The sequence below is a fragment of the Gadus chalcogrammus genome, chromosome 7 (genome assembly GCF_026213295.1).
Source record: "Gadus chalcogrammus isolate NIFS_2021 chromosome 7, NIFS_Gcha_1.0, whole genome shotgun sequence".
Classification (NCBI taxonomy): Eukaryota; Metazoa; Chordata; class Actinopteri; order Gadiformes; family Gadidae; genus Gadus; species Gadus chalcogrammus.
Genome location: NC_079418.1, coordinates 3,371,264 through 3,442,317, shown reverse-complemented (window position 1 = coordinate 3,442,317; position 71,054 = coordinate 3,371,264). Strand labels below are relative to the sequence as shown.

Below are 71,054 nucleotides of genomic sequence, written 5' to 3'. Positions count from 1 at the left end.
AAACCTGCTCTCCGATAGAATCCAGCTGTTGTCTCTCTCCTCGGTTCAAAACGTATATACTGACCCTTCAATCTGGCAATTGCCTTCGACACTCTTCTGACAATCCTGCAGACTGTGGATTTATGAACTCCAAAAAGATCCCCGTCAACCAACTGAAAACAGCCGGTAGCGTAAAATCGCAATGCTATTAAAAGCAGTTGAAGTGGTGGCACAGCAAAGTTCCTCTCACTTTGATGCTTGATAGCTGGTCCAACCTTCCCATTGAGGCATATGACAGATTCTTTGGTGAATCTATATCGCTGTGAAAACTCGCTATTTTCATAAAATTCCATTGGGTTTAATCTATCTCTAATTTTCCTGCGAGGAACTCTTTCCTCTAACGACATCCAGCGAAGATATGTTCTCAAGAAAACAGCGATAAACCTAACATAAACCTCCTCCAGAGGTGCAGTGGCGGCGCCAGGGGGGGGCTAGGGGGTGCTCTAGCACCCCCTAGATTGGCCATAGCACCCCCATAGCACCCCCAAGAAAATAATGGTTTATTTATTATTGTTATTTAATTTCATTCTGAGTTCTTAATAAAATGTATTGTGTGATAATAATATTTTAATCATACAAGAAAATAACAGATTGAAATAAACAGATTGTGTCTGTGTCGTAGCACGACACAGACACGTTGCGTGCGTGAACGTGATTGTTCAATGAGTAGTAGGCTAGTAACAGTAATCCTGGCGATCGGTCAATTTTAAGTCAAGCGTTCACAAAATCGCCTAAAACCTAAAATAATATACTCTTTTTGAAAGCATTTCTGACTTTTTCCCTTTTTAAGTTAATTCTATCTGACATTCTAATCTGCCGTCTTTAGTGTATTGAACTTGGTATGTTTAGTTTAATTTGTCGCTCATGGTAGTGGTGATCTGGTAGTCATCTGGCGCAAACTTTAATCCACACACTGAAGTAAGTGAAGTATTTGGGATTACGTTATCTATAACATGCTGAATCCATTTTGACCGTCGGAGATGAACGCGGCTTTGTGCGCGTCCGTCAGAAGTAGCCTAATGGCAATAATAATACGATCGATTTGAATGGCGCTTTTTATGTACCCCAAAGACCCGTTAGAGAGCAAACGTGTAAACATATGTGACGATATGGTGGGGAGGTGTTGTAGTAGAGAAAAATGAGACTCATATGCTACCACCCTAATTTCATAGCACCCTCAGTAAAACGCCGAGCACCCCCATAGCACCACCAGAAAAAAATCTCTGGCGCCACCACTGCAGAGGTGGTTTAAATATAACTGTTAAACCAGGATTAAACTAGGTTTGAAATTGCTGGTGCAACGGATTTAAATTTAATCTCAGTTTAAATTGAGTTTAAACTGAGATTACCAAAGGGTTAAATATAACCAGGATTAATATTAAACTATGTTTAAACCAGGTTAGAGTTTGGTGCAACACGGTTAACAGTTAAACCTTGAATTAATCCAGTTTAAGAGTTAATCCATGTTGGTGCAACCCAGCCTAAGACTTGATGCACCTTAATATGGAGATATATTGCTTTTATTATTTTTATTATTATTTTATGTATGATATTTATGAATCTATTTATTAATTGTTATTTATTATTATTTAGCTGTGTAAGTCTGGTTTGCCTCTACTGTCTCGTTGTCTTTATGGCAATGACAAATAAAGTACTTTGAACTTTGAACTATGTAATACACTATTAAAATGCTTTATTAAAGTATACTTAAATTTCCCTTTATTAGTAGTGTATTTAAGTATACTTCCTTACAGTTCACTTTAATGCAAGTTAATTTTAAGCTGTATTTCAGTGTACTTAGAAAAAGTATACTAAATTGCAAAAACTTATAGTTGTCATTCAGTGTGCTTCTGAAAAGCACACTTAGTAATACACTATTTAAATGCTTTATTTTTAGTATACTTTAATTTCACTTCATTAGAAGTTTATTTAAGTATATTTCCATAAATTCCACTTGTAAGTTGATGGAATGGGTCATTTCATACATCACAACCAAAGTGTTGAATTAATCAAAAAATTACAGATAAATAAAACTGAAATGGCTACTTTTTGATTGAACACATAAGAACTAAATATTTATGTTCCCCCAATAGCCTCGTTTACATGGACACTTCTGATACGATTAGAAGTGGAAGAACAGCTCAATCTGAATAAAAAATTATAATATAGGCCTATACGCCTCAATCGGAATACAATTCTCTGATCGGAATAGAATTCCATGCGGAATAGAAGAGGTGGTGTAGTCCGCTATAATCGACATGTATACACTTATTCCGATTGGTTTGGGGTGGGTGCAGAGGAGGGGGTAGATATAAAGACAGGACGCGAAACTGACGTCACTGTGATATACTAGACATACTCCAGTATACTCCAAGTGTAAATAGTATGCTAAAATGGCACAACTTTTGACACCAGTGAAAAGTATGATTTCTAACATTTGAAACACACTTGCAGTACAATTGCATTATATCAGCAGTGTGTTTGAAATATACTTAAAAGTTAAATTGATAGTAGTATAGTATAGTATATATATGTTTATTTTGAACACACTATTAAAATACTTTTTTAAAGTGTACTTTAGTTTCACTTCGTTAGAAGTGTATTTAAGCATACTTAGATAAAGTTCACTTTATTGTAAGTGTGTTGTAAATTCTACGTAAGTGTACTTAGAAAAAGTATAGTAATTTGCAAATACTTATAATGGTCATTTAGCGTACTTATAAAAAGTACACTTATTTTAAAGTTATTTTGAAATACACTATTAAAATGCTTTATTAAAGTGTACTTCAATGTCACTTCATTCGAAGTGTATTTAAGTATACCGACATAAAGTTCACTTTAATGTAAGTTCATTTTAAGCTGTATTTCAGTGAAAAAATATTCTAAATTGAAAATACTTATAGTGGTACGTTAGTGTACCTATACAATTAATTTAGCTGAAAGTGTATTGAAGTAAACTTACATGAAAGGTACTCTACTTCAGTTTTTAGTTGTACTTTAGTTCACTTCAAATACATGTACTTAATCTTAATTACTTAGTAGTAGTGTCTTAGTATACGTATAATAAGTGTACTTTATTTACCCCACTGGGAAGTATATAGACTGTTACCATCATGCATTAATGCACAAAGACTTGCTTGACAGAAGGATATCACTTTATGTACAGTATGTCAGGTTCAGAACAGTTTCTAAAACAAGTTTGTACATCCCATTCTTTAATAACAGGTACTGTGTACTTTACACGTCAATCAAATCTCTATTTTACAATACAAGTATTATCTCGTACCACATTTTTATCACAGCCAATCTTCAACCCTTTTAATAACAAATCAAAGTTTTCTGGAAAGTTTGAGACCTTCCTTGATGCCCAGTCAAATCAGTCTCATTCAATGTTGTTTGGAAGAGGAATAACACATACCTTCTCCCTTGACTTAATCATGACACATTTGCCTGTCAATGACTCTGGATGAATGGCATACATGTTGTTGGACTTAGACACTTCAAAAATAAAGCTTGATGCAATATTAAGTGTTGTGTCTCTGCACAGCTTCCTTCCGGACTTCAGAAGCTCCTTGACCAAAACACAGTGTATTGCACCAGAAACTACCAAGCTCAGAATTCTGACAAGTGACCCATTCTGCAACTCTACAACTGAGTTGTTTCTTTTCTGTAGGCGGTTGTTGGTGTCAGAGTGATACAGTATTCCATTCACAATGAAACGGTGTTAGTAGCAAGCTTGTCTTACCCTGACACCAAGTAGTTCATCTATTGCAAGCATGTGTAACACCGAAACACCCGTCTGTACTGATTTTCCAAAAACTCTGACATTGGCACTGATTTGAACTGATTTCTCAGTTGAACACTTGCTGCCCTGTAGTTCAAAGAAAATAAATGTTACATTATCATCAGCATTTTTCATTACCCTAACTCCTTTTTGTGCGAGACTCCTCCCCCTAAAGTACCTTTTCATTATTTGAACAGGGACATGAGTGGTTCCATTGAAATACTTCAACCTCGACCTCCACTCAGAAGCCTTCCAGAACTTCCTTTCTTTGATGGATCGTGGTACTCTTGTTATCTCGGTCGGTGGCAAGATTGCCTTAAGTTCTTTGTCGATCAACTCAGTTTTGGTGCCTATGTACCACACATTTGCATGGTTAGTAGAATCCAGCCACAGAGTAGCCAGCTGTCTAGTTACCCTGAGACATACACTGTGCTGGTATTCAGGAACAAAGCCTTGGATCATTTGAAATTTGTCCAATTTGTCCAAAGTAAGGAGAGTCTGGATGTTGGAATATATTTTACACTTCGAGCTTTTAAATACAGGGATCCCATCACAGTTCCAGAGGAGACTGACCTAACCCAATTTCACCACTGTCTTTGAGCTTCCTATACTCAACTCCACACTGTATATCACAGATAAAACCTGGAGTTGATGTATGTCGTGAGATATGGATGTTCGGATTTTCTAGAATCTCTTTTATCTGCGAGGATAAAATGACAACCAGAAAATATGAACCCGTTTTTAGGTTAATGTTTCCATCAAATGCTGATTGACACAGAGGACAGTGCCAAACCACATTCCTTTGTTTCAATGTAGTTAGAACAGTGATGGCAGTAAAAATGGGGCTCATACTCTCCATATTGACCATATGATTTATGGAAGATACGAGGTTGCTGGCATCTGTCCTGGAAAATGTTCATTGAATATCTGCAGAAGATGGTCTAAAGCAGGGGTTTTCAAAGTGTGAGAGAGTGAGCCCCCCTTCAGAGAAAAAAATTCAGCTGAGCCCCCCCCCCCCAATTTCTTTTTCTAAATACCTGTGTTTTGAAAGATATTTTAATTATTTTACACATTTCAAACATCTCCGATCATAATTTTAAAACATTTGGAACATATTTTTGAAACATTTGAAACAATTTTTTAAACATATTTCTGAAACATTACAACATATTTTTGCGTTTTTAAACAACACAATTTAACAACTTTATCTAAGCATGTTTTAGCTTAACCTTTTTTATATACATTTGAACATCTTAATCTGTGTAAACTGCCAGTTTACAGATTCATTCAGGGTCCCCGACTCTCAATTTTCTGAGTCGAATCAGATCTGCCTTTTCAGTCCAGAGATTCGACTATTCGGCGGGGTTTGTTTACCGGCGTTGCTATGGTGACCTAAATTATTATAAGCAACTGAAAACGACGCCGGTTTGAAACTAAAACTGTGATTCTGAAAAAAGTATAAATGATATCAAAATTCAGTTTAGATAGGATTGAAGTTACAAGTGTGTAGATTTGTTTAATGGTTTGAACGATGGTAAACGGTTGAAAAAGGAATGAGTTACGATGTCTAGAAGTAGGTGTATCAGAATGGGCTGACGTCTTCAATGAAAACAGCTGAAAACGAAGCGGTATGAAACTAAAACTGATTCTGAAGACATTTTAAATGATATCGAAATTCTGTTTAGATATTATTGAAGATACAAGTGTGTAGATTTGTTAAATGGTTTGCACGAAGATAAACGGTTGAAAATTTATTTAGTTATGTTACTTCTACAGTTGAAGTACGACTGATGATTTGAATCATCGTCTTTCAGGGTTTTTTTCGGGTTTATTTTTTTCTCACGTTGCGCCCCCCCTGAAGAACTCTGGCGCCCCCCAGGGGGGGCGCGCCCCACAGTTTGAAAACCACTGGTCTAAAGCAATCCCGGTCAGGTTATGCCTCAGGACATACGACATCAGCAGGACTAGACTTTGACCTTTGGTGATAGGTGCTCCAGGGTACAAAAGGCAATCTCCATAATCTTCCTCCTAAAAAGAATGGGAGATCTAGATTAAGATTCATATAGTGTACAAAACATTCTCAATAGTGCATATTCAAGTTGGTGATACATAAGATTTATTTATTGTCATTGTTTTATGTAAAAACATCCTACATCAACCACACTAACAGTAATGATGCTCCTAGCTGGACTAAATTTAATGAAAGGAAATTACAAATAGTTAGAATATTGTTGGATATTTACTAAATACAATGATTAAAAAAGAAATTGAAAAATCCTTGTGTTCATTAATGTGTGCCCTTTGGTGCCCCATAGGTGCCGTCTGCTGGCACCTAAGACTTAAACTAAACCTTTTCCAGACTTTTCCTAGAGTTGAGTATTAAGTCTCTCACATGTGGTTTAGGTTAGTTTATCATTCAACTCCCTCAATTTACTGATATGTTAGGTTTTTAGATTGCTTTATTTTAGATGACTTGTGTGAATAGTTCACTTTGGGTCCTCCCAAACAGTTGTTTAGGTCCTAACATCAGACCATTTAAAATCGTACATGTCTTTTCATTTTGCCACTAGTCATTGCTTTACGTTACGGAGGCAGGTCCTTTAATATCTCCATAGAATTTTGAAGTAAATCCTAGAATTCATTGATTTTTCTTCATAATGGCAAGGTCACCAGTACCAGGCAATAAAGCAGCTCCCAAAAGTAACACTCACATCACCATGCATAATGATAGTGATGGTGTTATAATAGTGGATGACAATGCCATGCCAATGTGAATCAGTCACATAGTTATGGTCCAAACTATCAAGTTTGAATTGGTGGGATTGGCTAGTAGTCCAATATGTTCTCGACCAAACTGTATTTTTTGGCCAAAACAAAAAAATTTAAGGCGTCATATTCACATCGATTAAAAGAGAAAAGAGAACAAAAGTGTTGCAAATTTCATTAGCTAGATTCTTATTAATGAGAACTTGAGACTGTAAATATACAGCTTCCTGTTTTGAAAAACAATTGTATCCGTTATTTGCCCGTTGATTCTTTTTGTAGCCTAGTAAGAGAAGCACACACCCCTCTGACAGAAAAAAATTAAACAGTCAGTGAAAAAGTGGTCTTTACAATGTAGAGATTTTAAGACAATGCGTGCATCAAGCCAAGGGTTATTAGCAAACCTTTAAGAGAAGGCTTCTGGTAATCTCAAAAATCGTAACTGTTATTGTAATCTCACCTGTGATGGATTTGGGCTTGGTCTCTCTGCCCCCTGTCCCTGCGTGGTTTGGTGTCCTCCTATACCCACGGCAGCATCTCCAGCAGCTGACACATTCTGAAGTTGGTATAAAGTGTGTAGCAAGTTAGCCACTGAACATAAAACCTGTACTATGAATGGAATTGTTCCATGTAATCAGGTAGGGTACCCAGGGTGATGGATTTGGGCTTGGTCTCTCTGCCCCCTGTCCCAGCCCGGCCTGGTGTCCTCCTACAGCTTCACCACTTGCTCCAGCTGTCCCATCCTGAAATTTGTACAATGTGTGTTGCCAGTTAGTTACCAACATAGAACGCCAGTCATTATCGAGAAAATAAGCCCTGACAGGGCGAACAGGACACAGACGCGCAGCGGAGGCATCTTGCTTCGCCATGAAGGGGCTTATTTTTCGATAATGACTGGCGAAGTTCTATACATTATCCCGCTTATTACACGGCTACTTCCCAAAACAAAACAATTTATTTACAATGTATTTGTTACCAGCATTCATAGTGTTGATCAGCAGAGAAATAGTCCGCCCAAGACGTTGACGTTGTCGCTTAGCAACCGACGACGCTTGGGTTGATACATATCCCGCTTATTACATTGACAAGTTACCGGACTACGTGTGGAGTGATACCAAAGGCAAAAAGTCATTTTGTTTACCTTGACAGCGGTCATTATTCGTTGGCTACGGTCCGTTATCCAAAAATAATTGACCGCCGGAAGTTGTGAAGTGCCCATGCAAGTGTACGGAACGTTGAAAAGACCCGTGTAATAACAAGAAACTAACAACTGTGTGACCTGACCTGTTTTTTTTTTAATTCTGCCCACTCTCACCATTATAGGCTACTACTACTAGATACAACTTTGTTCTACTATACTGTAACAGACTGTTTACCATACTGTTTAGCAATGTGAAAAAGTGTCCCATTGCTCCATTAAGAGGACTGACTGTTCTGTCACAAATGAATGTGTTAATGCTGGACTGCTGTGTATACTACTTCCACATACTGGACACCCACAAAGAAGAATTGGGTGACTACTTTGGGTAGTTTGCTGCTTTAACTCATATAGACTAGCCCAGACTACTGCCGCCTACAGGAAACCACCCAAATGTAGATGGTCACTCAGTCAGTCTGTTAGGGTAGTCAGTCAATTAGCTACTTCAACTATTCCAGACAGAACGCTCTCTGGAACTCTAAAGCTGCGTTCACACCAAAAGATGCATTTGCTGCCCGAACGCGTTGTCGCCGAAGTTTTGCGGCGCAGCAAATCAAGTTTTGCTGCGCAGCAAATCAAGTTTTGCTGCGCAGCAAAAGTATTGCGGCGCAGCAAAGGTTTTGACACGCAGCAAAAGTTTTGCTGCGCCGCAGTTTTGCAGCGCGGGAAGTTTCGCGGCACGGCAAGTTTTGCCCGCGGTGCTTCTGAATTCATTCACAACCATGGCCGACATTACGAGCATTGCATGTCTTTACCTGTTGTGGAAGAGGGAGAGACGTCGGAATGCCCGTCGTTTATGGGTTCATGAGACCATTCGGAGCCTGGAAGGCTGGTGCTGCCTGGCACCCAACTGGGTTTTGTTTGGGGTTGTTATTCTAGCCCTTTAGCATACTCATAGTTTAGTTTAACTGTAAACACAACTACACTACAAAATGCTGATTTGTGGGTTTTTTCGAGTTACTAAATAAACGGTAGTGAACTCTAGGTCACTCCAAGGGAGTAACACTGATTGGCTGTTACGGCATGTCACTCAGTGGCAACGCCTCAGTGGCAACGCTGTTGAACGCTGATTGGCTGTCATCACGCGTTTGCTGCCGAAAAGTTGAATTATTTCAACTCGAGCAGCATTTGACGCGCCGCAAAATACGTGAACGCGCCTGCCGTGCTGCGCTGCAAATCAGATTTTGCCGCACCGCAAATCGCGGCCGGTTTTCTCGGCAGCAAGTGCTGCGGAAGCAAAGTAGCAACGCGTCTCTACATTCACTTTGAATGGGATCGTGCTGCGCGGCAACTTTTTGCATCTTTTGGTGTGAACGCAGGGTAATGCTTCCAGACAGAAAACAAGCAATAAGGCTGCTGAATGATTTATGCATTATCAGTGTTCTGACCTGACTGTCAGCTCTCTTTCGTTTTCCTGCTGGTGGTTGCAATGGAGTATCATTATGGTGAACTGGAGGCTGTAGGCAAAGTTTTTATCACCAACGAAGTCCAAAAGCAGGCTAGTTTATTTGGATAATATTACTTTTTTCTAGGCTGAAATGTATTTACTTAGCAAACATAATCACCACACCTTATGATCTAACAAATCAATCTAGCTAATGTCATGCCAATACAAAAAAGTAACATAATTAGCATAATCGATAGAACTTACTACTCTTTGGTTTTGTACTGATATTCTGTTAGGGACTCCAACATCACTGCTGTAAATGTACTGCTTGTACGGTTTACGTCCTCTTCCCTTTGTCTGAAACAAGACAATTTCAAGACAGTTTCAAAGATGGTGAAGCTTTACTAAGTTAAAATAAATTTTAAAAAAAATAATACCTCATAGTTATTATTACCTGTATGTGTCTGTATTCTGTTGATCTTGGTTTTTTGGGGTTATTGATGTCCAATAAGTAGGACTTGTGTTTTATTTTCTTTACTGGTGGCATATTTTAATAATTATTGTTGTTGACTAGCTCCAACGACTAACTATTAAAGAAGATCCAAGGCTAGAACCAAAATTTGAAAATAGCAAATTTATAACGGCCATCCAATCAGTGTGCGGCTGCAAATCGACGTCCAATGAGAATGTAGTATTTAGGGCGCCAATTGGTGGTGTAGTCAAATACACTTGGCGCGGACGGTTAGTGTTCTATTTGAAATTGAGCAGTGAGCACCGAATGTCTCCGGGTCTAACAATGACAATGTTTGGTTTGTTTTATTTCCAAGACGGCTCCGTTAGAGCAGAAATACATCCGTCATACGTGATGCATACAGAAATAAAAAAATAACGGTTAACTGCAGGGAAGACCTTGAGTCGGAGCAGGGCTGGATGGAGGTAATTTGGCCTACAGAACGGCGACAACAAGAGGCGAAGCCTATTGCAACCAAATTGCTTTTCGTTGGAGCTAAGTCAGTTCCAAAACGGTAGTGAAATGATTCCGAAATAATCTTTGTAACGTCAGCTAACTTTGGCTATAGTCTGTTGGAATGTTACGGTAATGATGATAGCCTAATAGAAAGAGTTGCTTTTATCAAAGTATAATGATTGAATTAAGTAATCGAAGTAAAGTTACTGGATCAACTGGCGTAGTGGGGGCCTGTGGCGTAGCGGGGGCTACGTTTGCACCTGAGAACGTCTTTATATCGTATTTGTATTGTAAAATGTAGGAATGTTACGGTAATGATGATAGCCTAATAGACGTAACACTTTAGTTTGATAGTCCACTGTTGACACTCAACAAGCCATCAGTAGATATGCAGTTGCATGTCAACAGTTTATTGAGTTGACATTCAACAAAACTATCTCAACTGATAAGCAACATGTATTCAACTAACTGTAAGTTAACTATAAGTTGCACTATTAGTAGATGGTTAGTTGATATTTGACAGAGCTTGTTCAACAGATAAGAAACATGGATTCAACTAACTGTCTGTTAACTATAAGTTGCGCTATTAGTAGATGTTGTTTTGTACACGTAGCATGCATTCAACTAACTGTCAGTTAACTATTAGTTGCATTATTAGTAGATGGTTAGTTGATAATCAACAAAGCTTTCAACAGATAAGAAACAAGCATTCAACTAACTAAGTTAACTACACGTTGCACTATTAGCTGGTGTTTAGTTGATATTCAACAGTGAGTTAGTTGATACTCTACAGAGCTTGTCAACAAATATGTAACATGCATTCAACTAAGTGTTAGTTAACTATAGGATATTTTTATTTTGTTCATTTATTTTTACAAAAACAGTCTGCAACAGACATTGTGCTTTTTACTACATGTTCTTTACAAATATTCAACTATAATGAGTGTCAACTTCTAGTAAGTTGACTATCAACTGCTGTTATTAACCAATTCTCAACTTACGTTTCATATGGATCAACTTTCCTCCACTCACAAGGAACACATCTAATGAATGAACATTCAACCCTCTGTTGATCATATATGTTCATTGTAAAATAAAGATGAGAATATTTTATCAATCAATAGGCACCCTGTGTAGGTGACGACCTGTTCATTGTCATATGTCGACAAACTATCAGTCAATATTCAACTAAGCATTAGTAGAGAGGTCTTAGGACTGTCAAATTAAAGTGAAAACAGGTTAGTGTCTACACACTATTAACAGAGCAAAACAGAGAAAATAGTTGACTATCAGTTGATTCTCAACAAACTATCAGTCGATATTCAATTAAGCATTAGTAGACAGGTCTTAGGACTGTCAAATTAAAGTGAAAACAGTTTAGTGTGTGCAAACTATTAACAGAGCAAAACAGAGAAAATTGTTGATTCTCAACAAACTATCAGTCGATATTCAACCAAGTATTAGTAGAGAGGTCTTAGGACTGTCAAATTAAAGTGAAAACAATTGAGAACAGTAGACAAACTACAAACTAGTAACTGTACAAAATAGAGACAAGTTTTGCTCAACTGATCAGTAACACTGGATGACCGCAAAGTGAAATAAACAACTTTATTATTAAAAAAAAAAAAACTTTAACAGGGAAGGAAGAGTTTGAAGAGTCAAAAGAACCAAGAATACTATAAACCGTTTGAACATATACAACAAAAACTTTTCTTTTAAAAATAAATTAAAACACTCCCCTTTCTCCTCTGCCATTTCTGCCTATTTTGATCAATGCCATGCTCTGCTTCCTATGTCTGATAGGAGCGCCTTATGTCCTTGACAAGCCTGCCAAGGACACCTTCTGAATTTTTCCTCGCTAACCAGTAGGTCCACTCAATAAAGCAGAGCTGCTCTTTCAAGGCCTTCTCCGACCGATTCCCCCGCATTCTCCAAATGTCCTTTTTATAGGTCTGCCACGCTCTCTCGAGGTTCTGAGTATGGAGTCCTGTCTGAGGGTCAACATAATGTTGGCTGTGGTTCACCCTGACATGCCTGTAGCCCTCTGTGGCGAGACCGGCATACTCTCTCCACTCATCACTTACGACGAGACTGTGACGCTTCACATGCTTTTTGATGATAGGAACAAGGGTCTCCTTATTTCGTCTCTGCACGAGGCGAAGAATAGGACGCCTGTCAGACTGTTTGATTTGGAGCATTCCAAAGACCCATGTCCTTTTTCTCCTCCAGCTGTTCCCGAAGCGCCCTCTTCCGTACTGCCAAAACACAATATTAATGTTATAAAATAAATAATACCCTACAATAAATAATACCCTTCAAATATATACATAATCAATGTTATATTACAGCCAGTGAGAAGTAGGATGATTATGCTAATTTCCAAATGATATAAATAATGGAGTAATATAAAAACTTTTGTTTTTTTAAGTTTGGAATGCATATTATTATTAGTATGTGTTGTTGCATGTCAACAGTGAATGAGTTGATAACTCTTTCATGCATTGAACTACCTGACAGTTACCTAGAAGTTGCATTATTACCTTGATATGATATAGCATACGGTCTAATTTTATTTCTTATTTCAACTTGCTCTACCTGAAAAAACTATAATGTAGCCCATGTTTTCTTAAGTTATAGATTGGTTATAGCAAATAGTATCAAAACACTCCGAGGCGTCTTCCATACTTCTTGAAAGATGCATACAGCACACAAGTCATGACCTTGCAACTTTTCATCGGCCCCTCCAATATGCCGATTTGCATGTGAATACAGTACATAGTGCTATTTATTTGATTGATTTCAAGTGTGGTTAAAACCATTCCAGGGAAAATAATTTTTGAATGGTGAGGCTTTAAATACAAATTACGAAAATTCAGAAATTATGTTCATAGAGCCAAACTTCCACAATAATTAATCTAAAAGTAAAGCTTAAAGATTTCTCTTGAAGACAATTGATATATCAACATTAAGTTTATAATAAAATCCAAAACAAGAACTGAGGAAAGATCAGGTTTTTGATGAGTTGAAATTGAATGACCCCATATTTAGTGAATTATATTACAAATATACCTTGCGCTTATGGCAGAACTTGCTCTCGTCAATGTGGATGATAGCGTTGACTCCGTTTTTTAGACATCATTGAGAATGTAGCAGTGCTTTTAGTGATGCCATCCTGAAGCATGTCTACCTGTCGTAGCTGCAAACCCTGTGCAAATCTACAAAGAAAACAAAGATTTAATCAGAACTGTTTACATAAACAAAGAAAATATGTGCTTGTTTGATCAATCCGTAAGTCTACTTTTGTCACAAAGCTTTTTCTACTGAAAAACTACTGTTGCAACTTGCAACTATAGTTTCAGCTTAAATTGTACAAACATTTCACACTCTGAACCTAGAGCTGTAATCTGTGAAATACTGGAGTTGGAGAAAACCTAAAATGATTACCTGTGAATGTACTTCATCCATGTGAAGAGACTACAGTGTGAGTTTGAGAAAAGAGACTTGGTCCTTACACTTCTCCTCAAACGTCCACATCTTTTACGACGGCACTCCCTGAAAATTGCAAACAAATTGGAAATTTAAATGATGTCTATAAGTTTGACATATACATACATACATTGTCTACAAACTGCTCAGCCTAAAACATTGTGGCAATGTAAATAACCCTTATTGATGATCATGGCATAAATTATAACTTGATCAAATAGATATCTTAAAACTTAAACTAGCTTGATACTACATATCAAGCTACATGCTTCCGGCTATTCGCTGTGTACAAGCTTATTCATCATTTAAATCATGCATTACAAAGGGGTAGGATTAAGTGTATAGTTCTTCCTACTTGTTTCAGGCATATCAATTAAATATATCTAATTTTTTTTTTTTTTGTGAATTGATTTGAACATCATTTTTGTCTATTGTATTTTCATGCTTTTCATTTTGTTTTGTTTTTTTGATATGTCTGAAATAATAACATTGAATCAATCAAACCATTCATTAGCATTTGATTCATTAGTTACATATATTACATTCAAATGGGAATTGTTAATAAGGGCTACCATACAAATATTTCAATATTAGCATTTGTTTTTTTGGGGCAGTGTCACGTTAAAATTGTACCGGGGGCGAAAATTGTACCGGCCTACGTCCTCACAACAGATTACGTAAGGGGTTGTCCGTTGCCAGGCAGGTTTCAATTGCGCTCATGTTGCCGAAGACGAAATAATATAATACAGATAACGGATCGCGCTAGATAACACTTGTTTTTACTTTATATTTGTATTGCATTTAATTGTTTAATCGAATTTAGCTAGTAAACTGAGTGTTTAATGTGTTCATAGTCTAGCTAGCTTGTGTTAATTACATTTCCTTAATTAAATTTAGAGAATAGATTATAGGTAATAGATAGATAGATAATAGATAGATAGATAGATAGATAGATAGGTAGATAGGTGAGCAGGCATTTACTAACTGTTTTTTATTGTTATTATTCACGTTATCCCCATAACATTGAGCTATTACTGTGTAGGGAAATAGATAAATACAATGCAAATATAAAGTTAGGAACGCTAATAAATGTAATTTGTAAAATAAGTGTTATCTGTCTTGTCGTGCTCAATGAACGAGTTCGCGAATGTTCAAGAACCTTCCACGTCATTCGACGCGATCCCCCGTTGCGATCGTCTGTTGCCAGGCAGGTTTGGAATGGATTACTATGGATGACGTAGGCCGGTACAATTTTTAACGTGACAGCACCAAATCCTATGGCCCCAAAATCCGTGTATCTTCCGTTCAATCCATATCCGTTTGGAAATCAAAACACGAAAAACGAAAAGTGAATTTTTAAAAAAAAATCATCCTCGTTGGGATAGCTTGACCAGAAATTCATCACATGTATTTCTCTTTTAAAACATGTATACCGGTGTAATAGTCTCTGTATGAGCTTTTACCAATAATAAAGTCGAGAGAACAGTTTGGGAAAGCTGAGCGGTAGGGCAACCGCCTCCCCTCTGCCGCGTTCCCTCTTAGAAATGAAGGGAGGCGACGAGCTGCTGCGCGGTGGAGGCGCGGAAACTCGCAATAATATCATATTCCAACCTAAATGGTAAAATGTGCCGATTGCCAAACAACTGATGGGCCCATGAGTTAACAATAATTAATAACATTAGCACACTTACCAGATGTGGAGGTCTGTGGACTGTGTATAGTAGACCATCTTCATTTTGTGTCTGCAGTTTTTGCATTTCACTTTTCTTTGCAGCAACCTTTTCTTTTGCAACCATGTTATCAACTTGAATGATGTTTTTTTTGTCTCCTTGACATTCACTTTTCTCAAAAGTGTTCCCACAAGCGAAGCCATAGCACCGGTGGGCAGAGGAAATAACTGATGTTACTGGCCCAGGCCCTGATTTGAAAATCTGGCGCACTTTTCTGTTATTGGTTCAATATGTGGAGGTACGCTTGATTTATACATCTAAACACCTCCATCCGCAAAGGTTGGGCTGATTCCCTGGTTGATGCCTGACTCAATCATAATAATCAAGCGCTTCTACCGTCCGATTGGCTAAGCCGCACCGCCAACTCGGTGCCGTTGAAAGAAGCTATTAGTCCGTGCAAAATAAATTGGATCTTGTCGCTATGGTAAGTATCAACCCTCTCTCAACAGTTATTGTTTTATTTCGAAAGCAGGCGCCATTACTTGTATGTGTGAACCACTTATGTTAGGCCTATCTCTTGTTTCAGTACCAGCATATGATTTTTCATCAGTTAAGTTCGGCCTCGCCTGGAAATATGATGGAAAGGCCTGAGCGCACTACCCGGGCAAAAGGACAGCGGGGGAATGAAGGAGAAAGCTCCGATATGCCCTACTGCTGGTAAGTTGGGTTGACACATTTGTAAAGTTATTGTGATACTCAAACTGTTTCTGGCCGGGCTCGGCAAGAGCTATTACCGTTAGCTTTGCTTAGCTGGGGGTTGACGACGTTAATACCCATAGATAGATATAGAACTAGATGTCTCGTCCGCGCTGCTGGCCAATGGAGTTGAACGTCACCACTGGCGGCCATCTTACCACAATAAGCTGCTCACCCGTAACATTGTGTTGGTAGTGGTACATGTACTTTTTAAATAACCATAACTTGCTAAATTTTCAACAGATTTTCAAACGGTTTGGTTTATTATAAATGTCAGAGATGTAGGTATGACAGTACATACTTACGAATAATTTATAGGTTCTAAGAAAAATAGAATAATGTTCTAAAATAGGTACAAGATTTCCCTTTACAAATATACATCAAGAAAGGCTGCATGTTGAAATCCCCACCCTGTACAGAGATTTATTTATGCAATTATACCCATGTGTTTTCATATGAAATTAACATTAAACAGAACAGATAGGTGCAATAAATATACACATGCACAAGGTATTCATGTTATCTATGTTAAATCAATATATGGGTTACTAAAACTCAGCAATCTATTGTGTTGGTAACTTCACTCAAATCTATCTACAGTCTAGTATGCGTTTAGACAAATACGATAAAATATGAATATAATATGTGCAACCTTTGTGGTTGTTCAAGACACACTGAAGGCATGATGCCGACATAGGTTTGCAGAGAAATGTATACAATATGCACACTGAAGGCCGTTGAAACCCCAGTGTCCATCCTCACGGGAAGGTGTGTGTGTGTGTGTGTGTGTGAGCCTGAATGAATTTTTAGGTTCTCCAACAGAAAACACAACAGCATACTTTTCAGAAATTGTACAGGCTTCTCCACTTATAATAGGGGTGTGAATCTTTGGCTTCAGACGATTCGATTTGATTAACGATTCAGTAGGCGATTCGATTCAAGGACAATTATTATTTTTTGGAACGATTCGATTCGATTCTGTAAACCACGATTCGATTCAGTAACTTTAACGAAAATTCTATATCTGTGAAATAAACATGCAATAATGTGACACCCCTTGTCAATTTTACCACTATTCTTTGCGAAGCCAAAAGGCTTCCACACTTTGGATTTCAAGTTTGCTGGTGCATTAACAATCTCGCTGCCGCTCTCTGCCATGTTTGAAATGCACCATTAGAGGGTGAGGGAGAAAAAAAACTTGTGGGACTTCCTTGCAAGCTGACTAGCTGATGACAGAGTTACGGATTACAGAGCTGCACTTCACAAAATAAACGTGTAAACTAAGTCTTAACATTAATCATAATCGATTCATACGTTTTAAAGCATTTATATCGATTATTGGTGAAGCCAAAGTGATTCATTCTATTTATTTATTTTAGCAGATCGATTTAGTTGAATCGGTAGGACTGACAATCGTTACACCCCTAACTTATAAGGCGTTTTGTGGCTCTGGACAAAAATATAAAGGTTGCCTACCCCTGGGTGTAGTTTCAATGTTCACAAATGTTTATTCATTCAAGTGTATGAGTGACAGAGAAAGTGAGGTAGCCAGTGGTTTTCAAACTTTTTAACAATGAGTACCCCCTCAGAAAATATTTGGCTCTTCAAGTACTGTACCACCATTGTGACTAACATTGACCCACAGTCACATGGCTTGTGAAGGGCAAAGTGTTGTAGCCTTACTGTTACTGTGGGGAAAAACGATCTGTCTAGTTACTGGACCAGATGAAATGAGACGGAGAGGTAATAAAGTCTGTCGGCACGAGGACCTTGGATTTATTAAGTAAAGTGGCAACGGTTATACAGAGTCATAAAGCGTGAGAAATCGAATATGTCTAAGTCCCTAATCAGCGCTGATGGTTCGTCCGGAGCTTCGCCTCCGTGGAAGGTCTGCTTCAGAAGAAGAGGGTGCAGAGTCCCTGTGTGGTACAGTTTTTATGCTGTATCCTCCTCTCGATGAGGTGTGTGCGTTTGAGGTGTGTGTGGTTCTGTGTGTTTTGCTTAGTCTTCGCTCCCAGGCCCTGAGAGAGCTTCGTAACGGGGGAGAGTTCCTCGTGTCTCCGGTGTGATAAATTAAAACGGGGAGTGCCCCCCTGAAATGTCTCGTGTGTGATAATTGAATGTGGCTCTCAGGCCCCTGGTGTGGGCAGAGGTATCTCTTGGTTCCTCCTAACGGGGAAGAGCTCTCAAAATGTCTCCTGTGTGATAAATTAATGTGGCTCTCCCGTTCTGGAGATGATACTGGTGCATTGTCTGAGTGTCCACCATCTGCCTGCCTGGGAGATGGGGCCTTCAGCTCCGGCCTTGACCTGACTATATATTATCATGTTTGTGTTCGTTGGGTTAGAGCAAGAGTTGACTATATTGTAATGTGTCCATGTGATGTGCTCATCAGGCTAGGGTAGGAGTTAGCTATATTTATAATGTACATGTGATGTACTCAGCAGGTTATTTTTCCCAACATTACTGTTCGTCACTTTACTTCACACTGCTACAGTTGCAGCTTGAAGTCGTGCTGGTATTAAAAAATATTGTGAAGGTATTAAAAAAGGTAGTAAATTCAACTCAAGAATCTTTGTATAAACCCTCCCAATGACACTGATCTAATACCACTAATATGTAACGTAACGTCTGACTGGTAAGAGTCGTCCCTCCAGAGGTGCCTGTTGCGCCAGCGGTGCACCCAATTAGTGTGGCGAAGATTTAGAGAATTTGTGCGATGTGATTATGGTGACCAATATTGCGATTTACGATGCTATATATAAAAAGGAATTATGATTGTACTGGCTTGGTTTTCAAGGAAAATGTGAGAATTTATAGTTTTAAAACCTGTATAATTCAATTTAAAACATACACATATAAATAATCAAAATATGAATGTATAAAAGCTTGTACTATAGGCTAATGCCTTTAATGTGTGAAAGCCTTTAAAAATGTGTGAAAAGTGATTCCACAGTGATAATGCCCTTTTGTCCTGTCTCTAAATTTCTTTATTTATAACATGCACTTCATTTGCTGTTTAACAATGCTAAATGTATTGTTTATAACCAACAATTTCTTGTGTGATTTTGGACACCAATAACATTAATATAGCCCTCTGGTGCATTCATTTTGATGCATCAACTTCTGTCAGTAACCATCATTTTCCGTTGTGTGTCCTGATAATTCACCTATGACAAAGGATAGTAGTATGCCAAAACTGGGTAATAGATGTATAGTTCATACCATTGTACAAAAGTTAACATGTTAAATTTTCCTACAAGGTTTGACTTGTATATTTAAGCAATAGATCACACCAGGCTGTGGTATGTGCTCATTATACCACTGTTAAGGGGCGTTGTCCGGCCCCGACGCGCAGCGGAGGGCCGGCGACCCCCTTCACAGTGGTATAATGAGCACATGCCACTGACTGAAGTGATCTATTGCTTTTATACAACGGTTACTGTTATGGCGAAACGAAAGTCATAGACACACTACATTTAAAAAGAAACCAAGAAAGTCAAAGTAGCCGTTTTCTTAAAGAATACAAAAAAGTAGTCCCTCCTGGCTGCCGCAATGCATCGACGGTCGCTATGCAACACACTTTAGCGTCCCTCCGAGAGAAGGCTCCGATAGAGCGGTTCGCCGGCAATTTATCCTATGGAGCAGTTCACTCGCCGTGTGCCAAAGCTTTCGTTAGTCTCTCCATCGCCTTGCTCACTCCCGGAGTAACAACATTTACACCCACTCCATCATCCAACATATGTTTTACTTTGTAACTGTTTCTACTTCCAGGCGCGGAGTGATATGCAAACTTTCACAAAATGATCGGGCGTCATAGCAGTTATGTATACGCTCATTATACAACAGTTGGGAACCAATCAGATCGCTGGATTTAGGTCCCCCGTTGTATAATCTATTTTTTATCCTATTTTGCAGTTAGTAATATCGAAAATATTCAACCACATAAAGTGCAATGGAAGAAAAGGTCGGAAGAGCTGCAGTCCCGAATCAATGAGCTGGAGGAGGAGAATGCTTTGCTCAAGCAGCAGCTTGAGCAAAGGCCTTCAGCAAATCAAGGTTAGTAAAGCTGGAGTAAGGTTTTACTTAAGGACTTTCAAGAATGTACGTGGCTTCACTAGAATTTTACAACAATATACCACAACAATATTGGGGTTCACCCATCGTATGAGGGTCACTCTATGTCACAACGTCTGATAGACATATGAGCATATGAGCTCACATCGTGTAGCGACAGTACCTTTAGACTTTGTCTCACTCCGTTTTTCAAGGAAATCATGTCATTCAGATCTTCCTGAGTGGAAGCTAGCTTAACCCCACCTCCTTTACAGCCACCCCCTTCCCGACTATCAGCCGTCAGAACCTTGGTCAGAACGTATTTTTCGAAATTGTGCAGTGGGAGAAGTTATGCTGAGACAGGGGGTAAAGTTGTACTTTAAGGTTGTTTTAAGTTTTATTTTTCTGCTTTTTGTAATTTCTCAGGTGCGAAAATGGACAACACTGCCACCGACCCAGAGTCAGACACTGACTGGAGTTCCAACTCCAGCACTGACTCCACCGATTCCAGGAGCAGTGATACAAGCTCTTCCTCCTCTGATGGCCGCAAGAAAAAGAGGAAGCACAAAAAGAAAAACAAAAAGAAGAGCAAAAAGGCTTCAAAGAACAAAGGACTTCGAGGTAAAGTAAACTATAGAGTTATGCTGTATTTCTTTAGGTTTGGACATTACATATAGTGTATACAGCTTAGGGCAGAATTATTAGCACCCCTATGAAAATTTAATTTTTCTAAAAGTACTTACTAACCCTTACCCTGCAACTAAGACAAACCACAACAATCTTTGGGGAGAAGTAAACTGTATTTATATTAGTGTTTTATTGTTGTTAATTTATTTTCCATTTTCAGTGACAACAATATCGGATGTTGTTAAAAGGTACCACCGGGTCCTTAAACTAATTCAAAAAGGACGCAAGATGTCGAGGGCATTCCTGAAGGCACGCGTTTCTAGAAACGCAGTTAAAGACACCGCAGCAATAGCGGAGCTCTACATTGCAGAGAGGAGTGTCCTGGATGGAATCAAAGGCGAACAGAGGCTCCTTCATTTAGCAAAGCTCTGCCAGTCCAAAATTGTTGGAGAACTTGCACTTAAAATTGAAGACCTGAAGAGGAAAAAAAAACTCATACCATTCTCCAAAAAGGGTTAAAGGGACAGGGGTGAAAGGAGAGAGTTTTTTTAATTAAAGGATAAATCCTGTGTAAAATGGATCTGGGATATGTTTAATATGATAATGAGATGGGATGTTCGTTTGGGAGCAAAAAAGCACATGCAGACGCATTCTTAAGTTGGCTGTTTTTAGCCGATTCTACCAAAACGCTATAAGCTTGGAACGATGTCTCATGGTAAAAACAAAATCGCTATTTTAAACCACTTAAAAGGCTAGAAGTCCGACACTTCTTTGGTAGTATAGTAAGGGTCTTAAAATATAAAACGAGGCATTGATAACTTTGTAAGTGTACAGATTGTTTATTCATGGCTGCCGCGGGTTTTTAAAAGGTAGTAAAAGGTAGTAAATTAAATTAGGCCAAATTAAAGCCAGTAAAAAGTAGTAAAAAGTAGTAAACGTCATCTGACGAGGTAGTACATTTTCGAACCCTAATCCAACTGGACCAATGCCTTTTTCAATTAATGTTACTAACGTGAAGGCCTAGCTTCTTCAATAAACTTGCGTGAATATATTTTTATGTTGCGAGTAGGACCTGTGACCTAGGATTCACGTGTACCCCGCGCGCGCGTTAAAGTCAGTTTGGGTACCCGGCTGGCTTGCTACCAAACCTCTCCGTGAGTTCACATCAAAATGGGTAAATGTAAATTTTCAGACCTCTGGCTGGAGGAATCAGCCTTTAAAGACTGTCTTAGGCCAGTAGCTGGCAACAGCCGAGAGGCGTATTGCAGTGTCTGCAAAAAGACCATTAATATTACCTGGATGGGGGTGAAGGCGGTCAAATCGCATATGGAGTCTGCCAGTCACCGAGCCAGGACGCGGGGACGTAGCGCGCAGCTACCGCTGTCGCTGTTTTGCGCTAGCACGACTGCTAGCTCTACGCCCTCAACCTCCACTGCTCCCTCAACTTCGTCTGCTCCCGCCCCGCAATCCACCGCCAGTATTCCTACGACCAGCACACAGATGCTCTGCGCTGCCACCTCTACACTGCAGGCCGAGGTACTGTGGTGTTTAGATTTAGCAGTAAAACACCACTCGTTCAAGTCAAACGATAACATAGGAGAGCTGTTCCGCATGATGTTCCCGGACTCCCAAATCGCAAAATCGTTCGCGTTGGCCAAGGACAAGACCGGCTACATCATCAAATTTGGCATTGCCCCCTATTTTAAGAAGCAACTGGTTGAGGCCATCAATCATGCTGGACCGTACGTCCTGATGTTTGATGAGAGCCTCAACCAGTCGTCAAAGAAAAAACAAATGGATATACACATTCGTTTTTTGGAAGATGGTTGTGTACAGTCCAGATATTTTGGCTCACAGTTCCTGGGACATGGAAGAGCTGACGATCTGTTGCGCCACATCAAAGTAAGTTTATTTTCTTTTACTTACACTTATTGGTTACATAGGGGACATTGTTTGCATTTTAACATTTTCATGGATATTTGATAATTGTATTTATTTATTATTATTATTAAATTATTATTATTATTATTTAGCCTATCGTTGAATTTCTGTAACACAATATTGGAAAAGTGTCTAATTAAAAAGTGTTATAGCCAAACTGTTATGCTTAATCTGAAGGTTGAGCATGGCTCAGATAAAGTCAGATCTACATTATTGGGATTTTGTTTACAGTGAGCCACATTTGGAGAACCAATGATCTAACTTTGGCAAAACAGTCCTTGATATAGGCCTAATATCTATCACTGTCAAATGTATTCCAACACCTGACTTGTGTTTTACTTTAGGATAGTAAAGCTAAATGTTTGATTTGAAGCATATACAGTATTACTGTCTGTATATTGAATGTGGTTTCAATGTTATTTAATCAAACTTTCTTCTGTGTGATAATTCACAGGAATGTGTTGCACAACTCAACATGAGGGAGCTTCTCTCAGTTGGAATGGATGGCCCTAATGTGAACTTCAAAGTCCTGGATCTCCTTCAAAAGGAGCATGCTGAGCTGTACGGAGGTGCTCAAGTCCTGATGGTTGGGAGCTGTGGACTGCACACCCTCCACAATGCCATGAAGGCAGGCTTCACAGCCTGGCAAATTGACAAACTCCTGCGCGCGCTCCATTTTCTCTTCCACAACGTTCCTGCCCGAAGAGAGGACTACACCAACATAACCGGATCATCCTGCTTTCCCCTCTCTTTCTGCGGCCACAGATGGGTCGAAAATGTGCCGGTTGCAGAGAGATTCCTGGAAGTTTGGCCCATGATTCAGAAGTATGTTGATGCTGCTGAGGAGAAGAAGGTCCAAAAACCGAACACGGCCTCTTATGACGTCATCCTGGCAGCACTAGGAGATGCACTCTTAATGGCAAAGCTTCAATTCTTCCTCGCCATTGCGAGAAGTTTTAACCCATTTCTTGTTAAATACCAAACAGATGAGCCAGTGTTGCCTTTTTTGGCAAAAGATTTAACTGAGCTTCTGTTGGTAAGTAAGATTTTGATTAATTATTTTAAAAGTAAACCTGTATTAATTGATTGAATGGCTGGGTAACTATCTGCTTGTTATCATCATCAGAGTTTACTGAGGCGGTTCATTAAAAGGGAGCTCCTAAAGGACCAAAGCCCCCTGCAGCTCATTAATTTGGACATCTCTGAGGAGAAGAACTGGGTCTCCCTCAAAAGGGTAGACATAGGCTTGGGGGCTGAATCTGCCATCAAGGTATTTTCAGTGTTTATTTGTTTTGTGAGTTGAATTTGTGAATTATGATGCTGCACAAATCAACTAGCAATTACAGTTTGTTCAGTATTAATATTATCATTAGTATTATGTAAACATTTCCTTTCAAAGAAAGCATCGACTATATGTTTCTTAATGTTTCTTGATAGGCACTCCTGGGCAAACCAGGAACCAAGATAGGGGAACTATCTGTACTCAGCCTGAGAAAAGAGTGTTTGCAGTGTCTGATTAGCATCGTGAAGAAACTGCAGGAAAAGTCCCCGTTGAAATTCCCCATTGTTAGGCAGATTTCCTGCCTGGATCCCACAAAGATGGTCAAAGATCCAGAGTGGTGCATTGTACAGATGAAGGCATTAGTACATACTTTCATCCAGGGACAGCAGCCACCTGTCAGCAGCTGACAGGTGGCATTGCAGCTGGTAAGAAAATATTGTATAGGGACAGTAGAAGTGGATAGGTTATTCAAATTGAGAACCAATGCTTTAGATACTGTTGTGTATCTATGATGTACTGTATGTACTTTTGTTGAATGGATGATGAAGCAGTTGACTGGAATGTTATAAATGTAATGAATATATCTTAATTTGTACCTGTCAATGTTGCAGGTGATGTCATCATTCAACAATTCACATCCTTTCTCTCTGTCGTGGGCAGAGAAGATGAGTTTGTTTCCTTCCAACCCCTGAGGCAGCGTCTCGATGTCTTTCTCCACTCTAAACTCTGTATGTCCCACCCTGACCTGCTAAAGTTCTGCCAAAGTGCTCTCCTCCTTTCCCATGGACAGGCCACAGTAGAGAGAGGCTTCTCGGTGAATAAAGAGGTAGAAACGTGTAACCTCCGTGATGAATCTCTCGAAGCCCTCAGGTTAATCTGTGATAAGGTAACTGTTTGTGGTGGCGTTCTTAAAGTTCCTCTGACCAAGGAGCTCCTGGCCTCTGCTGCTTCAGCGAGGTCACAATACAGGCTATACCTTGAGAGTGAGCGGAAAAAAAAGGAGAGCGCCACACAAGGGCTTAAGAGGAAAGCAGCAGAGAAGGAGCTTGAGGACCTCCGGAACCAGCGGCAGGTACTCAATAGCGTGTGCCATTCACTTGAAAATGATGCCGACAAGTATGCAGAGATGGCTGAGGGAAAGGCAGGAACAAAGATGGCTGAGCTCATCACAAAATCCAACTCTCTTCGGAGAAGACACAGGGACAAAAAAGCAGACCTTGAAAAATGATAAAAGAAAAAGCCACACAGCTGAGGCACTTGTGACTGCAATTTTAATTAGCAACTCGTATGTTTGCCTGTTGTTAATATCATTGGTTATGTTCTCGCTCTCTTCGTCATTTTTTGTGTCCAGTGTTGAAGTTATTAAGTTATTAAGTTGTTTGTTAAAAATACTATTACAGTGTAAAGTTGCACTTTATTGCCATTTTTTTTAGGCCCTAATTTAACCATTTTGTTTCAGATTCCAATTCACAGTGTAGCTGTTCATCCTAAAGGTCCAGTCTGTCTTCTAATTGTCATGGAATTGTTACTTTTTGACATTAAGTAAAAACCTATGGACCAAGGCCGGTGGGGACATCTTGATTAATCCAACTCCTATGTTAGAGTTCCCTCTTACTTCAATGTTGCTCTCTCGCTGGCCCTAACACAAACACTCACATACACCGTGTGTGTGTGTGTGTGTGTGTGTGTGTGTGTGTGTGTGTATATGTATATATACTTTAAGCTGCTACAGTTGAAGCTTGAAGTCGTGCTGGTAGTAAAAAAAATTGTGACGGTAGTAAAAACGGTAGTAAATTCAACTTAAGAATCTCTGTATAAACCCTGTTATTACAAATTACATTTTATACACACAATGCCATCAGTTGTTCACCCGTCGACGCCATCTTGTATTTAAGACTCGATATAAGTACATTGACAAACACAGAGATTGTGACATCCGTGAACAACACGCAAGCTAAGCTCTGTGTTCGCCATTCTACTTATCAAGTCTTAAATACAAGATGGTGTCGATGGGTGAACTTCTGATGGTATTGTGTGCATAAAATATCATTTTTAATAAACAATCTGTACACTTACAAAGTTATCAATGCCTCGTTTTATATTTTAAGACCCTTATTATACTACCAAAGAAGTGTCGGGCTACTTCTATCCTTTTAAGTGGTTTAAAATAGCAATTTCGTTTTTACGAGACTTGCCCCCATCGTTCCAAGTTTATAGCGTTTTGGTAGAATCGGCTAAAAACAGCCAACTTAAGAATGCGTCTACATTCACTTTTTTGCTCCCAAATGAACATCCCATTTCGTTATCATGTTAAACATATCCCAGATCCATTTTACACCGGATTTATCCTTTAATTTTTTTTCTTGTTTTAAAAAGTTCAAAGTAAGCCTGGTTGAAGTTCTTTGACTTACTATACATGTACATTGCCCTTTGAACTCTTCGCCTTTGTACCACAATTGCTGATTACGTTTAGTAATTTATTTTCAAATAATAAAGTTTTTTTTCCGTCTCTGATATCCTGCTTATGTTTTGTTTATTTCACTTTGTGGTCATCCAGTGTTACTGATTAGTTTTGCAAAACTTTTTTTCTATTTTGTACTGTTACTAGTCTGTAGACTACTGTTCTCAACTGTTTTCACTTTAATTTGACAGTCCGAAGACCTGTCTACTAATGCTTAGTTGAATATCGGCTGATAGTTTGTTGATCATCAACAGATAGTCAACTATTTTCTCTGTTTTGCTCTGTTAATAGTTAGTAGACACTAAACTGTTTTCACTTTAATTTGATAGTCCGAAGACCTGTCTACTAATGCTTAGTTGAATATCGGCTGATAGTTTGTTGATCATCAACAGATAGTCAACTATTTTCTCTGTTTTGCTCTGTTAATAGTTAGTAGACACTAAACTGTTTTCACTTTAATTTGATAGTCCGAAGACCTGTCTACTAATGCTTAGTTGAATATTGACTGATAGTTTGTCGACATATGACAATGAACAGGTTGTCACCTACACAGGGTGCCTATTGATTGATAAAATATTCTCATCTTTATTTTACAATGAACATATATGATCAACAGAGGGTTGAATGTTCATTCATTAGATGTGTTCCTTGTGAGTGGAGGAAAGTTGATCCATATAAAACGTAGGTTGAGAATTGGTTAATAACAGCAGTTGATAGTCAACTTACTAAAAGTTGACACTCAACTGATAGTTGAATAACTGTAAAGAACATGTAGTAAAAAGCACAATGTCTTTTGCAGACTGTTTTTGTAAAAATAAATGAACAAAATAAAAATATCCTATAGTTAACTAACACTTAGTTGAATGCATGTTTCATATTTGTTGATAAGCTCTGTAGAGTATCAACTAACTCACTGTTGAATATCAACTAAACACCAGCTAATAGTGCAACGTGTAGTTAACTTAGTTAGTTGAATGCTTGTTTCTTATCTGTTGAAAGCTTTGTTGATTATCAACTAACCATCTACTAATAATGCAACTAATAGTTAACTGACAGTTAGTTGAATGCATGCTACGTGTACAAAACAACATCTACTAATAGCGCAACTTATAGTTAACAGACAGTTAGTTGAATCCATGTTTCTTATCTGTTGAACAAGCTCTGTCAATTATCAACTAACCATCTACTAATAGTGCAACTTATAGTTAACTTACAGTTAGTTGAATACATGTTGCTTATCAGTTGAGATAGTTTGGTTGAATGTCAACTCATTCACTGTTGACATGCAACTGCATATCTACTGATGGCTTGTTGAGTGTCAACAGTGGACTATCAAACTAAAGTGTTACCGAAAGGGTTGCTTTTATAGCGGGGGCCTGTGGCGTAGTGGGGGCCTGTGGCGTAGCGGGGGCACGTGGCGTAGCGGGACCACGTGGCGTAGCGGGGGCACGTGGTGTACCGGGGGCTACGTTTTTTTTTACGTTTTGCACCTGAGAGCGTCTTTATATCGCATTTGTTTTGTAAAATGACGTTGATAAACTCAACTGGGTCAGCTAGGGGCCGACTGGGGTTCAAAACGTCGAAAAAGAGCCGATGCTTGATGCTTGATTTTAAATTCCTTAAAAACTTGATTCTGTAACGTTAATGTTCCCACTTGTCTTGTTAACCTAATCATCGTAGCATTATAGCATTTTCTATAATCACAATTTAGACATCTATTTTAGTTTAAGTTTCTTCTCAACAAACTCTTGTGTTCTCCCTGAAAGTTAATAAATAATGACATTGAGATTAAAGAATGTTTTATATTTGTCTTGAATTTAAATTGTTTTTTATTAATAAAATCCCATTGAATTTAAAATGTATTTGTTTCCAATGAAGTCCATAGTCACCAATAGTGCTTGAGAAAGTGTTTGAAATGTTGTATCTTGTTCACAGAAGTCTACCAAGAACTTGCCCAAAAGCGTGACGCATTTAGCCGAGGGGAGGAAATATGGTCTGTTACAGTGTTCCAGAAAAAAAGCAGAAAGACAGGAAATCAAGCAATGGAGGTGGTAACCTTACGGAATCAAGCCACGACAGTTAGTTTGAGGACTTTTGATCATTGATAGTTTGTGATTGCATGAAATGACATAGACAACCTTGCTTATTGTTAGAAATGTACCTGGCAAACAGTGGCGTGTTCAGGGAGTGGCCTAGGGTGGCACGGGCCACCCCTGAAATCTGATTGGCCACCCCAGGTGCCACCCCAATAACCACAGCACTGAGTGTAAACTGCACGCTTGTTTAGAGTTGCAGTTCCTTCTCAAACCTGAGAGGCAGCAGAGATGCGCTAAAGTAGTATGTAGCCTGCAAAAAAAAAGTCCCGAAGAAGAAGAAGTTTGAGCAAACCTACACGTGAAACAAACTGTCTATGGCAGCAACACGTTTCTGGAGCGTCGTCGAGAAAGATGTGAGTAACCTACATTTCACTACACTTACCTGTGCCTGTAGTTAAAAGCTGTAACGGTAATAAGCTAAACGTTTATCCTGTCTTGTTTTATTTCTTTTTATTGTAATTGGCACAAGGCTGTCATCATCTCATCTCATTAGCAAACACTGTTTTGACTGTCAACGATGCTAAAGCCAACATTTAGCTATTCTGTACTGCGTAACATTGTTATGTTAGACCCGTGTAAAATCAATATCATTCGTGTGTATGCACAATTATCTATTGTACAACATATAAGAATGTCGTGCATTATGGGACTATTACAGTATGAAAAGAGGTCAGAATATTAAGGATTTCTTCATAAGGAAGAAATCCAAAATAGAGCCAGAGCAGGGGCAGAGCAGTCAGTCAGAGGATGAGAGCCAGGCTTCAGCTTCAGCTGTACACATGGGTATGTGAAATCCTGATGGTTCAAGTTTGTTCTCAAGTTTGAACTTACTCATTTGGTTTGACTGTAACATACCACTTAGTTTACTAAGGAAAGGCTGATTGTATTATAATTTTAATCACAGTTTCTGTGGATGTACATGTGGATGGTAAAGAGGAAAGACCCTCAACATCACAAACGGATCAGGGTATGTATGAATTTACCTTCTTTAAAACATTATGTGCATTGATTTGAACTGGGATATTTCACTTATACTACAGTGGCATATACTGTCATTAAGCATGTAGACACATTTTTTAACAAGCGTGTAGACACATTTTTTAACAATGCTGGTGTGAAAAGCCTAAATGTGACAATTTGACATATAAATGAATGATACAATCTCTGTATTGCTTCAGGTGTGTACAGTGCTGCTGACAATCCAGAGGTTCCTGCAGGCCATGCACAGGGGGATAGTGGTGTGGCAGCCCCATTTGGCGGGCTCGGACCTATTGGTATGTCTTAACAATTGAGGACAACCATGCTAGACAACAGACTAAGCCATTTATCTTTGCTAAGTATTGAGTCAAGAAGAGCGAGGGCACTCAACATGGATGATTTTATCAAAGTGTTTGCAAGAAAACACAAGAACAGGCGAATTGCACTGTTTTAACCCTCCTGTTTACCTAAGCTTAATAGTCCATGAGCCAGGGGTCTGTACCTCCAACCATTGTTGCACATGTTAAGTTTTGCACAGTTTTGTTAAGTTAATATTTTGCCCAGAGTCTTCAGAAAGTGCATTGTCTTTTTTGTATGTACTGTTGAAGTTAGAATAAAGTATGGTAGTTTTCAATCACATTTGTATGTTGCCTTTTCCTGAATGTTGTGACTAGTAGGTCTGTTCTTGCTTGCAGTGTTAGTAAGTGAAGTAGATATGGGTTGTGGATACAAAAATGGTAAATTAATGCTATGCCGACACCTGGGTGTGGGTGTGCATACGTGAGTGTATATGTCTGCGCAGGCGCTCCTGCTCACACTTCATGCCACCCCTGCATATGTCAGTGCCCCACTGGTGCCACCCCTATCAAAAATGTCTGGACACGCCACTGCTGGCAAAGCATATTTTTCGATGGTTTCCCATCAATTATATTGAAAGCTATGGCTTTTTGTTTTAACCGGCCATGCATGATTTGTGGATGTTAGGGTAGCTACATTTCAGAAAGGATCACCATACGGTTTTAAATAAACGTACACATCATGGGTCTAGTACATTCTGGTACAAGCAGTATAATGTATTTATGAGTTTCCACACCAGCTTCAGGCGGAAGTGGGATCATGGTTTCCGGTCTTGGCTTGAAATTTAACCTTTGAGTAATTTGCAGAAGAAGCTTTTAATTTTTGCAAAATGAAAACAAATATGGCTAAATTACTTGCTTTATTTCCATGGTTTGTGGTAATCCAGGCACACTCTCAAACAATATTTTTGTTTTCAGTCTGGTTCACAGGCAGCAACTTCCATGTGCGACCAGCTTAAGAGCTACCTCTATTCCAAGAGAACCGCCAAGCAGAGCACACCCCTCCGTAGCTCTACTCCTGCTCCAGATTGGTCTGATGACTCGGATGAAACATCCTGTGATTTATTTGGGCCGTTCAAAATGCGGAAGGTGGTACTGACCAGTGAGGAGGAGGGAGATGACTGCATTCCACAGGAGGAGCCAGAGCACCAGAAGGAGCCAGAGGGCCAGCAGCAACCAGTGAAGGTTCTGGTGGAACTAGAGGAGGAGACATTGAAGGCTCTGAAAGGTGGGTGCATGTGTATGCTAGTGATGCCTGGGTTAGCTCTGCAGCCACCTGAACCTTCACACACAATTTATTGACCCACTTGCAACCATTCTTATTGAGGTCATGAAGGGAAATGCATGTTATTTTGAACCCAAGTATGTTAGGGCTGCTCGATTATGGCAAAAATCATAATCACGATTATTTTGGTCAATATTGAAATCATGATTATTCAAACGTTGCGTGTTATGTCTCAGATTCCAAACCCAACTTCCTACGTTTCAAATTTTATACAATGCATATGCAAAATGGTTTTATTGCTGTAGATCAGAACTGTTGGAATGCGCCTTGGTCAATCATACTACTCGGTCTACTCTTTTGTATAATGACATGACACAAATAAGTTGTATTTTGTGTCTCAATTCATTATTTACACCTGGACCCCTTTTATATCCTTGTTTAAGAGCTTCCAGGATTAGTTGCTGCCATCAAAACAGCACTGGAGAAACTACCATCGGCATGCACCAGTTCCACCCTCAGCCAGAGTGAATGCCAGCAAACTCCAGGATCTGATACTAGGGGTGACGACTTGGTACGACTCAAAGACATACTCTGTAACCGTACCCCATTGCTATTATTCTATAACAAAGTATTGTGTTATCACACCCTTGAAACCAAGACAATGCCCAGCTGCCCCACATAAGTATACAGAAGTATACTCAAGTAGTGCTTGAGTACACTTCTGTACTACTTGAGTATACTCAATGGCAGTGTTTGGAATAACGCCGTTTAAAGTAACGCCGTTAGGTAACTCCGTTATTTTTTCAGTAACGGGGTAATCTAACTAATTACTTTTTCTGTCATCCAAACGCAGCCCTGGCGCTCCACACACAAACTGCTAGTGCGGAGAGCGGGTGGGTTAACGTCCGAGATAAGAGATTATGATTGGCTAAGGCAGGGTCATGTGTCATCGTAGCCAATCGGAGCCATTGTTTAAACTTTTTACACACATAAGCCAGGACACGCGCGCCACACACAAACAGCAAACATTCGATGAAGCAGGAGAAATGGCGAATCTGGTTCAATCTGGAGATATAAGCACTACTTCCAATTCATTGAGGTCAAGGGCAAAAACGTGAATGTCAAGGGTACATTGTGTCCAGGACCAAGAGCGAAGACTTTATCAACATCTGTTGTGAGCAACTCCAATTTAATGAAGCATCTCACAACTATGCACGCGTCAACAAAGCTAGTGGCCAAAAACACCGATACCTCCACCACAGATGATAGCTCGTCATCCACTAGCAAATAAGGTCACGGAGCAAAGTCGTCCCAGCAGCAAAAGCTAGATTTTTCTGGCCTACAACAAAAACCTATAACGCAGGCTGAAGTCAACCGTATGATAACTAACCCTAGCCAGGTATGTGGTCAAAAATATATTGCCATTATCGACGCTGGAGGATGATTCATTCCGAGCCATTATTGCTAAAATACCTAAGAAAGGAGGGGCCTGTACGCCTTGCACAAAGACGTTTGCTAAATACCTAGATGCTGACTACGCCAAAATGAACACAGAGCTTAAAAAAAGTTTTGAAGAGTTGGACTTTTTGTCTACAACTGCAGATATTTGGACTGCTCACAACCGCAGGTACCTCGGCGTGACCGCCCACTGGATAGATCCAAACAGCCTAGAGCGAAAGAAAGCAGCCTTGGCCTGCAGACGGTTCAAGGGCCGTCATACGCATGATCACATTGCTACTGAACTGGACAATATCCACTCATCCTTTGCTATTTCTAGCAAAATCACAGCTACTGTCACAGACAATGGTTCGAATTTTGTGAAGGCCTTCAAAGTTTACCAGCCCGTTCAGGGTGATGACTCTGGGGAGGAGGATGCTGATGATGTGACTTTTGTCGACCTTCATGATGCCTTACAAGAAGACATGAATGTGGATGAGGATGTGGTAGAGGATATTGTGACTTTGCCACCACACCACAGACGTGCATCGCACACAGCAAACCTTATTTCATGCCGTGATGTGGACAAGTGGTTACTCTCAAGACCAGACATAAAATCTGTACAGAAGTGCTACCTCAAAATGCACAGCTTTGTGGAATAAGGCTAGCCGTTCCACAGTGGCTGCAGAGACCGTGGATGAAGTCCTTGAAAGGAAGCTCTTTGTCCCATGTACGACCAGATGGAACTCCTTTCATGATGCCGTTGCTCGTGTCTGTGAATTCCCAATCGCCGAGCTGAACACCATCTCCTACAATTTTGGGTTGAAGGCCATCACAGATCGGGAGTACCAGTTCCTCAGAGAATACTGCACAGGGATGAAGCCACTAACAGTAGCCCTCGACATTCTTCAGGGCGAAGACAACTGTTTCTATGGCACACTCCTACCCACACTGGAGACATTGATCTCCAAGACCCTGGACTTTTAGAGTGGCCTGCAAATCCTTGGTGACCTTGCAGAGGCTGTTGTCAAGGTAAGAGCTAGTATCTCTTCAATTAAAAGCATTAAATACATACTCCCATGGATTAATTAAGTGTAAATTATGAATTATGATATCAAAGTCAAATTAAATGTATATCTCTTGGCTCATAATGTGTGTGTGTGTGTGTGTGTGTGTGTGTGTATGTGTGTGTGTGCGTCTCATTTCAGGCGATCAAAACCGGATTTGCAGAGGTGCTGGAATGTGAGTCTGCAGTCTTGGCTGCGGTGACACTGCCCAGGTTTAAACTACGTTGGCTGCGGACACAGGAAAGGAAGGACAACGCCAAGGCAAGTCTGCTGGCGGAGTGCCGGAAAAGTGCCCAAGATGAACACCAGCTAATGGGTACCAACGCACCAACACGCAACCTCAGCACAAACTCAGCCATAGAGGATGAATTATTTTCCTTTGAGGATGAGGAGGACACCTCTGCTTCTGTGGAAAGCCAAGTTGTTGACTATTTAAAATCAGGAGCACAAGGGATGGACACTCTTAACGGATTCCCACTAATTAAGAAAATGTCACTAAAATACAATGCAGCCACTCCATCCAGTGCCCCAGTTGAGAGACTATTTAGCCTAGGGAAGCTGGTCTTCACCCCAAAGAGGAACAGGCTGTCTGACAAGAGGTTTGAAATGCTGCTGCTTCTTAGATACAATCAGTGGTTTGAAGGGTAGGATGGTTAGGCTACATGGGTTAGCTGGATACTTGACGGATACATGAATAGATTAGTGTTTTGGAAGGAGTGTATGGATGGGTAGATTAATATCTAGAAGCTAAAATTCAATCTTTAAAAGCACTCCATGTTGTTCAACTGTTTACTTTTTTAATGAAGAAATTACTTGAAATAAAGTAGCCTATGTCTTCCAGACTATTTGTCTCAGGTTGTGAGAGTTTGATTTATTTAATTAGCTAGTTACTGCAAACACACTTTATATTGTTTAACTGTTTATTTTTGAGAATATGCTTAAAGAATGTCTACCAGACCAGTTGTCTCAGGTTGTGAGTTTGATTTATTTAATTTACTAGTTACTGCAATCACACTTTATATTGTTAACTGTTTACTTTTGAGAATATACTTAAAGAATGTCTACCAGACCATTTGTCTGAGATTCGGAGTTTGATTTATTTATTTAATTAAGACTACAGAGTTGAACTCACTTTTTGTTGTTTAAATGTTTACTGTTGTTGTCTCAGGTTGTGAGGGTTAGATTTAATTTGCTACAGTTAATGCAAACACACTTTATTTTGTTTAACTGTTTTTTTACAAAGATACTAATGCTTGAAGTGCAGGATAAACCTCTTGCTATCTGTTGATGTGCAATAAATATTGAAGGTTATGTACAGGTACCCGTCTGTTCTACTCATTTCAACTGACTTGTGAAAACAAAAAATCCAAAAACCTTTGACAAACATTATAGCAACTTTTTTTTAAAGTAACGCAAATAGTTACTTTCCCTGGTAACTAGTTATTTATTATAGAGTAATTCAGTTACTAACTCAGTTACTTTTTGGAATAAGTAGTGAGTAACTATAACTAATTACTTTTTTAAAGTAACGTTCCCAACACTGCTCAATGGTATGCAAAATTGTAAATTAATGCAGAATTACAAATATTATTTGTTGGCATAAGAAATACAGTGTACACTTGCATTACCATTAGATTGTATCACCAGTGTGTTTGAAGTTTACTTAAAGGGGACATTATGAAAACAACACTTTTCCTGGGATTTGCGGTGTTGTTTTGGGTCTCTGGTGCTCCCACACGCATACAAACTTTGAAAAAAGTCTACATGATTTTTTTGAGTGAGATGCATTTCTGAAAGTACCCTGCCTAGAGTTACCAAACGAGAGAGTCCGTTTCAGCGCCCCCTCCTACGTAGGAAGGGAGTATTTTTGAATATTACCTCCTACTTCCCCACCCCTCTCCAATCAGAGCATAGCTAGGATTTTGTGGACCAGCGGACATGATGTTTGCGCATTTCAGAAGCAGGGATATGGAGGAGAAAGGGATTGTACTCCCGGAGCTGAGCTGCCGGACTGCCGCCGAAGCTCCCCCGCCGGAGCTGCCGGCGGGGCATTCCGGCAGCTCAGCTCCGGGAGTACAATCCCTTTCTCCTCCCATATCCCTGCTTCTGAAATGCGCAAACATCATGTCCGCTGGTCCACAAAATCCTAGCTATGCTCTGATTGGAGAGGGGTGGGGAAGTAGGAGGTAATATTCAAAAATACTCCCTTCCTACGTAGGAGGGGGCGCTGAAACGGACTCTCTCGTTTGGTAACTCTAGGCAGGGTACTTTCAGAAATGCATCTCACTCAAAAAAATCATGTAGACTTTTTTCAAAGTTTGTATGCGTGTGGGAGCACCAGAGACCCAAAACAACACCGCAAATCCCAGGAAAAGTGTTGTTTTCATAATGTCCCCTTTAAGTAAACTTCAAACACACTGGTGATACAATCTAATGGTAATGCAAGTGTACACTGTATTTCTTATGCCAACAAATAATATTTGTAATTCTGCATTAATTTACAATTTTGCATACCATTGAGCAGTGTTGGGAACGTTACTTTAAAAAAGTAATTAGTTATAGTTACTCACTACTTATTCCAAAAAGTAACTGAGTTAGTAACTGAATTACTCTATAATAAATAACTAGTTACCAGGGAAAGTAACTATTTGCGTTACTTTAAAAAAAAGTTGCTATAATGTTTGTCAAAGGTTTTTGGATTTTTTGTTTTCACAAGTCAGTTGAAATGAGTAGAACAGACGGGTACCTGTACATAACCTTCAATATTTATTGCACATCAACAGATAGCAAGAGGTTTATCCTGCACTTCAAGCATTAGTATCTTTGTAAAAAAACAGTTAAACAAAATAAAGTGTGTTTGCATTAACTGTAGCAAATTAAATCTAACCCTCACAACCTGAGACAACAACAGTAAACATTTAAACAACAAAAAGTGAGTTCAACTCTGTAGTCTTAATTAAATAAATAAATCAAACTCCGAATCTCAGACAAATGGTCTGGTAGACATTCTTTAAGTATATTCTCAAAAGTAAACAGTTAACAATATAAAGTGTGATTGCAGTAACTAGTAAATTAAATAAATCAAACTCACAACCTGAGACAACTGGTCTGGTAGACATTCTTTAAGCATATTCTCAAAAATAAACAGTTAAACAATATAAAGTGTGTTTGCAGTAACTAGCTAATTAAATAAATCTAACTCTCACAACCTGAGACAAATAGTCTGGAAGACATAGGCTACTTTATTTCAAGTAATTTCTTCATTAAAAAAGTAAACAGTTGAACAACATGGAGTGCTTTTAAAGATTGAATTTTAGCTTCTAGATATTAATCTACCCATCCATACACTCCTTCCAAAACACTAATCTATTCATGTATCCGTCAAGTATCCAGCTAACCCATGTAGCCTAACCATCCTACCCTTCAAACCACTGATTGTATCTAAGAAGCAGCAGCATTTCAAACCTCTTGTCAGACAGCCTGTTCCTCTTTGGGGTGAAGACCAGCTTCCCTAGGCTAAATAGTCTCTCAACTGGGGCACTGGATGGAGTGGCTGCATTGTATTTTAGTGACATTTTCTTAATTAGTGGGAATCCGTTAAGAGTGTCCATCCCTTGTGCTCCTGATTTTAAATAGTCAACAACTTGGCTTTCCACAGAAGCAGAGGTGTCCTCCTCATCCTCAAAGGAAAATAATTCATCCTCTATGGCTGAGTTTGTGCTGAGGTTGCGTGTTGGTGCGTTGGTACCCATTAGCTGGTGTTCATCTTGGGCACTTTTCCGGCACTCCGCCAGCAGACTTGCCTTGGCGTTGTCCTTCCTTTCCTGTGTCCGCAGCCAACGTAGTTTAAACCTGGGCAGTGTCACCGCAGCCAAGACTGCAGACTCACATTCCAGCACCTCTGCAAATCCGGTTTTGATCGCCTGAAATGAGACGCACACACACACATACACACACACACACACACACACACACACACACATTATGAGCCAAGAGATATACATTTAATTTGACTTTGATATCATAATTCATAATTTACACTTAATTAATCCATGGGAGTATGTATTTAATGCTTTTAATTGAAGAGATACTAGCTCTTACCTTGACAACAGCCTCTGCAAGGTCACCAAGGATTTGCAGGCCACTCTAAAAGTCCAGGGTCTTGGAGATCAATGTCTCCAGTGTGGGTAGGAGTGTGCCATAGAAACAGTTGTCTTCGCCCTGAAGAATGTCGAGGGCTACTGTTAGTGGCTTCATCCCTGTGCAGTATTCTCTGAGGAACTGGTACTCCCGATCTGTGATGGCCTTCAACCCAAAATTGTAGGAGATGGTGTTCAGCTCGGCGATTGGGAATTCACAGACACGAGCAACGGCATCATGAAAGGAGTTCCATCTGGTCGTACATGGGACAAAGAGCTTCCTTTCAAGGACTTCATCCACGGTCTCTGCAGCCACTGTGGAACGGCTAGCCTTATTCCACAAAGCTGTGCATTTTGAGGTAGCACTTCTGTACAGATTTTATGTCTGGTCTTGAGAGTAACCACTTGTCCACATCACGGCATGAAATAAGGTTTGCTGTGTGCGATGCACGTCTGTGGTGTGGTGGCAAAGTCACAATATCCTCTACCACATCCTCATCCACATTCATGTCTTCTTGTAAGGCATCATGAAGGTCGACAAAAGTCACATCATCAGCATCCTCCTCCCCAGAGTCATCACCCTGAACGGGCTGGTAAACTTTGAAGGCCTTCACAAAATTCGAACCATTGTCTGTGACAGTAGCTGTGATTTTGCTAGAAATAGCAAAGGATGAGTGGATATTGTCCAGTTCAGTAGCAATGTGATCATGCGTATGACGGCCCATGAACCGTCTGCAGGCCAAGGCTGCTTTCTTTCGCTCTAGGCTGTTTGGATCTATCCAGTGGGCGGTCACGCCGAGGTACCTGCGGTTGTGAGCAGTCCAAATATCTGCAGTTGTAGACAAAAAGTCCAACTCTTCAAAACTTTTTTTAAGCTCTGTGTTCATTTTGGCGTAGTCAGCATCTAGGTATTTAGCAAACGTCTTTGTGCAAGGCGTACAGGCCCCTCCTTTCTTAGGTATTTTAGCAATAATGGCTCGGAATGAATCATCCTCCAGCGTCGATAATGGCAATATATTTTTGACCACATACCTGGCTAGGGTTAGTTATCATACGGTTGACTTCAGCCTGCGTTATAGGTTTTTGTTGTAGGCCAGAAAAATCTAGCTTTTGCTGCTGGGACGACTTTGCTCCGTGACCTTATTTGCTAGTGGATGACGAGCTATCATCTGTGGTGGAGGTATCGGTGTTTTTGGCCACTAGCTTTGTTGACGCGTGCATAGTTGTGAGATGCTTCATTAAATTGGAGTTGCTCACAACAGATGTTGATAAAGTCTTCGCTCTTGGTCCTGGACACAATGTACCCTTGACATTCACGTTTTTGCCCTTGACCTCAATGAATTGGAAGTAGTGCTTATATCTCCAGATTGAACCAGATTCGCCATTTCTCCTGCTTCATCGAATGTTTGCTGTTTGTGTGTGGCGCGCGTGTCCTGGCTTATGTGTGTAAAAAGTTTAAACAATGGCTCCGATTGGCTACGATGACACATGACCCTGCCTTAGCCAATCATAATCTCTTATCTCGGACGTTAACCCACCCGCTCTCCGCACTAGCAGTTTGTGTGTGGAGCGCCAGGGCTGCGTTTGGATGACAGAAAAAGTAATTAGTTAGATTACCCCGTTACTGAAAAAATAACGGAGTTACCTAACGGCGTTACTTTAAACGGCGTTATTCCAAACACTGCCATTGAGTATACTCAAGTAGTACAGAAGTGTACTCAAGCACTACTTGAGTATACTTCTGTATACTTATGTGGGGCAGCTGGGCATTGTCTTGGTTTCAAGGGTGTGATAACACAATACTTTGTTATAGAATAATAGCAATGGGGTACGGTTACAGAGTATGTCTTTGAGTCGTACCAAGTCGTCACCCCTAGTATCAGATCCTGGAGTTTGCTGGCATTCACTCTGGCTGAGGGTGGAACTGGTGCATGCCGATGGTAGTTTCTCCAGTGCTGTTTTGATGGCAGCAACTAATCCTGGAAGCTCTTAAACAAGGATATAAAAGGGGTCCAGGTGTAAATAATGAATTGAGACACAAAATACAACTTATTTGTGTCATGTCATTATACAAAAGAGTAGACCGAGTAGTATGATTGACCAAGGCGCATTCCAACAGTTCTGATCTACAGCAATAAAACCATTTTGCATATGCATTGTATAAAATTTGAAACGTAGGAAGTTGGGTTTGGAATCTGAGACATAACACGCAACGTTTGAATAATCATGATTTCAATAGACCAAAATAATCGTGATTATGATTTTTGCCATAATCGAGCAGCCCTAACATACTTGGGTTCAAAATAACATGCATTTCCCTTCATGACCTCAATAAGAATGGTTGCAAGTGGGTCAATAAATTGTGTGTGAGGGTTCAGGTGGCTGCAGAGCTAACCCAGGCATCACTAGCATACACATGCACCCACCTTTCAGAGCCTTCAATGTCTCCTCCTCTAGTTCCACCAGAACCTTCACTGGTTGCTGCTGGCCCTCTGGCTCCTTCTGGTGCTCTGGCTCCTCCTGTGGAATGCAGTCATCTCCCTCCTCCTCACTGGTCAGTACCACCTTCCGCATTTTGAACGGCCCAAATAAATCACAGGATGTTTCATCCGAGTCATCAGACCAATCTGGAGCAGGAGTAGAGCTACGGAGGGGTGTGCTCTGCTTGGCGGTTCTCTTGGAATAGAGGTAGCTCTTAAGCTGGTCGCACATGGAAGTTGCTGCCTGTGAACCAGACTGAAAACAAAAATATTGTTTGAGAGTGTGCCTGGATTACCACAAACCATGGAAATAAAGCAAGTAATTTAGCCATATTTGTTTTCATTTTGCAAAAATTAAAAGCTTCTTCTGCAAATTACTCAAAGGTTAAATTTCAAGCCAAGACCGGAAACCATGATCCCACTTCCGCCTGAAGCTGGTGTGGAAACTCATAAATACATTATACTGCTTGTACCAGAATGTACTAGACCCATGATGTGTACGTTTATTTAAAACCGTATGGTGATCCTTTCTGAAATGTAGCTACCCTAACATCCACAAATCATGCATGGCCGGTTAAAACAAAAAGCCATAGCTTTCAATATAATTGATGGGAAACCATCGAAAAATATGCTTTGCCAGCAGTGGCGTGTCCAGACATTTTTGATAGGGGTGGCACCAGTGGGGCACTGACATATGCAGGGGTGGCATGAAGTGTGAGCAGGAGCGCCTGCGCAGACATATACACTCACGTATGCACACCCACACCCAGGTGTCGGCATAGCATTAATTTACCATTTTTGTATCCACAACCCATATCTACTTCACTTACTAACACTGCAAGCAAGAACAGACCTACTAGTCACAACATTCAGGAAAAGGCAACATACAAATGTGATTGAAAACTACCATACTTTATTCTAACTTCAACAGTACATACAAAAAAGACAATGCACTTTCTGAAGACTCTGGGCAAAATATTAACTTAACAAAACTGTGCAAAACTTAACATGTGCAACAATGGTTGGAGGTACAGACCCCTGGCTCATGGACTATTAAGCTTAGGTAAACAGGAGGGTTAAAACAGTGCAATTCGCCTGTTCTTGTGTTTTCTTGCAAACACTTTGATAAAATCATCCATGTTGAGTGCCCTCGCTCTTCTTGACTCAATACTTAGCAAAGATAAATGGCTTAGTCTGTTGTCTAGCATGGTTGTCCTCAATTGTTAAGACATACCAATAGGTCCGAGCCCGCCAAATGGGGCTGCCACACCACTATCCCCCTGTGCATGGCCTGCAGGAACCTCTGGATTGTCAGCAGCACTGTACACACCTGAAGCAATACAGAGATTGTATCATTCATTTATATGTCAAATTGTCACATTTAGGCTTTTCACACCAGCATTGTTAAAAAATGTGTCTACACGCTTGTTAAAAAATGTGTCTACATGCTTAATGACAGTATATGCCACTGTAGTATAAGTGAAATATCCCAGTTCAAATCAATGCACATAATGTTTTAAAGAAGGTAAATTCATACATACCCTGATCCGTTTGTGATGTTGAGGGTCTTTCCTCTTTACCATCCACATGTACATCCACAGAAACTGTGATTAAAATTATAATACAATCAGCCTTTCCTTAGTAAACTAAGTGGTATGTTACAGTCAAACCAAATGAGTAAGTTCAAACTTGAGAACAAACTTGAACCATCAGGATTTCACATACCCATGTGTACAGCTGAAGCTGAAGCCTGGCTCTCATCCTCTGACTGACTGCTCTGCCCCTGCTCTGGCTCTATTTTGGATTTCTTCCTTATGAAGAAATCCTTAATATTCTGACCTCTTTTCATACTGTAATAGTCCCATAATGCACGACATTCTTATATGTTGTACAATAGATAATTGTGCATACACACGAATGATATTGATTTTACACGGGTCTAACATAACAATGTTACGCAGTACAGAATAGCTAAATGTTGGCTTTAGCATCGTTGACAGTCAAAACAGTGTTTGCTAATGAGATGAGATGATGACAGCCTTGTGCCAATTACAATAAAAAGAAATAAAACAAGACAGGATAAACGTTTAGCTTATTACCGTTACAGCTTTTAACTACAGGCACAGGTAAGTGTAGTGAAATGTAGGTTACTCACATCTTTCTCGACGACGCTCCAGAAACGTGTTGCTGCCATAGACAGTTTGTTTCACGTGTAGGTTTGCTCAAACTTCTTCTTCTTCGGGACTTTTTTTTTGCAGGCTACATACTACTTTAGCGCATCTCTGCTGCCTCTCAGGTTTGAGAAGGAACTGCAACTCTAAACAAGCGTGCAGTTTACATTCAGTGCTGTGGATATTGGGGTGGCACTTGGGGTGGCCAATCAGATTTCAGGGGTGGCCCGTGCCACCCTAGGCCACTCCCTGAACACGCCACTGTTTGCCAGGTACATTTCTAACAATAAGCAAGGTTGTCTATGTCATTTCATGCAATCACAAACTATCAATGATCAAAAGTCCTCAAACTAACTGTCGTGGCTTGATTCCGTAAGGTTACCACCTCCATTGCTTGATTTCCTGTCTTTCTGCTTTTTTTCTGGAACACTGTAACAGACCATATTTCCTCCCCTCGGCTAAATGCGTCACGCTTTTGGGCAAGTTCTTGGTAGACTTCTGTGAACAAGATACAACATTTCAAACACTTTCTCAAGCACTATTGGTGACTATGGACTTCATTGGAAACAAATACATTTTAAATTCAATGGGATTTTATTAATAAAAAACAATTTAAATTCAAGACAAATATAAAACATTCTTTAATCTCAATGTCATTATTTATTAACTTTCAGGGAGAACACAAGAGTTTGTTGAGAAGAAACTTAAACTAAAATAGATGTCTAAATTGTGATTATAGAAAATGTTATAATGCTACGATGATTAGGTTAACAAGACAAGTGGGAACATTAACGTTACAGAATCAAGTTTTTAAGGAATTTAAAATCAAGCATCAAGCATCGGCTCTTTTTCGACGTTTTGAACCCCAGTCGGCCCCTAGCTGACCCAGTTGAGTTTATCAACGTCATTTTACAAAACAAATGCGATATAAAGACGCTCTCAGGTGCAAAACGTAAAAAAAACGTAGCCCCCGGTACACCACGTGCCCCCGCTACGCCACGTGGTCCCGCTACGCCACGTGCCCCCGCTACGCCACAGGCCCCCACTACGCCACAGGCCCCCGCTATAAAAGCAACCCTTTCGGTAACACTTTAGTTTGATAGTCCACTGTTGACACTCAACAAGCCATCAGTAGATATGCAGTTGCATGTCAACAGTGAATGAGTTGACATTCAACCAAACTATCTCAACTGATAAGCAACATGTATTCAACTAACTGTAAGTTAACTATAAGTTGCACTATTAGTAGATGGTTAGTTGATAATTGACAGAGCTTGTTCAACAGATAAGAAACATGGATTCAACTAACTGTCTGTTAACTATAAGTTGCGCTATTAGTAGATGTTGTTTTGTACACGTAGCATGCATTCAACTAACTGTCAGTTAACTATTAGTTGCATTATTAGTAGATGGTTAGTTGATAATCAACAAAGCTTTCAACAGATAAGAAACAAGCATTCAACTAACTAAGTTAACTACACGTTGCACTATTAGCTGGTGTTTAGTTGATATTCAACAGTGAGTTAGTTGATACTCTACAGAGCTTGTCAACAAATATGAAACATGCATTCAACTAAGTGTTAGTTAACTATAGGATATTTTTATTTTGTTCATTTATTTTTACAAAAACAGTCTGCAAAAGACATTGTGCTTTTTACTACATGTTCTTTACAGTTATTCAACTATCAGTTGAGTGTCAACTTTTAGTAAGTTGACTATCAACTGCTGTTATTAACCAATTCTCAACCTACGTTTTATATGGATCAACTTTCCTCCACTCACAAGGAACACATCTAATGAATGAACATTCAACCCTCTGTTGATCATATATGTTCATTGTAAAATAAAGATGAGAATATTTTATCAATCAATAGGCACCCTGTGTAGGTGACAACCTGTTCATTGTCATATGTCGACAAACTATCAGTCAATATTCAACTAAGCATTAGTAGACAGGTCTTCGGACTATCAAATTAAAGTGAAAACAGTTTAGTGTCTACTAACTATTAACAGAGCAAAACAGAGAAAATAGTTGACTATCTGTTGATGATCAACAAACTATCAGCCGATATTCAACTAAGCATTAGTAGACCGGTCTTCGGACTATCAAATTAAAGTGAAAACAGTTTAGTGTCTACTAACTATTAACAGAGCAAAACAGAGAAAATAGTTGACTATCTGTTGATGATCAACAAACTATCAGCCGATATTCAACCAAGCATTAGTAGACAGGTCTTCGGACTGTCAAATTAAAGTGAAAACAGTTGAGAACAGTAGTCTACAGACTAGTAACAGTACAAAATAGAAAAAAAGTTTTGCAAAACTAATCAGTAACACTGGATGACCACAAAGTGAAATAAACAAAACATAAGCAGGATATCAGAGACGGAAAAAAAACTTTATTATTTGAAAATAAATTACTAAACGTAATCAGCAATTGTGGTACAAAGGCAAAGAGTTCAAAGGGCAATGTACATGTATAGTAAGTCAAAGAACTTCAACCAGGCTTACTTTGAACTTTTTAAAACAAGAAAAAAAATTAAAGGATAAATCCGGTGTAAAATGGATCTGGGATATGTTTAACATGATAACGAAATGGGATGTTCATTTGGGAGCAAAAAAGTGAATGTAGACGCATTCTTAAGTTGGCTGTTTTTAGCCGATTCTACCAAAACGCTATAAACTTGGAACGATGGGGGCAAGTCTCGTAAAAACGAAATTGCTATTTTAAACCACTTAAAAGGATAGAAGTAGCCCGACACTTCTTTGGTAGTATAATAAGGGTCTTAAAATATAAAACGAGGCATTGATAACTTTGTAAGTGTACAGATTGTTTATTAAAAATGATATTTTATGCACACAATACCATCAGAAGTTCACCCATCGACACCATCTTGTATTTAAGACTTGATAAGTAGAATGGCGAACACAGAGCTTAGCTTGCGTGTTGTTCACGGATGTCACAATCTCTGTGTTTGTCAATGTACTTATATCGAGTCTTAAATACAAGATGGCGTCGACGGGTGAACAACTGATGGCATTGTGTGTATAAAATGTAATTTGTAATAACAGGGTTTATACAGAGATTCTTAAGTTGAATTTACTACCGTTTTTACTACCGTCACAATTTTTTTTACTACCAGCACGACTTCAAGCTTCAACTGTAGCAGCTTAAAGTATATATACATATACACACACACACACACACACACACACGGTGTATGTGAGTGTTTGTGTTAGGGCCAGCGAGAGAGCAACATTGAAGTAAGAGGGAACTCTAACATAGGAGTTGGATTAATCAAGATGTCCCCACCGGCCTTGGTCCATAGGTTTTTACTTAATGTCAAAAAGTAACAATTCCATGACAATTAGAAGACAGACTGGACCTTTAGGATGAACAGCTACACTGTGAATTGGAATCTGAAACAAAATGGTTAAATTAGGGCCTAAAAAAAATGGCAATAAAGTGCAACTTTACACTGTAATAGTATTTTTAACAAACAACTTAATAACTTAATAACTTCAACACTGGACACAAAAAATGACCAAGAGAGCGAGAACATAACCAATGATATTAACAACAGGCAAACATACGAGTTGCTAATTAAAATTGCAGTCACAAGTGTCCATAGTTTTTTTTACTTAATGTCAAAAAGTAACAATTCCATGACAATTAGAAGACAGACTGGACCTTTAGAATGAACAGCTACACTGTGAATTGGAATCTGAAACAAAATGGTTAAATTAGGGCCTCAAAAAAATGGCAATAAAGTGCAACTTTACACTGTAATAGTATTTTTAACAAACAACTTAATAACTTAATAACTTCAACACTGGACACAAAAAATGACCAAGAGAGAGAGAACATAACCAATGATATTAACAACAGGCAAACATACGAGTTGCTAATTAAAATTGCAGTCACAAGTGCCTCAGCTGTGTGGCTTTTTCTTTTATCATTTTTTCCACTTGGAGAAGGTCTGCTTTTTTGTCCCTGTGTCTTCTCCGAAGAGAGTTGGATTTTGTGATGAGCTCAGCCATCTTTGTTCCTGCCTTTCCCTCAGCCATCTCTGCATACTTGTCGGCATCATTTTCAAGTGAATGGCACACGCTATTGAGTACCTGCCGCTGGTTCCGGAGGTCCTCAAGCTCCTTCTCTGCTGCTTTCCTCTTAAGCCCTTGTGTGGCGCTCTCCTTTTTTTTCCGCTCACTCTCAAGGTATAGCCTGTATTGTGACCTCGCTGAAGCAGCAGAGGCCAGGAGCTCCTTGGTCAGAGGAACTTTAAGAACGCCACCACAAACAGTTACCTTATCACAGATTAACCTGAGGGCTTCGAGAGATTCATCACGGAGGTTACACGTTTCTACCTCTTTATTCACCGAGAAGCCTCTCTCTACTGTGGCCTGTCCATGGGAAAGGAGGAGAGCACTTTGGCAGAACTTTAGCAGGTCAGGGTGGGACATACAGAGTTTAGAGTGGAGAAAGACATCGAGACGCTGCCTCAGGGGTTGGAAGGAAACAAACTCATCTTCTCTGCCCACGACAGAGAGAAAGGATGTGAATTGTTGAATGATGACATCACCTGCAACATTGACAGGTACAAATTAAGATATATTCATTACATTTATAACATTCCAGTCAACTGCTTCATCATCCATTCAACAAAAGTACATACAGTACATCATAGATACACAACAGTATCTAAAGCATTGGTTCTCAATTTGAATAACCTATCCACTTCTACTGTCCCTATACAATATTTTCTTACCAGCTGCAATGCCACCTGTCAGCTGCTGACAGGTGGCTGCTGTCCCTGGATGAAAGTATGTACTAATGCCTTAATCTGTACAATGCACCACTCTGGATCTTTGACCATCTTTGTGGGATCCAGGCAGGAAATCTGCCTAACAATGGGGAATTTCAACGGGGACTTTTCCTGCAGTTTCTTCACGATGCTAATCAGACACTGCAAACACTCTTTTCTCAGGCTGAGTACAGATAGTTCCCCTATCTTGGTTCCTGGTTTGCCCAGGAGTGCCTATCAAGAAACATTAAGAAACATATAGTCGATGCTTTCTTTGAAAGGAAATGTTTACATAATACTAATGATAATATTAATACTGAACAAACTGTAATTGCTAGTTGATTTGTGCAGCATCATAATTCACAAATTCAACTCACAAAACAAATAAACACTGAAAATACCTTGATGGCAGATTCAGCCCCCAAGCCTATGTCTACCCTTTTGAGGGAGACCCAGTTCTTCTCCTCAGAGATGTCCAAATTAATGAGCTGCAGGGGGCTTTGGTCCTTTAGGAGCTCCCTTTTAATGAACCGCCTCAGTAAACTCTGATGATGATAACAAGCAGATAGTTACCCAGCCATTCAATCAATTAATACAGGTTTACTTTTAAAATAATTAATCAAAATCTTACTTACCAACAGAAGCTCAGTTAAATCTTTTGCCAAAAAAGGCAACACTGGCTCATCTGTTTGGTATTTAACAAGAAATGGGTTAAAACTTCTCGCAATGGCGAGGAAGAATTGAAGCTTTGCCATTAAGAGTGCATCTCCTAGTGCTGCCAGGATGACGTCATAAGAGGCCGTGTTCGGTTTTTGGACCTTCTTCTCCTCAGCAGCATCAACATACTTCTGAATCATGGGCCAAACTTCCAGGAATCTCTCTGCAACCGGCACATTTTCGACCCATCTGTGGCCGCAGAAAGAGAGGGGAAAGCAGGATGATCCGGTTATGTTGGTGTAGTCCTCTCTTCGGGCAGGAACGTTGTGGAAGAGAAAATGGAGCGCGCGCAGGAGTTTGTCAATTTGCCAGGCTGTGAAGCCTGCCTTCATGGCATTGTGGAGGGTGTGCAGTCCACAGCTCCCAACCATCAGGACTTGAGCACCTCCGTACAGCTCAGCATGCTCCTTTTGAAGGAGATCCAGGACTTTGAAGTTCACATTAGGGCCATCCATTCCAACTGAGAGAAGCTCCCTCATGTTGAGTTGTGCAACACATTCCTGTGAATTATCACACAGAAGAAAGTTTGATTAAATAACATTGAAACCACATTCAATATACAGACAGTAATACTGTATATGCTTCAAATCAAACATTTAGCTTTACTATCCTAAAGTAAAACACAAGTCAGGTGTTGGAATACATTTGACAGTGATAGATATTAGGCCTATATCAAGGACTGTTTTGCCAAAGTTAGATCATTGGTTCTCCAAATGTGGCTCACTGTAAACAAAATCCCAATAATGTAGATCTGACTTTATCTGAGCCATGCTCAACCTTCAGATTAAGCATAACAGTTTGGCTATAACACTTTTTAATTAGACACTTTTCCAATATTGTGTTACAGAAATTCAACGATAGGCTAAATAATAATAATAATAATTTAATAATAATAATAAATAAATACAATTATCAAATATCCATGAAAATGTTAAAATGCAAACAATGTCCCCTATGTAACCAATAAGTGTAAGTAAAAGAAAATAAACTTACTTTGATGTGCCGCAACAGATCGTCAGCTCTTCCATGTCCCAGGAACTGTGAGCCAAAATATCTGGACTGTACACAACCATCTTCCAAAAAACGAATGTGTATATCCATTTGTTTTTTCTTTGACGACTGGTTGAGGCTCTCATCAAACATCAGGACGTACGGTCCAGCATGATTGATGGCCTCAACCAGTTGCTTCTTAAAATAGGGGGCAATGCCAAATTTGATGATGTAGCCGGTCTTGTCCTTGGCCAACGCGAACGATTTTGCGATTTGGGAGTCCGGGAACATCATGCGGAACAGCTCTCCTATGTTATCGTTTGACTTGAACGAGTGGTGTTTTACTGCTAAATCTAAACACCACAGTACCTCGGCCTGCAGTGTAGAGGTGGCAGCGCAGAGCATCTGTGTGCTGGTCGTAGGAATACTGGCGGTGGATTGCGGGGCGGGAGCAGACGAAGTTGAGGGAGCAGTGGAGGTTGAGGGCGTAGAGCTAGCAGTCGTGCTAGCGCAAAACAGCGACAGCGGTAGCTGCGCGCTACGTCCCCGCGTCCTGGCTCGGTGACTGGCAGACTCCATATGCGATTTGACCGCCTTCACCCCCATCCAGGTAATATTAATGGTCTTTTTGCAGACACTGCAATACGCCTCTCGGCTGTTGCCAGCTACTGGCCTAAGACAGTCTTTAAAGGCTGATTCCTCCAGCCAGAGGTCTGAAAATTTACATTTACCCATTTTGATGCGAACTCACGGAGAGGTTTGGTAGCAAGCCAGCCGGGTACCCAAACTGACTTTAACGCGCGCGCGGGGTACACGTGAATCCTAGGTCACAGGTCCTACTCGCAACATAAAAATATATTCACGCAAGTTTATTGAAGAAGCTAGGCCTTCACGTTAGTAACATTAATTGAAAAAGGCATTGGTCCAGTTGGATTAGGGTTCGAAAATGTACTACCTCGTCAGATGACGTTTACTACTTTTTACTACTTTTTACTGGCTTTAATTTGGCCTAATTTAATTTACTACCTTTTACTACCTTTTAAAAACCCGCGGCAGCCATGAATAAACAATCTGTACACTTACAAAGTTATCAATGCCTCGTTTTATATTTTAAGACCCTTACTATACTACCAAAGAAGTGTCGGACTTCTAGCCTTTTAAGTGGTTTAAAATAGCGATTTTGTTTTTACCATGAGACATCGTTCCAAGCTTATAGCGTTTTGGTAGAATCGGCTAAAAACAGCCAACTTAAGAATGCGTCTGCATGTGCTTTTTTGCTCCCAAACGAACATCCCATCTCATTATCATATTAAACATATCCCAGATCCATTTTACACAGGATTTATCCTTTAATTAAAAAAACTCTCTCCTTTCACCCCTGTCCCTTTAACCCTTTTTGGAGAATGGTATGAGTTTTTTTTTCCTCTTCAGGTCTTCAATTTTAAGTGCAAGTTCTCCAACAATTTTGGACTGGCAGAGCTTTGCTAAATGAAGGAGCCTCTGTTCGCCTTTGATTCCATCCAGGACACTCCTCTCTGCAATGTAGAGCTCCGCTATTGCTGCGGTGTCTTTAACTGCGTTTCTAGAAACGCGTGCCTTCAGGAATGCCCTCGACATCTTGCGTCCTTTTTGAATTAGTTTAAGGACCCGGTGGTACCTTTTAACAACATCCGATATTGTTGTCACTGAAAATGGAAAATAAATTAACAACAATAAAACACTAATATAAATACAGTTTACTTCTCCCCAAAGATTGTTGTGGTTTGTCTTAGTTGCAGGGTAAGGGTTAGTAAGTACTTTTAGAAAAATTAAATTTTCATAGGGGTGCTAATAATTCTGCCCTAAGCTGTATACACTATATGTAATGTCCAAACCTAAAGAAATACAGCATAACTCTATAGTTTACTTTACCTCGAAGTCCTTTGTTCTTTGAAGCCTTTTTGCTCTTCTTTTTGTTTTTCTTTTTGTGCTTCCTCTTTTTCTTGCGGCCATCAGAGGAGGAAGAGCTTGTATCACTGCTCCTGGAATCGGTGGAGTCAGTGCTGGAGTTGGAACTCCAGTCAGTGTCTGACTCTGGGTCGGTGGCAGTGTTGTCCATTTTCGCACCTGAGAAATTACAAAAAGCAGAAAAATAAAACTTAAAACAACCTTAAAGTACAACTTTACCCCCTGTCTCAGCATAACTTCTCCCACTGCACAATTTCGAAAAATACGTTCTGACCAAGGTTCTGACGGCTGATAGTCGGGAAGGGGGTGGCTGTAAAGGAGGTGGGGTTAAGCTAGCTTCCACTCAGGAAGATCTGAATGACATGATTTCCTTGAAAAACGGAGTGAGACAAAGTCTAAAGGTACTGTCGCTACACGATGTGAGCTCATATGCTCATATGTCTATCAGACGTTGTGACATAGAGTGACCCTCATACGATGGGTGAACCCCAATATTGTTGTGGTATATTGTTGTAAAATTCTAGTGAAGCCACGTACATTCTTGAAAGTCCTTAAGTAAAACCTTACTCCAGCTTTACTAACCTTGATTTGCTGAAGGCCTTTGCTCAAGCTGCTGCTTGGATGATGGAGTGGGTGTAAATGTTGTTACTCCGGGAGTGAGCAAGGCGATGGAGAGACTAACGAAAGCTTTGGCACACGGCGAGTGAACTGCTCCATAGGATAAATTGCCGGCCAACCGCTCTATCGGAGCCTTCTCTCGGAGGGACGCTAAAGTGTGTTGCATAGCGACCGTCGATGCATTGCGGCAGCCAGGAGGGACTACTTTTTTGTATTCTTTAAGAAAACGGCTACTTTGACTTTCTTGGTTTCTTTTTAAATGTAGTGTGTCTATGACTTTCGTTTCGCCATAACAGTAACCGTTGTATAAAAGCAATAGATCACTTCAGTCAGTGGCATGTGCTCATTATACCACTGTGAAGGGGGTCGCCGGCCCTCCGCTGCGCGTCGGGGCCGGACAACGCCCCTTAACAGTGGTATAATGAGCACATACCACAGCCTGGTGTGATCTATTGCTTAAATATACAAGTCAAACCTTGTAGGAAAATTTAACATGTTAACTTTTGTACAATGGTATGAACTATACATGTATTACCCAGTTTTGGCATACTACTATCCTTTGTCATAGGTGAATTATCAGGACACACAACGGAAAATGATGGTTACTGACAGAAGTTGATGCATCAAAATGAATGCACCAGAGGGCTATATTAATGTTATTGGTGTCCAAAATCACACAAGAAATTGTTGGTTATAAACAATACATTTAGCATTGTTAAACAGCAAATGAAGTGCATGTTATAAATAAAGAAATTTAGAGACAGGACAAAAGGGCATTATCACTGTGGAATCACTTTTCACACATTTTTAAAGGCTTTCACACATTAAAGGCATTAGCCTATAGTACAAGCTTTTATACATTCATATTTTGATTATTTATATGTGTATGTTTTAAATTGAATTATACAGGTTTTAAAACTATAAATTCTCACATTTTCCTTGAAAACCAAGCCAGTACAATCATAATTCCTTTTTATATATAGCATCGTAAATCGCAATATTGGTCACCATAATCACATCGCACAAATTCTCTAAATCTTCGCCACACTAATTGGGTGCACCGCTGGCGCAACAGGCACCTCTGGAGGGACGACTCTTACCAGTCAGACGTTACGTTACATATTAGTGGTATTAGATCAGTGTCATTGGGAGGGTTTATACAAAGATTCTTGAGTTGAATTTACTACCTTTTTTAATACCTTCACAATATTTTTTAATACCAGCACGACTTCAAGCTGCAACTGTAGTGTGAAGTAAAGTGACGAACAGTAATGTTGGGAAAAATAACCTGCTGAGTACATCACATGTACATTATAAATATAGCTAACTCCTACCCTAGCCTGATGAGCACATCACATGGACACATTACAATATAGTCAACTCTTGCTCTAACCCAACGAACACAAACATGATAATATATAGTCAGGTCAAGGCCGGAGCTGAAGGCCCCATCTCCCAGGCAGGCAGATGGTGGACACTCAGACAATGCACCAGTATCATCTCCAGAACGGGAGAGCCACATTAATTTATCACACAGGAGACATTTTGAGAGCTCTTCCCCGTTAGGAGGAACCAAGAGATACCTCTGCCCACACCAGGGGCCTGAGAGCCACATTCAATTATCACACACGAGACATTTCAGGGGGGCACTCCCCGTTTTAATTTATCACACCGGAGACACGAGGAACTCTCCCCCGTTACGAAGCTCTCTCAGGGCCTGGGAGCGAAGACTAAGCAAAACACACAGAACCACACACACCTCAAACGCACACACCTCATCGAGAGGAGGATACAGCATAAAAACTGTACCACACAGGGACTCTGCACCCTCTTCTTCTGAAGCAGACCTTCCACGGAGGCGAAGCTCCGGACGAACCATCAGCGCTGATTAGGGACTTAGACATATTCGATTTCTCACGCTTTATGACTCTGTATAACCGTTGCCACTTTACTTAATAAATCCAAGGTCCTCGTGCCGACAGACTTTATTACCTCTCCGTCTCATTTCATCTGGTCCAGTAACTAGACAGATCGTTTTTCCCCACAGTAACAGTAAGGCTACAACACTTTGCCCTTCACAAGCCATGTGACTGTGGGTCAATGTTAGTCACAATGGTGGTACAGTACTTGAAGAGCCAAATATTTTCTGAGGGGGTACTCATTGTTAAAAAGTTTGAAAACCACTGGCTACCTCACTTTCTCTGTCACTCATACACTTGAATGAATAAACATTTGTGAACATTGAAACTACACCCAGGGGTAGGCAACCTTTATATTTTTGTCCAGAGCCACAAAACGCCTTATAAGTTAGGGGTGTAACGATTGTCAGTCCTACCGATTCAACTAAATCGATCTGCTAAAATAAATAAATAGAATGAATCGCTTTGGCTTCACCAATAATCGATATAAATGCTTTAAAACGTATGAATCGATTATGATTAATGTTTTAAGACTTAGTTTACACGTTTATTTTGTGAAGTGCAGCTCTGTAATCCGTAACTCTGTCATCAGCTAGTCAGCTTGCAAGTTTTTTTTCTCCCTCACCCTCTAATGGTGCATTTCAAACATGGCAGAGAGCGGCAGCGAGATTGTTAATGCACCAGCAAACTTGAAATCCAAAGTGTGGAAGCCTTTTGGCTTCGCAAAGAATAGTGGTAAAATTGACAAGGGGTGTCACATTATTGCATGTTTATTTCACAGATATAGAATTTTCGTTAAAGTTACTGAATCGAATCGTGGTTTACAGAATCGAATCGAATCGTTCCAAAAAATAATAATTGTCCTTGAATCGAATCGCCTACTGAATCGTTAATCAAATCGAATCGTCTGAAGCCAAAGATTCACACCCCTATTATAAGTGGAGAAGCCTGTACAATTTCTGAAAAGTATGCTGTTGTGTTTTCTGTTGGAGAACCTAAAAATTCATTCAGGCTCACACACACACACACACACCTTCCCGTGAGGATGGACACTGGGGTTTCAACGGCCTTCAGTGTGCATATTGTATACATTTCTCTGCAAACCTATGTCGGCATCATGCCTTCAGTGTGTCTTGAACAACCACAAAGGTTGCACATATTATATTCATATTTTATCGTATTTGTCTAAACGCATACTAGACTGTAGATAGATTTGAGTGAAGTTACCAACACAATAGATTGCTGAGTTTTAGTAACCCATATATTGATTTAACATGAATACCTTGTGCATGTGTATATTTATTGCACCTATCTGTTCTGTTTAATGTTAATTTCATATGAAAACACATGGGTATAATTGCATAAATAAATCTCTGTACAGGGTGGGGATTTCAACATGCAGCCTTTCTTGATGTATATTTGTAAAGGGAAATCTTGTACCTATTTTAGAACATTATTCTATTTTTCTTAGAACCTATAAATTATTCGTAAGTATGTACTGTCATACCTACATCTCTGACATTTATAATAAACCAAACCGTTTGAAAATCTGTTGAAAATTTAGCAAGTTATGGTTATTTAAAAAGTACATGTACCACTACCAACACAATGTTACGGGTGAGCAGCTTATTGTGGTAAGATGGCCGCCAGTGGTGACGTTCAACTCCATTGGCCAGCAGCGCGGACGAGACATCTAGTTCTATATCCATCTATGGGTATTAACGTCGTCAACCCCCAGCTAAGCAAAGCTAACGGTAATAGCTCTTGCCGAGCCCGGCCAGAAACAGTTTGAGTATTACAATAACTTTACAAATGTGTCAACCCAACTTACCAGCAGTAGGGCATATCGGAGCTTTCTCCTTCATTCCCCCGCTGTCCTTTTGCCCGGGTAGTGCGCTCAGGCCTTTCCATCATATTTCCAGGCGAGGCCGAACTTAACTGATGAAAAATCATATGCTGGTACTGAAACAAGAGATAGGCCTAACATAAGTGGTTCACACATACAAGTAATGGCGCCTGCTTTCGAAATAAAACAATAACTGTTGAGAGAGGGTTGATACTTACCATAGCGACAAGATCCAATTTATTTTGCACGGACTAATAGCTTCTTTCAACGGCACCGAGTTGGCGGTGCGGCTTAGCCAATCGGACGGTAGAAGCGCTTGATTATTATGATTGAGTCAGGCATCAACCAGGGAATCAGCCCAACCTTTGCGGTGGGAGGTGTTTAGATGTATAAATCAAGCGTACCTCCACATATTGAACCAATAACAGAAAAGTGCGCCAGATTTTCAAATCAGGGCCTGGGCCAGTAACATCAGTTATTTCCTCTGCCCACCGGTGCTATGGCTTCGCTTGTGGGAACACTTTTGAGAAAAGTGAATGTCAAGGAGACAAAAAAAACATCATTCAAGTTGATAACATGGTTGCAAAAGAAAAGGTTGCTGCAAAGAAAAGTGAAATGCAAAAACTGCAGACACAAAATGAAGATGGTCTACTATACACAGTCCACAGACCTCCACATCTGGTAAGTGTGCTAATGTTATTAATTATTGTTAACTCATGGGCCCATCAGTTGTTTGGCAATCGGCACATTTTACCATTTAGGTTGGAATATGATATTATTGCGAGTTTCCGCGCCTCCACCGCGCAGCAGCTCGTCGCCTCCCTTCATTTCTAAGAGGGAACGCGGCAGAGGGGAGGCGGTTGCCCTACCGCTCAGCTTTCCCAAACTGTTCTCTCGACTTTATTATTGGTAAAAGCTCATACAGAGACTATTACACCGGTATACATGTTTTAAAAGAGAAATACATGTGATGAATTTCTGGTCAAGCTATCCCAACGAGGATGATTTTTTTTTAAAAATTCACTTTTCGTTTTTCGTGTTTTGATTTCCAAACGGATATGGATTGAACGGAAGATACACGGATTTTGGGGCCATAGGATTTGGTGCTGTCACGTTAAAAATTGTACCGGCCTACGTCATCCATAGTAATCCATTCCAAACCTGCCTGGCAACAGACGATCGCAACGGGGGATCGCGTCGAATGACGTGGAAGGTTCTTGAACATTCGCGAACTCGTTCATTGAGCACGACAAGACAGATAACACTTATTTTACAAATTACATTTATTAGCGTTCCTAACTTTATATTTGCATTGTATTTATCTATTTCCCTACACAGTAATAGCTCAATGTTATGGGGATAACGTGAATAATAACAATAAAAAACAGTTAGTAAATGCCTGCTCACCTATCTACCTATCTATCTATCTATCTATCTATTATCTATCTATCTATTACCTATAATCTATTCTCTAAATTTAATTAAGGAAATGTAATTAACACAAGCTAGCTAGACTATGAACACATTAAACACTCAGTTTACTAGCTAAATTCGATTAAACAATTAAATGCAATACAAATATAAAGTAAAAACAAGTGTTATCTAGCGCGATCCGTTATCTGTATTATATTATTTCGTCTTCGGCAACATGAGCGCAATTGAAACCTGCCTGGCAACGGACAACCCCTTACGTAATCTGTTGTGAGGACGTAGGCCGGTACAATTTTCGCCCCCGGTACAATTTTAACGTGACACTGCCCCAAAAAAACAAATGCTAATATTGAAATATTTGTATGGTAGCCCTTATTAACAATTCCCATTTGAATGTAATATATGTAACTAATGAATCAAATGCTAATGAATGGTTTGATTGATTCAATGTTATTATTTCAGACATACAGACACAAAAAAAATTAGATATATTTAATTGATATGCCTGAAACAAGTAGGAAGAACTATACACTTAATCCTACCCCTTTGTAATGCATGATTTAAATGATGAATAAGCTTGTACACAGCGAATAGCCGGAAGCATGTAGCTTGATATGTAGTATCAAGCTAGTTTAAGTTTTAAGATATCTATTTGATCAAGTTATAATTTATGCCATGATCATCAATAAGGGTTATTTACATTGCCACAATGTTTTAGGCTGAGCAGTTTGTAGACAATGTATGTATGTATATGTCAAACTTATAGACATCATTTAAATTTCCAATTTGTTTGCAATTTTCAGGGAGTGCCGTCGTAAAAGATGTGGACGTTTGAGGAGAAGTGTAAGGACCAAGTCTCTTTTCTCAAACTCACACTGTAGTCTCTTCACATGGATGAAGTACATTCACAGGTAATCATTTTAGGTTTTCTCCAACTCCAGTATTTCACAGATTACAGCTCTAGGTTCAGAGTGTGAAATGTTTGTACAATTTAAGCTGAAACTATAGTTGCAAGTTGCAACAGTAGTTTTTCAGTAGAAAAAGCTTTGTGACAAAAGTAGACTTACGGATTGATCAAACAAGCACATATTTTCTTTGTTTATGTAAACAGTTCTGATTAAATCTTTGTTTTCTTTGTAGATTTGCACAGGGTTTGCAGCTACGACAGGTAGACATGCTTCAGGATGGCATCACTAAAAGCACTGCTACATTCTCAATGATGTCTAAAAAACGGAGTCAACGCTATCATCCACATTGACGAGAGCAAGTTCTGCCATAAGCGCAAGGTATATTTGTAATATAATTCACTAAATATGGGGTCATTCAATTTCAACTCATCAAAAACCTGATCTTTCCTCAGTTCTTGTTTTGGATTTTATTATAAACTTAATGTTGATATATCAATTGTCTTCAAGAGAAATCTTTAAGCTTTACTTTTAGATTAATTATTGTGGAAGTTTGGCTCTATGAACATAATTTCTGAATTTTCGTAATTTGTATTTAAAGCCTCACCATTCAAAAATTATTTTCCCTGGAATGGTTTTAACCACACTTGAAATCAATCAAATAAATAGCACTATGTACTGTATTCACATGCAAATCGGCATATTGGAGGGGCCGATGAAAAGTTGCAAGGTCATGACTTGTGTGCTGTATGCATCTTTCAAGAAGTATGGAAGACGCCTCGGAGTGTTTTCATACTATTTGCTATAACCAATCTATAACTTAAGAAAACATGGGCTACATTATAGTTTTTTCAGGTAGAGCAAGTTGAAATAAGAAATAAAATTAGACCGTATGCTATATCATATCAAGGTAATAATGCAACTTCTAGGTAACTGTCAGGTAGTTCAATGCATGAAAAAGTTATCAACTCATTCACTGTTGACATGCAACAACACATACTAATAATAATATGCATTCCAAACTTAAAAAAACAAAAGTTTTTATATTACTCCATTATTTATATCATTTGGAAATTAGCATAATCATCCTACTTCTCACTGGCTGTAATATAACATTGATTATGTATATATTTGAAGGGTATTATTTATTGTAGGGTATTATTTATTTTATAACATTAATATTGTGTTTTGGCAGTACGGAAGAGGGCGCTTCGGGAACAGCTGGAGGAGAAAAAGGACATGGGTCTTTGGAATGCTCCAAATCAAACAGTCTGACAGGCGTCCTATTCTTCGCCTCGTGCAGAGACGAAATAAGGAGACCCTTGTTCCTATCATCAAAAAGCATGTGAAGCGTCACAGTCTCGTCGTAAGTGATGAGTGGAGAGCGTATGCCGGTCTCGCCACAGAGGGCTACAGGCATGTCAGGGTGAACCACAGCCAACATTATGTTGACCCTCAGACAGGACTCCATACTCAGAACCTCGAGAGAGCGTGGCAGACCTATAAAAAGGACATTTGGAGAATGCGGGGGAATCGGTCGGAGAAGGCCTTGAAAGAGCAGCTCTGCTTTATTGAGTGGACCTACTGGTTAGCGAGGAAAAATTCAGAAGGTGTCCTTGGCAGGCTTGTCAAGGACATAAGGCGCTCCTATCAGACATAGGAAGCAGAGCATGGCATTGATCAAAATAGGCAGAAATGGCGGAGGAGAAAGGGGAGTGTTTTAATTTATTTTTAAAAGAAAAGTTTTTGTTGTATATGTTCAAACGGTTTATAGTATTCTTGGTTCTTTTGACTCTTCAAACTCTTCCTTCCCTGTTAAAGTTTAGTTTTTTTTTTAATAATAAAGTTGTTTATTTCACTTTGCGGTCATCCAGTGTTACTGATCAGTTGAGCAAAACTTGTCTCTATTTTGTACAGTTACTAGTTTGTAGTTTGTCTACTGTTCTCAATTGTTTTCACTTTAATTTGACAGTCCTAAGACCTCTCTACTAATACTTGGTTGAATATCGACTGATAGTTTGTTGAGAATCAACAATTTTCTCTGTTTTGCTCTGTTAATAGTTTGCACACACTAAACTGTTTTCACTTTAATTTGACAGTCCTAAGACCTGTCTACTAATGCTTAATTGAATATCGACTGATAGTTTGTTGAGAATCAACTGATAGTCAACTATTTTCTCTGTTTTGCTCTGTTAATAGTGTGTAGACACTAACCTGTTTTCACTTTAATTTGACAGTCCTAAGACCTCTCTACTAATGCTTAGTTGAATATTGACTGATAGTTTGTCGACATATGACAATGAACAGGTCGTCACCTACACAGGGTGCCTATTGATTGATAAAATATTCTCATCTTTATTTTACAATGAACATATATGATCAACAGAGGGTTGAATGTTCATTCATTAGATGTGTTCCTTGTGAGTGGAGGAAAGTTGATCCATATGAAACGTAAGTTGAGAATTGGTTAATAACAGCAGTTGATAGTCAACTTACTAGAAGTTGACACTCATTATAGTTGAATATTTGTAAAGAACATGTAGTAAAAAGCACAATGTCTGTTGCAGACTGTTTTTGTAAAAATAAATGAACAAAATAAAAATATCCTATAGTTAACTAACACTTAGTTGAATGCATGTTACATATTTGTTGACAAGCTCTGTAGAGTATCAACTAACTCACTGTTGAATATCAACTAAACACCAGCTAATAGTGCAACGTGTAGTTAACTTAGTTAGTTGAATGCTTGTTTCTTATCTGTTGAAAGCTTTGTTGATTATCAACTAACCATCTACTAATAATGCAACTAATAGTTAACTGACAGTTAGTTGAATGCATGCTACGTGTACAAAACAACATCTACTAATAGCGCAACTTATAGTTAACAGACAGTTAGTTGAATCCATGTTTCTTATCTGTTGAACAAGCTCTGTCAAATATCAACTAACCATCTACTAATAGTGCAACTTATAGTTAACTTACAGTTAGTTGAATACATGTTGCTTATCAGTTGAGATAGTTTTGTTGAATGTCAACTCAATAAACTGTTGACATGCAACTGCATATCTACTGATGGCTTGTTGAGTGTCAACAGTGGACTATCAAACTAAAGTGTTACGTCTATTAGGCTATCATCATTACCGTAACATTCCTACATTTTACAATACAAATACGATATAAAGACGTTCTCAGGTGCAAACGTAGCCCCCGCTACGCCACAGGCCCCCACTACGCCAGTTGATCCAGTAACTTTACTTCGATTACTTAATTCAATCATTATACTTTGATAAAAGCAACTCTTTCTATTAGGCTATCATTATTACCGTAACATTCCAACAGACTATAGCCAAAGTTAGCTGACGTTACAAAGATTATTTCGGAATCATTTCACTACCGTTTTGGAACTGACTTAGCTCCAACGAAAAGCAATTTGGTTGCAATAGGCTTCGCCTCTTGTTGTCGCCGTTCTGTAGGCCAAATTACCTCTATCCAGCCCTGCTCCGACTCAAGGTCTTCCCTGCAGTTAACCGTTATTTTTTTATTTCTGTATGCATCACGTATGACGGATGTATTTTCTGCTCTAACGGAGCCGTCTTGGAAATAAAACAAACCAAACATTGTCATTGTTAGACCCGGAGACATTCGGTGCTCACTGCTCAATTTCAAATAGAACACTAACCGTCCGCGCCAAGTGTATTTGACTACACCACCAATTGGCGCCCTAAATACTACATTCTCATTGGACGTCGATTTGCAGCCGCACACTGATTGGATGGCCGTTATAAATTTGCTATTTTCAAATTTTGGTTCTAGCCTTGGATCTTCTTTAATAGTTAGTCGTTGGAGCTAGTCAACAACAATAATTATTAAAATATGCCACCAGTAAAGAAAATAAAACACAAGTCCTACTTATTGGACATCAATAACCCCAAAAAACCAAGATCAACAGAATACAGACACATACAGGTAATAATAACTATGAGGTATTATTTTTTTAAAAATTTATTTTAACTTAGTAAAGCTTCACCATCTTTGAAACTGTCTTGAAATTGTCTTGTTTCAGACAAAGGGAAGAGGACGTAAACCGTACAAGCAGTACATTTACAGCAGTGATGTTGGAGTCCCTAACAGAATATCAGTACAAAACCAAAGAGAAGTAAGTTCTATCGATTATGCTAATTATGTTACTTTTTTGTATTGGCATGACATTAGCTAGATTGATTTGTTAGATCATAAGGTGTGGTGATTATGTTTGCTAAGTAAATACATTTCAGCCTAGAAAAAAGTAATATTATCCAAATAAACTAGCCTGCTTTTGGACTTCGTTGGTGATAAAAACTTTGCCTACAGCCTCCAGTTCACCATAATGATACTCCATTGCAACCACCAGCAGGAAAACGAAAGAGAGCTGACAGTCAGGTCAGAACACTGATAATGCATAAATCATTCAGCAGCCTTATTGCTTGTTTTCTGTCTGGAAGCATTACCCTGCGTTCACACCAAAAGATGCAAAAAGTTGCCGCGCAGCACGATCCCATTCAAAGTGAATGTAGAGACGCGTTGCTACTTTGCTTCCGCAGCACTTGCTGCCGAGAAAACCGGCCGCGATTTGCGGTGCGGCAAAATCTGATTTGCAGCGCAGCACGGCAGGCGCGTTCACGTATTTTGCGGCGCGTCAAATGCTGCTCGAGTTGAAATAATTCAACTTTTCGGCAGCAAACGCGTGATGACAGCCAATCAGCGTTCAACAGCGTTGCCACTGAGGCGTTGCCACTGAGTGACATGCCGTAACAGCCAATCAGTGTTACTCCCTTGGAGTGACCTAGAGTTCACTACCGTTTATTTAGTAACTCGAAAAAACCCACAAATCAGCATTTTGTAGTGTAGTTGTGTTTACAGTTAAACTAAACTATGAGTATGCTAAAGGGCTAGAATAACAACCCCAAACAAAACCCAGTTGGGTGCCAGGCAGCACCAGCCTTCCAGGCTCCGAATGGTCTCATGAACCCATAAACGACGGGCATTCCGACGTCTCTCCCTCTTCCACAACAGGTAAAGACATGCAATGCTCGTAATGTCGGCCATGGTTGTGAATGAATTCAGAAGCACCGCGGGCAAAACTTGCCGTGCCGCGAAACTTGCCGTGCCGCGAAACTTCCCGCGCTGCAAAACTGCGGCGCAGCAAAACTTTTGCTGCGTGTCAAAACCTTTGCTGCGCCGCAATACTTTTGCTGCGCAGCAAAACTTGATTTGCTGCGCCGCAAAACTTCGGCGACAACGCGTTCGGGCAGCAAATGCATCTTTTGGTGTGAACGCAGCTTTAGAGTTCCAGAGAGCGTTCTGTCTGGAATAGTTGAAGTAGCTAACTGACTGACTACCCTAACAGACTGACTGAGTGACCATCTACATTTGGGTGGTTTCCTGTAGGCGGCAGTAGTCTGGGCTAGTCTATATGAGTTAAAGCAGCAAACTACCCAAAGTAGTCACCCAATTCATCTTTGTGGGTGTCCAGTATGTGGAAGTAGTATACACAGCAGTCCAGCATTAACACATTCATTTGTGACAGAACAGTCAGTCCTCTTAATGGAGCAATGGGACACTTTTTCACATTGCTAAACAGTATGGTAAACAGTCTGTTACAGTATAGTAGAACAAAGTTGTATCTAGTAGTAGTAGCCTATAATGGTGAGAGTGGGCAGAATTAAAAAAAAAACAGGTCAGGTCACACAGTTGTTAGTTTCTTGTTATTACACGGGTCTTTTCAACGTTCCGTACACTTGCATGGGCACTTCACAACTTCCGGCGGTCAATTCTTTTTGGATAACGGACCGTAGCCAACGAATAATGACCGCTGTCAAGGTAAACAAAATGACTTTTTGCCTTTGGTATCACTCCACACGTAGTCCGGTAACTTGTCAATGTAATAAGCGGGATATGTATCAACCCAAGCGTCGTCGGTTGCTAAGCGACAACGTCAACGTCTTGGGCGGACTATTTCTCTGCTGATCAACACTATGAATGCTGGTAACAAATACATTGTAAATAAATTGTTTTGTTTTGGGAAGTAGCCGTGTAATAAGCGGGATAATGTATAGAACTTCGCCAGTCATTATCGAAAAATAAGCCCCTTCATGGCGAAGCAAGATGCCTCCGCTGCGCGTCTGTGTCCTGTTCGCCCTGTCAGGGCTTATTTTCTCGATAATGACTGGCGTTCTATGTTGGTAACTAACTGGCAACACACATTGTACAAATTTCAGGATGGGACAGCTGGAGCAAGTGGTGAAGCTGTAGGAGGACACCAGGCCGGGCTGGGACAGGGGGCAGAGAGACCAAGCCCAAATCCATCACCCTGGGTACCCTACCTGATTACATGGAACAATTCCATTCATAGTACAGGTTTTATGTTCAGTGGCTAACTTGCTACACACTTTATACCAACTTCAGAATGTGTCAGCTGCTGGAGATGCTGCCGTGGGTATAGGAGGACACCAAACCACGCAGGGACAGGGGGCAGAGAGACCAAGCCCAAATCCATCACAGGTGAGATTACAATAACAGTTACGATTTTTGAGATTACCAGAAGCCTTCTCTTAAAGGTTTGCTAATAACCCTTGGCTTGATGCACGCATTGTCTTAAAATCTCTACATTGTAAAGACCACTTTTTCACTGACTGTTTAATTTTTTTCTGTCAGAGGGGTGTGTGCTTCTCTTACTAGGCTACAAAAAGAATCAACGGGCAAATAACGGATACAATTGTTTTTCAAAACAGGAAGCTGTATATTTACAGTCTCAAGTTCTCATTAATAAGAATCTAGCTAATGAAATTTGCAACACTTTTGTTCTCTTTTCTCTTTTAATCGATGTGAATATGACGCCTTAAATTTTTTTGTTTTGGCCAAAAAATACAGTTTGGTCGAGAACATATTGGACTACTAGCCAATCCCACCAATTCAAACTTGATAGTTTGGACCATAACTATGTGACTGATTCACATTGGCATGGCATTGTCATCCACTATTATAACACCATCACTATCATTATGCATGGTGATGTGAGTGTTACTTTTGGGAGCTGCTTTATTGCCTGGTACTGGTGACCTTGCCATTATGAAGAAAAATCAATGAATTCTAGGATTTACTTCAAAATTCTATGGAGATATTAAAGGACCTGCCTCCGTAACGTAAAGCAATGACTAGTGGCAAAATGAAAAGACATGTACGATTTTAAATGGTCTGATGTTAGGACCTAAACAACTGTTTGGGAGGACCCAAAGTGAACTATTCACACAAGTCATCTAAAATAAAGCAATCTAAAAACCTAACATATCAGTAAATTGAGGGAGTTGAATGATAAACTAACCTAAACCACATGTGAGAGACTTAATACTCAACTCTAGGAAAAGTCTGGAAAAGGTTTAGTTTAAGTCTTAGGTGCCAGCAGACGGCACCTATGGGGCACCAAAGGGCACACATTAATGAACACAAGGATTTTTCAATTTCTTTTTTAATCATTGTATTTAGTAAATATCCAACAATATTCTAACTATTTGTAATTTCCTTTCATTAAATTTAGTCCAGCTAGGAGCATCATTACTGTTAGTGTGGTTGATGTAGGATGTTTTTACATAAAACAATGACAATAAATAAATCTTATGTATCACCAACTTGAATATGCACTATTGAGAATGTTTTGTACACTATATGAATCTTAATCTAGATCTCCCATTCTTTTTAGGAGGAAGATTATGGAGATTGCCTTTTGTACCCTGGAGCACCTATCACCAAAGGTCAAAGTCTAGTCCTGCTGATGTCGTATGTCCTGAGGCATAACCTGACCGGGATTGCTTTAGACCAGTGGTTTTCAAACTGTGGGGCGCGCCCCCCCTGGGGGGCACCAGAGTTCTTCAGGGGGGGCGCAACGTGAGAAAAAAATAAACCCGAAAAAAACCCTGAAAGACGATGATTCAAATCATCAGTCGTACTTCAACTGTAGAAGTAACATAACTAAATAAATTTTCAACCGTTTATCTTCGTGCAAACCATTTAACAAATCTACACACTTGTATCTTCAATAATATCTAAACAGAATTTCGATATCATTTAAAATGTCTTCAGAATCAGTTTTAGTTTCATACCGCTTCGTTTTCAGCTGTTTTCATTGAAGACGTCAGCCCATTCTGATACACCTACTTCTAGACATCGTAACTCATTCCTTTTTCAACCGTTTACCATCGTTCAAACCATTAAACAAATCTACACACTTGTAACTTCAATCCTATCTAAACTGAATTTTGATATCATTTATACTTTTTTCAGAATCACAGTTTTAGTTTCAAACCGGCGTCGTTTTCAGTTGCTTATAATAATTTAGGTCACCATAGCAACGCCGGTAAACAAACCCCGCCGAATAGTCGAATCTCTGGACTGAAAAGGCAGATCTGATTCGACTCAGAAAATTGAGAGTCGGGGACCCTGAATGAATCTGTAAACTGGCAGTTTACACAGATTAAGATGTTCAAATGTATATAAAAAAGGTTAAGCTAAAACATGCTTAGATAAAGTTGTTAAATTGTGTTGTTTAAAAACGCAAAAAGATGTTGTAATGTTTCAGAAATATGTTTAAAAAATATGTTTAAAAAATTGTTTCAAATGTTTCAAAAATATGTTCCAAATGTTTTAAAATTATGATCGGAGATGTTTGAAATGTGTAAAATAATTAAAATATCTTTCAAAACACAGGTATTTAGAAAAAGAAATTGGGGGGGGGGGGCTCAGCTGAATTTTTTTCTCTGAAGGGGGGCTCACTCTCTCACACTTTGAAAACCCCTGCTTTAGACCATCTTCTGCAGATATTCAATGAACATTTTCCAGGACAGATGCCAGCAACCTCGTATCTTTTCCATAAATCATATGGTCAATATGGAGAGTATGAGCCCCATTTTTACTGCCATCACTGTTCTAACTACATTGAAACAAAGGAATGTGGTTTGGCACTGTCCTCTGTGTCAATCAGCATTTGATGGAAACATTAACCTAAAAACGGGTTCATATTTTCTGGTTGTCATTTTATCCTCGCAGATAAAAGAGATTCTAGAAAATCCGAACATCCATATCTCACGACATACATCAACTCCAGGTTTTATCTGTGATATACAGTGTGGAGTTGAGTATAGGAAGCTCAAAGACAGTGGTGAAATTGGGTTAGGTCAGTCTCCTCTGGAACTGTGATGGGATCCCTGTATTTAAAAGCTCGAAGTGTCAAATATATTCCAACATCCAGACTCTCCTTACTTTGGACAAATTGGACAAATTTCAAATGATCCAAGGCTTTGTTCCTGAATACCAGCACAGTGTATGTCTCAGGGTAACTAGACAGCTGGCTACTCTGTGGCTGGATTCTACTAACCATGCAAATGCGTGGTACATAGGCACCAAAACTGAGTTGATCGACAAAGAACTTAAGGCAATCTTGCCACCGACCGAGATAACAAGAGTACCACGATCCATCAAAGAAAGGAAGTTCTGGAAGGCTTCTGAGTGGAGGTCGAGGTTGAAGTATTTCAATGGAACCACTCATGTCCCTGTTCAAATAATGAAAAGGTACTTTAGGGGGAGGAGTCTCGCACAAAAAGGAGTTAGGGTAATGAAAAATGCTGATGATAATGTAACATTTATTTTCTTTGAACTACAGGGCAGCAAGTGTTCAACTGAGAAATCAGTTCAAATCAGTGCCAATGTCAGAGTTTTTGGAAAATCAGTACAGACGGGTGTTTCGGTGTTACACATGCTTGCAATAGATGAACTACTTGGTGTCAGGGTAAGACAAGCTTGCTACTAACACCGTTTCATTGTGAATGGAATACTGTATCACTCTGACACCAACAACCGCCTACAGAAAAGAAACAACTCAGTTGTAGAGTTGCAGAATGGGTCACTTGTCAGAATTCTGAGCTTGGTAGTTTCTGGTGCAATACACTGTGTTTTGGTCAAGGAGCTTCTGAAGTCCGGAAGGAAGCTGTGCAGAGACACAACACTTAATATTGCATCAAGCTTTATTTTTGAAGTGTCTAAGTCCAACAACATGTATGCCATTCATCCAGAGTCATTGACAGGCAAATGTGTCATGATTAAGTCAAGGGAGAAGGTATGTGTTATTCCTCTTCCAAACAACATTGAATGAGACTGATTTGACTGGGCATCAAGGAAGGTCTCAAACTTTCCAGAAAACTTTGATTTGTTATTAAAAGGGTTGAAGATTGGCTGTGATAAAAATGTGGTACGAGATAATACTTGTATTGTAAAATAGAGATTTGATTGACGTGTAAAGTACACAGTACCTGTTATTAAAGAATGGGATGTACAAACTTGTTTTAGAAACTGTTCTGAACCTGACATACTGTACATAAAGTGATATCCTTCTGTCAAGCAAGTCTTTGTGCATTAATGCATGATGGTAACAGTCTATATACTTCCCAGTGGGGTAAATAAAGTACACTTATTATACGTATACTAAGACACTACTACTAAGTAATTAAGATTAAGTACATGTATTTGAAGTGAACTAAAGTACAACTAAAAACTGAAGTAGAGTACCTTTCATGTAAGTTTACTTCAATACACTTTCAGCTAAATTAATTGTATAGGTACACTAACGTACCACTATAAGTATTTTCAATTTAGAATATTTTTTCACTGAAATACAGCTTAAAATGAACTTACATTAAAGTGAACTTTATGTCGGTATACTTAAATACACTTCGAATGAAGTGACATTGAAGTACACTTTAATAAAGCATTTTAATAGTGTATTTCAAAATAACTTTAAAATAAGTGTACTTTTTATAAGTACGCTAAATGACCATTATAAGTATTTGCAAATTACTATACTTTTTCTAAGTACACTTACGTAGAATTTACAACACACTTACAATAAAGTGAACTTTATCTAAGTATGCTTAAATACACTTCTAACGAAGTGAAACTAAAGTACACTTTAAAAAAGTATTTTAATAGTGTGTTCAAAATAAACATATATATACTATACTATACTACTATCAATTTAACTTTTAAGTATATTTCAAACACACTGCTGATATAATGCAATTGTACTGCAAGTGTGTTTCAAATGTTAGAAATCATACTTTTCACTGGTGTCAAAAGTTGTGCCATTTTAGCATACTATTTACACTTGGAGTATACTGGAGTATGTCTAGTATATCACAGTGACGTCAGTTTCGCGTCCTGTCTTTATATCTACCCCCTCCTCTGCACCCACCCCAAACCAATCGGAATAAGTGTATACATGTCGATTATAGCGGACTACACCACCTCTTCTATTCCGCATGGAATTCTATTCCGATCAGAGAATTGTATTCCGATTGAGGCGTAGAGGCCTATATTATAATTTTTTATTCAGATTGAGCTGTTCTTCCACTTCTAATCGTATCAGAAGTGTCCATGTAAACGAGGCTATTGGGGGAACATAAATATTTAGTTCTTATGTGTTCAATCAAAAAGTAGCCATTTCAGTTTTATTTATCTGTAATTTTTTGATTAATTCAACACTTTGGTTGTGATGTATGAAATGACCCATTCCATCAACTTACAAGTGGAATTTATGGAAATATACTTAAATAAACTTCTAATGAAGTGAAATTAAAGTATACTAAAAATAAAGCATTTAAATAGTGTATTACTAAGTGTGCTTTTCAGAAGCACACTGAATGACAACTATAAGTTTTTGCAATTTAGTATACTTTTTCTAAGTACACTGAAATACAGCTTAAAATTAACTTGCATTAAAGTGAACTGTAAGGAAGTATACTTAAATACACTACTAATAAAGGGAAATTTAAGTATACTTTAATAAAGCATTTTAATAGTGTATTACATAGTTCAAAGTTCAAAGTACTTTATTTGTCATTGCCATAAAGACAACGAGACAGTAGAGGCAAACCAGACTTACACAGCTAAATAATAATAAATAACAATTAATAAATAGATTCATAAATATCATACATAAAATAATAATAAAAATAATAAAAGCAATATATCTCCATATTAAGGTGCATCAAGTCTTAGGCTGGGTTGCACCAACATGGATTAACTCTTAAACTGGATTAATTCAAGGTTTAACTGTTAACCGTGTTGCACCAAACTCTAACCTGGTTTAAACATAGTTTAATATTAATCCTGGTTATATTTAACCCTTTGGTAATCTCAGTTTAAACTCAATTTAAACTGAGATTAAATTTAAATCCGTTGCACCAGCAATTTCAAACCTAGTTTAATCCTGGTTTAACAGTTATATTTAAACCACCTCTGCAGTGGTGGCGCCAGAGATTTTTTTCTGGTGGTGCTATGGGGGTGCTCGGCGTTTTACTGAGGGTGCTATGAAATTAGGGTGGTAGCATATGAGTCTCATTTTTCTCTACTACAACACCTCCCCACCATATCGTCACATATGTTTACACGTTTGCTCTCTAACGGGTCTTTGGGGTACATAAAAAGCGCCATTCAAATCGATCGTATTATTATTGCCATTAGGCTACTTCTGACGGACGCGCACAAAGCCGCGTTCATCTCCGACGGTCAAAATGGATTCAGCATGTTATAGATAACGTAATCCCAAATACTTCACTTACTTCAGTGTGTGGATTAAAGTTTGCGCCAGATGACTACCAGATCACCACTACCATGAGCGACAAATTAAACTAAACATACCAAGTTCAATACACTAAAGACGGCAGATTAGAATGTCAGATAGAATTAACTTAAAAAGGGAAAAAGTCAGAAATGCTTTCAAAAAGAGTATATTATTTTAGGTTTTAGGCGATTTTGTGAACGCTTGACTTAAAATTGACCGATCGCCAGGATTACTGTTACTAGCCTACTACTCATTGAACAATCACGTTCACGCACGCAACGTGTCTGTGTCGTGCTACGACACAGACACAATCTGTTTATTTCAATCTGTTATTTTCTTGTATGATTAAAATATTATTATCACACAATACATTTTATTAAGAACTCAGAATGAAATTAAATAACAATAATAAATAAACCATTATTTTCTTGGGGGTGCTATGGGGGTGCTATGGCCAATCTAGGGGGTGCTAGAGCACCCCCTAGCCCCCCCCTGGCGCCGCCACTGCACCTCTGGAGGAGGTTTATGTTAGGTTTATCGCTGTTTTCTTGAGAACATATCTTCGCTGGATGTCGTTAGAGGAAAGAGTTCCTCGCAGGAAAATAGCGAGTTTTCACAGCGATATAGATTCACCAAAGAATCTGTCATATGCCTCAATGGGAAGGTTGGACCAGCTATCAAGCATCAAAGTGAGAGGAACTTTGCTGTGCCACCACTTCAACTGCTTTTAATAGCATTGCGATTTTACGCTACCGGCTGTTTTCAGTTGGTTGACGGGGATCTTTTTGGAGTTCATAAATCCACAGTCTGCAGGATTGTCAGAAGAGTGTCGAAGGCAATTGCCAGATTGAAGGGTCAGTATAT

The 71,054-nt window shown here is 39.3% G+C and overlaps 6 protein-coding genes across 10 annotated transcripts; 3 read left to right on the top strand and 3 right to left on the bottom strand.

The window, feature by feature from the left end:
• The first annotated feature begins 19,244 nt into the window (after positions 1-19,244).
• On the top strand, positions 19,245-21,828 carry LOC130385130 (coiled-coil domain-containing protein 106-like). The gene is made up of 3 exons (XM_056593454.1): positions 19,245-20,109; positions 20,533-20,727; positions 20,954-21,828. The coding sequence occupies exons 2-3, from the start codon at positions 20,541-20,543 to the stop codon at positions 21,250-21,252; spliced, it is 486 nt and encodes a 161-aa protein (XP_056449429.1). The 5' UTR covers positions 19,245-20,109; positions 20,533-20,540; the 3' UTR covers positions 21,253-21,828.
• A 125-nt stretch (positions 21,829-21,953) lies between these two features.
• Positions 21,954-25,151, top strand: LOC130385117 (uncharacterized). Of its 2 annotated transcripts, none has more exons than XM_056593437.1 (3): positions 21,954-22,635; positions 23,129-23,710; positions 24,568-25,151. In XM_056593437.1, exons 1-3 carry the CDS (start codon positions 22,033-22,035, stop codon positions 24,646-24,648), a joined length of 1,266 nt encoding a protein of 421 aa, XP_056449412.1. In that variant the 5' UTR covers positions 21,954-22,032; the 3' UTR covers positions 24,649-25,151. The 2 variants fall into 2 exon arrangements, with proteins under 2 accessions (XP_056449412.1, XP_056449411.1); XM_056593436.1 differs by having other exon boundaries at positions 23,801-25,151.
• Positions 25,152-28,416: 3,265 nt separating this feature from the next.
• Positions 28,417-33,585, top strand: LOC130385127 (uncharacterized). 2 transcript variants are annotated; one of them, XM_056593448.1, is made up of 6 exons: positions 28,417-28,866; positions 29,418-29,480; positions 29,692-29,787; positions 30,766-31,075; positions 31,516-31,643; positions 33,422-33,585. In XM_056593448.1, exons 1-6 carry the CDS (start codon positions 28,828-28,830, stop codon positions 33,494-33,496), a joined length of 711 nt encoding a protein of 236 aa, XP_056449423.1. In that variant the 5' UTR covers positions 28,417-28,827; the 3' UTR covers positions 33,497-33,585. The 2 variants fall into 2 exon arrangements, with proteins under 2 accessions (XP_056449423.1, XP_056449422.1); XM_056593447.1 differs by lacking the exon at positions 33,422-33,585 and having other exon boundaries at positions 31,516-31,844.
• A 4,036-nt stretch (positions 33,586-37,621) lies between these two features.
• Positions 37,622-42,624, bottom strand: LOC130385128 (uncharacterized). Of its 2 annotated transcripts, XM_056593450.1 has the most exons (6): positions 42,351-42,624; positions 41,737-41,799; positions 41,430-41,525; positions 40,142-40,451; positions 39,576-39,703; positions 37,622-37,797 (listed from the first exon to the last, which is right to left on the bottom strand). In XM_056593450.1, the coding sequence occupies exons 1-6, from the start codon at positions 42,387-42,389 to the stop codon at positions 37,723-37,725; spliced, it is 711 nt and encodes a 236-aa protein (XP_056449425.1). In that variant the 5' UTR covers positions 42,390-42,624; the 3' UTR covers positions 37,622-37,722. The 2 variants fall into 2 exon arrangements, with proteins under 2 accessions (XP_056449425.1, XP_056449424.1); XM_056593449.1 differs by lacking the exon at positions 37,622-37,797 and having other exon boundaries at positions 39,375-39,703.
• Positions 42,625-45,611: 2,987 nt separating this feature from the next.
• On the bottom strand, positions 45,612-48,754 carry LOC130385129 (uncharacterized). Of its 2 annotated transcripts, none has more exons than XM_056593452.1 (2): positions 47,807-48,754; positions 45,612-46,949 (listed from the first exon to the last, which is right to left on the bottom strand). In XM_056593452.1, exons 1-2 carry the CDS (start codon positions 48,365-48,367, stop codon positions 46,869-46,871), a joined length of 642 nt encoding a protein of 213 aa, XP_056449427.1. In that variant the 5' UTR covers positions 48,368-48,754; the 3' UTR covers positions 45,612-46,868. The 2 variants fall into 2 exon arrangements, with proteins under 2 accessions (XP_056449427.1, XP_056449426.1); XM_056593451.1 differs by lacking the exon at positions 45,612-46,949 and adding an exon at positions 47,287-47,716.
• Positions 48,755-48,818: 64 nt separating this feature from the next.
• Positions 48,819-51,413, bottom strand: LOC130385131 (coiled-coil domain-containing protein 106-like). Its single transcript, XM_056593455.1, has 2 exons — positions 50,790-51,413; positions 48,819-50,563 (listed from the first exon to the last, which is right to left on the bottom strand). The coding sequence occupies exons 1-2, from the start codon at positions 50,974-50,976 to the stop codon at positions 50,265-50,267; spliced, it is 486 nt and encodes a 161-aa protein (XP_056449430.1). The 5' UTR covers positions 50,977-51,413; the 3' UTR covers positions 48,819-50,264.
• Between the last annotated feature and the right edge of the window lie 19,641 nt (positions 51,414-71,054).

Coding starts and splice junctions, on each gene's coding strand:
- LOC130385130 (XM_056593454.1), top strand. CDS start 20,541: ATGGACAACACTGCCACCGACCCAGAGTCAGACACTGACTGGAGTTCC. Junction 20,728..20,953: donor AAAGAACAAAGGACTTCGAG/GTAAAGTAAACT, acceptor TTCCATTTTCAG/TGACAACAATATCGGATGTT.
- LOC130385117 (XM_056593436.1), top strand. CDS start 22,033: ATGGGGGTGAAGGCGGTCAAATCGCATATGGAGTCTGCCAGTCACCGA. Junction 22,636..23,128: donor ATCTGTTGCGCCACATCAAA/GTAAGTTTATTT, acceptor GATAATTCACAG/GAATGTGTTGCACAACTCAA. Junction 23,711..23,800: donor ATTTAACTGAGCTTCTGTTG/GTAAGTAAGATT, acceptor TATCATCATCAG/AGTTTACTGAGGCGGTTCAT.
- LOC130385127 (XM_056593447.1), top strand. CDS start 28,828: ATGGCAGCAACACGTTTCTGGAGCGTCGTCGAGAAAGAT. Junction 28,867..29,417: donor GGAGCGTCGTCGAGAAAGAT/GTGAGTAACCTA, acceptor TTTTAATCACAG/TTTCTGTGGATGTACATGTG. Junction 29,788..30,765: donor TGGCGGGCTCGGACCTATTG/GTATGTCTTAAC, acceptor TTTTGTTTTCAG/TCTGGTTCACAGGCAGCAAC.
- LOC130385128 (XM_056593449.1), bottom strand. CDS start 42,389: ATGGCAGCAACACGTTTCTGGAGCGTCGTCGAGAAAGAT. Junction 41,800..42,350: donor GGAGCGTCGTCGAGAAAGAT/GTGAGTAACCTA, acceptor TTTTAATCACAG/TTTCTGTGGATGTACATGTG. Junction 39,704..40,141: donor GACATTGAAGGCTCTGAAAG/GTGGGTGCATGT, acceptor TCCTTGTTTAAG/AGCTTCCAGGATTAGTTGCT.
- LOC130385129 (XM_056593451.1), bottom strand. CDS start 48,367: ATGAGGGAGCTTCTCTCAGTTGGAATGGATGGCCCTAATGTGAACTTC. Junction 47,717..47,806: donor ATTTAACTGAGCTTCTGTTG/GTAAGTAAGATT, acceptor TATCATCATCAG/AGTTTACTGAGGCGGTTCAT.
- LOC130385131 (XM_056593455.1), bottom strand. CDS start 50,976: ATGGACAACACTGCCACCGACCCAGAGTCAGACACTGACTGGAGTTCC. Junction 50,564..50,789: donor AAAGAACAAAGGACTTCGAG/GTAAAGTAAACT, acceptor TTCCATTTTCAG/TGACAACAATATCGGATGTT.